This window comes from Heterocephalus glaber, unplaced genomic scaffold (genome assembly GCF_053883595.1).
Source record: "Heterocephalus glaber isolate CG9 unplaced genomic scaffold, H.glaber_assembly_v1.0 deba00001762, whole genome shotgun sequence".
Lineage (NCBI taxonomy): Eukaryota > Metazoa > Chordata > Mammalia > Rodentia > Bathyergidae > Heterocephalus > Heterocephalus glaber.
In genome coordinates, this window is record NW_028258459.1 from 326394 (window position 1) to 398482 (window position 72089).

A 72089-nucleotide genomic window follows, 5' to 3' on the forward strand; every position below is an offset into this window, starting at 1 on the left:
AGGAGACAAGAAGTAGAACAGAACTTTCTCAACAGATTAAAGACATGTACTCCATACTTCCAGCGAGAACACCTTATATGAATGGAAAAGATACAATACTTTCTCCTTAAGGTGGAGAAAAAGGGCAGATATGCTTACTCTTTATCTGTCCATTAAACTTTGAAACCTAGGCCCCACCAAAATAGTCTGGCAATAAAATGACACAATTAGGATAGGATTGGCATGGCAGAAGCAAAATCTTTATATGTAGATGAAATGATCATCTACAGAGAAAATACTAAGAAATCTCTAGGAGCCCCTAGAACTCATACTTGAATTTAGCAGGATTAGAAAACACAAGGTATATATAAAAATTCAGGTCTGTGTATACTTGCTATAAATGAAGAATTGGATATTGAAATTTAAAAGTTATGTAGGAGTACAAAGGACCTAGAAAAGTTAAAAACAAAAACAGTGTTGGAAGACATTTAGTACCTAATTTTAAGACTTCTTCTAAAGCTACAGTAATCAAGGCAGTGTTGGTGTAAGGTAAGACATATAGATCATTTGAATAAAACAAAGAATCTAGAAATAGAACCACACATATATGGTCCACTGAGTTTTGAAAGATTATTTAACATTAGCATTTTATAGAATATAAACTCAATTCAAGAGCCTAGGAAGAGATAATGTCTTCAGCAAATGGCACTAGAACACCTGGTATCTGTATATAAAAAATTAACCTCAACTCTTTATTTCCATACATGAAAATAACTTGAAGGAATCTATGAACCTAAATAAGAAAGCCTAAAAGTATGAAACTTTAAGAAGAAATTATAAGGGAAAATATTTATGAATTCAAGGTAGGCAAGAACTACCTAGGATACAAAAGATATGATATATAAAAGAAAAAAATTGATAAATGAGATTCCATCAAAATTTAGAACTTTAAATGACATCATTAAAATGAAAAGTAGTCCTTAAACAGACCGTATTTACAATGCATATAACCTATGACCAGAATATATAAAGAACTCTTATGGCTCATTAATAGACAACCCAATTAAAATGTAGATATAAGAAGATGATAAATAGCCAGTATAGTACAAGGAATGGTGTGCAACTCTAGAATCAGAAAAATACTAATCAGTACAATAATAAGATTGAATTATACACTCATTAAGGAGAGGAAGTTAAAAGTTTTAAAAGCCTTGTCATGACTTTTTCTTTTTGTTGGATTGTCCCCTTTGTGTTTAATTTGTCACGCCCAATGGATTCATTCTGCTGGGTTTCCTGGGGTTGTGATCCTCATTGTCTTTTCCTAGGGTATTGTCTAAAATTTTTTGGAGTGCCTGTTTGGTATTCATGAAGTTCCTGAGGTGCTCTTTATCATGAAAGTATCTTATTTCTCCATCAATGTTGAAAGATAATTTTGCAGGGTACATCAATCTGGGTTGGAGGCTGTTTTCCTTTAGGGCTTGAAATACATCACTCCAAGCTCTTCTTGCCTTGAGGGTTTGCATTGAGAAGTCTGCTGTGATTCTGATGGGCTTTCCTTTGTATGTGATTTGTTTCTCTTCTCTCACTGCTTGTAGAATTTTATTCTTCTGTTGGATTTCTGGAATCCTAACTATTATATGCCTATGTGTAGATCTTTTTTGATCATGGCTAGCTGGAGTCCTACATGCCTCACTTATCTGTATGTCAAGTTCTTTTCCCCTGCTTGGGAAGTTTTCTGCCATCACTTCTGTGAAGAGTTTTTTTATGTCATCTGCACTCTCTCCTGTTTCTTCATTGACTCCAGTCAGTCTTATGTTATTCTTCTTTGCATCGTCTAGCAGCTGCTGGATTGATTTCTCATGCTCCCTTACAATTTTAAAGCAATTTTTCTTTTCCTGGTCACTAATTGCAATCTTATCTTCTATATGTGAAATTCTATCCTCACATTGGTTCATTCTGCTGCACAGACTTTTGATGGAGTTTTTAATCTCTTGGAAATCTGTTTGTATCTGTTTTATGGATTCCATTTGTTTCCTATATTGGGATTTCATCATGTTCCTCAGAGCCTCTATTTTTTTATCTGTATCCTCTCTAGATTTATTAATCATGTCTTGCGCCATGAGCAAAATCTTTGCTGTTATCTGAGTAATTATTTCTGATTTCATTTTCCCAGATCACTTTTGTTGACAGTTCAGAGAGTCCAGGTGGTTGAGTATCAGATTGTTCCATCTCGTTTCCCTTTGGGGTTGCTGTAGGTGATCTGGAAGTCTGTCTTTGAGGCTTGTTTATGTGTTTTCTCATTTCCACGGTGGAGGGGTGTGCTTCTGGCACCCACGCAACTCACCTTCTCTGCCCTAGGAGCTTGGTATGGCACAGGGGGAGCTTCCTTCCATGTTCTGGGACCGGCTGAGCTTCTCTGCCCTAGGAGCCTCCTTTACACGAAAGTTCCTGCTACAAATTTTTCCTTCCACCTCAAGTCTTCAGGATCTTAGAAGAGCTAAAAAAGCTTCATCTGGACTTGATTTCAGAGACTGTCTTCTTGGGTCTTCTTGGTCAAGAATGGCCCTTGCATAGGACTTTGGAGAATGCCACAAACCACCAGTAAATCTTGAGAACACATTCATTTCGGTCCTCTGTCTTCCCCTTGGCTCATAGCCTGCTTCCTGGTAGGAAGATGATGCTGTGCAGGGTTGACTGTTAAACCCTCTTCCTGCTCCCAACCCCACACTCCTTAGTTCTTATTTTTTCTCCCATTACCAATGTAGCCTTCACCCCCTCCACCCTTCCCTGTTTACACAGAGTTTGATTCCATTTTCTTTTTCTCATAGTTTTTCCTTTCCCTTCTTCCCTTTCCCCTTCCCCTCTCACCATCCCCAAACCCTTGGACCTTTTCTTATTTCAAATTATCAGTTATTCATTTTAATCATTTTCATCCTTATTTACACTTTCAATTTCTCACACTAGAGAAACTATTCGGTATTTACACATGTGTCCTATTTATTTCACTTAAGAGTATGGCCTCAATATGCATCCATTTAGCTATAAATGACTCTAGTTTTTCATTCTTTATGGCTGAATAGTACTCCATTTTATAAAAAAGCCACATCTTCTTTATCCAGTTTCCAGTTGATGGGCACTTGGGCTGTTTCCAAGCTTTAGCTATTACAAACTGTGCCACTATAAACATAGGTGCACATATATCGGTGTGGTATGAGTCTTTTAATTCTTTGGGGAAGATTCCCAGCAGGGGAATAGCTGGGTCAAAAGGAACCTGTTGTCCTAGTTCTTTCAGGTATCTCCATACTGATTTCCACAGTGGTTGCACCAATCTGCATTCCCACCAACAATGGAGAAGGGCTCCTTTCTCTCCACACCCCAGCCAGCATTTGTTATTGGTTGATTTCTTGATAGCAGCCATTCTTTGTGGGGTGAGGTGGAATCTCAGTGTTGTTTTCATCTGCATCTCTCGAATGACCAGTGGAGTTGAACATTTTTTCATATATTTAATTGCTGTTTTTACTTCTTTGTCTGAGAAATGTCTGCTCATTTCATATGCCCATTTTTGAATTGGGTCTTTTAATTTCAGGGTCTGATTTTTTTTAAGTTCTTTATATATTCTAGATAGTAGACCTTTATCTGAGCTACAGCTGCTAAAATTTTTTCCCCACATTGTAGGTTGTATCTTAGCTTTGTTGGTAGTTTCTCTTGCAGTGCAGAAGCTTTTTAATAAGATGAGATCCCAGTTGTTGATTCTTGTGCTAGCTCCTGTGCTACTGAAGATTTGTTCATAAAGTCTTTTCCTATGCCAATGTCATCAAGAGTTCTACCTAACTTATCTTCCAGCAAGCTTAGTGTTTCTGACTTAATATTTAGATCTTTAATCCACTTTGATCTTAGTTTAGTGCATGGTGATAGGTATGGGTCTAGTTTTAATCTCTGACAGGTTGAAATCCAGTTTTTCCAACACTATTTATTAAATAGGCTATCTTTCCTCCAATGAGGGTTGTTGGCTCCTTTGTCAAAGATGAGGTGGCTGAGTATGTCTGGAGTTGTTTCTGGTTCTTCTAATCTATTCCACTGATCTTTGGGTCTGTTTCTTTGCCAGTACCATGCTGTTTTTATCACAGTATCTTTGTAGTATAGTTTCAAGTTGGGGATTGTGATACACCCAGCCATGTCTCTGTTGCCCAGAATTTCTTTTGCTATTCTAGGTTTCTTCTAGTTCCAAATGAATTTTTGGATTGTTTTCTTTAGTTCTGTGAAGTATATTGCTGGAATTTCAATTGGCATTGCATTGACTCTATATAGTAGTTTTGGAAGTATGCCCATTTTCACTATATTAGTTCTTCCTACCCAGGAACAAGGGATATCTTTCCATTTTCTTATATCCTCTTTGATCTCCTTCTGCAGAGTGCTGTAGTTTTCAGTGTAGAGGTCTTTTGCTTCCTTTGTTAGGTTGATTCCTAGATATTTAATTTTTTAGATGCTATTGTAAAAGGAGTTATTTCCCTAATTTCTCTCTCAATGGGTCTATTTGTTTATAAGAAGGCTATTGCTTTTTCAGTGCTGACCTTGTATTCAGCTATTCTATTGAATCTGTCAATTAGGTCTAGAACACTTTTGACTGAGTTTTTTGGGTCTTCTATGTAAGTATCATATCATCAGCAAATAATGACAGTTTAACGTCTTCCTTTCCTATTTATTCCTTTTCTTTTTTCTTTTTTCTAATTGCTGTGGCTAATGTTTCCAGAATGATGTTGAACAGAAGTGGTGATAGTGGGCATCCTTATCTTGTTCCTGATTTTAGCATGAAAGTTTTCAGTTTTTGACCATTTAGTATGATGTTGGCTGTTGGTTTTTCATAGATAGCCTTAATCAAGTTGAGATAAAGGCCTTCTATTCCAATTTTCTGAAGCGTCTTTATCATGAATGGGTGTTGGATTTTGTTAAATGCTTTTTCTGCATCTATTGAGATGATCATGTGGTTTTTGTCCTTCACTCTGTTAATATAGTGTATTACATTTATTGATTTATGTGTGTTGAACCATCCTTGCATCCTTGGGATAAATCTGACTTGGTCAGGGTGTATGATCTTCTTGATGACACTCTGTATTCTGTTTGCCAGTATCTTGTTGAGGATTTTTGCATCTATGTTCATTACAGAGATTGGTCTGTAGTTCTCTTTTTGGGTTGGGTCTTTCCCTGACTTTGGAATCAAAGTAACACTTGCTTCCAGGAATGAATTTGGGAGACTTGCTTCCCTTTCAATTTCCTTGATGAGTTTAAAGAGTAATGGCGATAGTTCTTCTTTAAGTGTCTTATAGAATTCAGCAGTGAAGCCCCTAAGACCTGGGCTTTTCTTTGTTGGTAAATTTTTTATTACATTTTCAATATCACTCATTGTTATTGAGGTGTTTAGAATTTCTATATCATCTTCATTTAACTTTGGCAATTCATATGTATCTAGGAATCTGTCCATTTCTTCTGTGTTTTCCATTTTATTAGAGTACAGGTTCTCAAAGTAGGTATTGATGATTCTCTGGATTTCTGCTGGATTTGTTGTGGCTTCCCCTTTTTCATTCTTAATTGCATGGATTTGAGCCTTTTCTTTCCTTTTTTTGATAAGGTTGGCTAAAGGTTTATTGATTTTATTTATTCTTTCAGAAAACCAACTCTTTGATTCACTGATTTTTTGTATCATTCTCTTAGTCTCCCTTGCATTGATTTCTGCTCAGATCTTTATAATTTCATTTCTTGTATGAGCTTTGGGTTTGTTATGCTCTTCTTTTTCTAGGAGCTTGAGGTTCTGCATTAGGTAATTTAACTGAGCTCTCTCTGTTGTCCTAATATGGGCATTCACTGCTATGAATTTCCCGTGTAGAACTGCTTTCATTGTATCCCACAGGTTCCTGTATGTTGTACTGGCATTATCATTTACTTGCAGAAACTGTCTAATTTCTTCTTTAATTTCCTCTGTGACCCATTGGTTGTTCAGGAGGGATTTGTTCAATTTCCACATGTTTGTGGGGGGTTTGCAGTTTCTTATGTTATTGATCTCCAATTTTATTGCACTATGGTCTGATAATATACAGGGGATAACTTTGATTCTTTTACATTTACTTAGATATGTCCTATGAGCTAGCACGTGGTCTATTTTGGAGAATGACCCATGTGCAGCTGAAAAGAATGGTATTCTGATTTTGTGGGGTGGAACACTCTGTAAACATCTATTAAGTCCATTTGTTCAATAGCTTGGTTCAGTTCTAGAATTTCATTGTTAATTTTTTTTCTAGTTGATCTGTCTATTTGTAATAGAGAGGTGTTGAAGTCCCCCACTACAATTGTATTAGTGCTTATGTGGTTTTTCATGTCCCTTAATATTTGTTTTGTATAGTTGGGGGCATTCATATTTGGTGCATATATATTTAGGATTGTCATCTCTTCCTCTTGGATTGTTCCTTTCACAAGGATGTAGTGACCATCTTTGTCTCTCTTAATTAGTTTTGGTTTGAAATCTACTTTGTCTGCAAATAAGATTGCTATGCCTGCTTTTTTCTGGGTTCCTGTCGCATGGAGAACTGTTTTCCATCCTTTTACTTTCAGTCTTTGGATTTCCTTTTGAGTTAGGTGTGTTTCTTGTATACAGCATATTGCTGGATTTTGCTTCTTAATCCATTCTGTCAGTCTGTTTCTTTTGATTGGTGAATTGAGGCTATTAACATTGATAGTTATAATTGAGAGATACTGACTCATCCTTGTCATGATGTTTTACTCTTGTTGGCTCTTTTATGTCTTATTTATCCCCCTTTCACTTTACTGTCTTACCTTGCATAGTGCCTTCTCTCTGCTGGCCCTCGTGGAATTGTGTCCTTCATTGTCTTTTTCTAGGATATTGCGTAAAATTGTTTGGAGTGCTGGTTTGGTGTTCACGAAATTTCTTAGGTGTTCTTTGTCATGGAAGTATCTGATTTCCCCACTGATTTTGAAAGATAATTTTGCAGGATACAACAGTCTAGGTTGGAAGTTATTTTCTTTTAGGGCTTGAAATACTTCACTCCAGGCTCTCCTTGATTTGAGGGTTTGTGTTGAGAAATCTGCCGTGATTCTGATGGGCTTTCCTTTTTAGGTAATTTGTTTCTTTTCTCTAACTGCCTGTAGAATTTTGTTCTTCTGTTGGGTTTCTGGGATCTTGACTATTATATGTCTAGGTGTAGATTTTTTTTGGTCATGGCTGGTTGGAGTTCTATGTGCCTCACTTATGTGTACGTCCAATTCTGTACCTCTGTCTGGGAAGTTTTCTACTATTACTTCTGTGAACAGTTTTTTTATGTCAGTTGTTATTTTTCCTGTTTTTTCATGGAGTCCTATGAGTCTTATGTTGTTCTGCTTTGCATCATCTAGCAGCTGTTGGATTGATTTCTCATGGTCCCTTACTATCTTTAAGAAATCTCTCTTTTCGTGGTCCTTAACCACTATCCTGTCTTCTATATCTGATATTCTGTCTTCAGATTCTTTAGTCTGTTCTATATGCTTTCAATGGAGTTTTTAATCTCCTGGATATCTTTTTGAATCTGTTTCATGGATTTCTTATGTTGGGTGATCATGTTTTCCATTTCTTTCTTATGCTGGGCATTCATGGCTTCTAGCATGTTTCTGATCTCATCTCTTTTCTTATCTGTTTCTGCTCTAGAGCTTCTAATCATGTCTTTCACTCTGCCCACCATCTCTGTATTTATCTGGGAGATTATTTCTGTTTTGAAATTTTCTAGAGCCTCATGCATCTGCTTTGTTACTTCCTGTGCTATCAGTTCAGGGTGTCCAAGTGGTTGCTTATTGGACTTTTACACCTCATTTCCCTCAGAATTTCCTTTTTGTGGCATGGAACCCTGTGTTTGTGCCTTTCTTAAGTGTCTTCTAATTTTTGTTTTTGGTACTGTCCTTGGTTTAATTCCTGGGTTGATATTTCAAAATTGCTTAATGTAGGTATCTTTGTTGCTTGTGTTTGAAACCCTTGTGGAATGATTGCTTTTCAGGGGTGTCTTCCAGATATAGCTTGTGTTTGGGTTTTGAGACTCTAATGACTCTGAAGCTATTTTATTTTTCTTATACCAGGAAGGAAAACTAATTCGATCAATCACAACATGTTAGCCCAAATGACATAGTTAGCAATACCATATCATCAAGCACAGCTTAGAAAATGACAATTTGTGGTAGTTATTAATCTATCACTTTTAACTATGTGAGTTAAATAAAAACTGAGGACCAACCCAACATAAGTTTATAATGAATACTCTGTTCAATATAGCATCTTTCCCCTTCGGGGTGGGGAGTTAAAAGGAGTTGGGGAGGGAGGGACAGGTAGAAAGATCAGGTAAGATTAGTGATGAGGCCAGAAGACACAGAAAGATCACACCAACTCTAAGAAGTTGTTAAAGGCAAGAAAAAAAGGCAGAATGAAAGAACAAAGATGTGAATAGAATCCTCTAACAGCAACAGGGAGGCTAGATACCGAATTTGCTTTCCTTTAAACCTAATGATAATCAATAGAAGGAAAAAGAGAAGAAAAAAACAATAAGGGAGAAATCCGAATTTAGTGCAGAAAGGAACAAATGGGGATATGAGGAGCAACGTGGGACAGTGAGAGAATGAGTGAGAGAGAGAGAGAAAGAAAAGATAAAAGAAAAAAAAGAAAAGAAAAACTTTGAAGGGTAGAAAAAAAGTAAAAATTAATAATTAAAAATAAGAGAAAAAAAATTTTTTTTCTTTTTTGCAAATAGCAATAGAAATTATGGGCCTCCTTCAGGGTATGTCTCTGCTGTCACAGTAGGCAACATAGGAATCCCTGTGCATATACAAGTCAATGAGTCTCAGCAAGCCAGCAGCAGACCAAGTACAGTGGTCTGATGTGCCTTTATTGTAGAGATTCTCTTTACTTTTCTGTTCAGCTTCAGTTTTCATGGAGGAGCCTGAGAGGTCCTCTTTCTGTTACTAACTTCTGTTCTATCTTGTGGTGTTCAGGACAAGGGTCTTTATAATCTCCTGTGACTCTGTAGTGTGGGACCAAGTAGCAGAAAAGCCAGAAGGTAGACGGTGCCCGGGGTGGGGGGGCCGAGGAAGGGACTGGGCATTGGAGGCGCCTGTACAGCTAAGCGGACCTTACGGTGCCATGGGTGTGGCCCGGGAGGGCCGCGGAGCTTCAAGGTGCTTGTCTCTCCTGGCCAGTAGCAGCTTAGAAAGCATCAGATGGGAGTGGGCTGCAAGACACCTCTGGACCTCACTGTGCTGTGGGCATGGCCCAGGACAGCCATGGAGCTTCAAGGTGCTTGTCTCTCCTGGCCGGTCGCAGCTTAGAGCTTAATAGAAGTTTTAAGTGATGTCAAATTCTAATTTTTTTGGAATTGGTCACACAAATATTGCCTTTTATACATTTTAAGGATTCTTCTGCTTTTCAAAACAAATTGGATATTTTCCCATCGTATTTTGTGACCTGTAACATGACATTGGTATACAAGCTCTTGACAATGCAATTGAAGACATCAGTGAAACAGATAGGGTCAAAGAAAAAATTTTAAATACACTTAATTCTTAATTTCCTTTATCCCATATTTCAGTGTTTGGCTCTTTAAAATTAAAAAAAAATATGCCTATAGATACCTGAGTCACTCAAAATTATTGGAAAATGTTTTTCCAATAAAGAACCCCATTTTCTCATAGTCTCATTGACACCAAACCTTCCCTAGCAAGTACTCTTTGGAACGCCTTGTGTCTGTGGTTTACATGAGCAAACTAGGTTGAGCAGGACCCATCCTTACCCATAAGATGGTGGAGTTTGGAGCAGCAGCCATGTCAGGGAGATGGAGAGATGTCCTCAAGCACATAAAGAACAAGTAAAAGAGCACCGAGGGGGAGTCCAGCAGACAGCAGCCCAGGAAGAATGTGGAGCCAGGGTAGTTTGAGGCTTGGAGAAACTGCAGTTTCTTCTTTGGAGGTTGATTTTACTACATGGGGGCCAGGGCCACTCAGTTGAGGTAGATTAGGGGTGAAAATGGAAACATACTCTGAGCAGTTCTGTTTGGTTCGTGGATGAAGCAGAGCACAATGTCCACCTGGGTCAGCTGTGGGATGTGTCCCCAGCTCCTGTCCCAGTGCACATGGAGACAGCCCAGGAGCTAGGCCATTTACACCCATCATCTGTGAGGATTTCCAGGGCAACGCGGTGATGCTGCTCTGAAGCTATGCCCAGAAAGCTACAGTTGGACCCACTGTCCTGTCCTGAGAGAGCTAGAGGAAGTCCACTGGGGCAATGTACTTATGCGTTACCTTTGGTGTCACTGACTGTGCTCTAAACAGGAGCTAGGTGTTGGAGGGGAAATGAAGGAAAGTAGTGGGTAGAGTGGAAAATCAGCTGGGAGGGAAGGATCCATTCCTCCACTCGCAGTGTAGGACATTAAATTGATATGTGTTGGAGACTAATGATAGTAAGAACAACATCCTGAGTGCTTGGGGTGGTATCCAATCCCATTAGAAACAGCAGCCACCTGCCATTCAATGTGGTCACAATTCAAGCCAGGCGCTGGGCTGGGTGCTTTCCACGCAGTGCACACCTTCGTGCAGTCCTACTGGACTGGCCTGGTCAGACTCGCCTCACAGATGAAGAGCCCAGGTCTCCCAGGGCTGAGACTTTCCCAGGATTAGTGATCAACAAGTGGCAGGGCTGTGGTGAGTGTCACTGTGTGGATACATCTGAAACTACAGTAATTTGCACTGTGATAAGAAAGAGATGATTTGAATTTATGAAAAGCCAACAGGACATTTCCCCTTTTACTTTGAGGAGAAAATAATTGTAAATATATCCAGGAGGTAGGAATGGAAAGCACATATGATATGATCATCATGACAGAAGGACTTTGAGGGTATCTAGAGGAGACCAATGGCTGGTGTCCATTAGAACTGTATAATTTTTGTGTTGCTATTATACAACACCTGAGAGTCACAAGTTATAACAGGAGAAGTTTAATATGATTTAAGTTTCCAGCGGATTCACTCCATAGTTTGTTTGGTCCAAGTTAGAAACTATATGGCAGAAAAACCTGGTGGTGAAAAGTGCTCATATTTATGGCAGTCAGGAAGGATAAAAAGAGAAAAGAGAAGGCAAGGAAGAAGATACACCTCCAAATGTGTGCGCTCAGTGACACACTCTTTCCAACAGAGCCACACCTCCGAACAGCACATTTAGGTATAAACTCCTTCTTGGATCAACGCACTGTTGAGCAGTGCACACCCATGGTCCAACGGCCTTCCAAAAGCCCCACCTCTGAAAATATGAGACTTTGGGGACATTCTAGACCTAAACCATACAAGACCACAAGAAAACCAGTTCAGAGAACCCCAGCCAGTTGTCACTCACAGCTCATGATGTAGAGTTAACAGTGATGGGAGTGGGGTTAGGGAGAGTGGAGGAGTGGAGCAGAGAGGGCATGAATAGGATTGGGACATCCAGGACTAACCACCATCAGCCAGAAATGACAATGAGGTCTGGGCAGACACCCTTGTTGGGAGAATGGACCAGTGCACACCAGACACCCCACCCTCCCTACAGGTCCCCCGTCTCTGCCAGCAAGAGCCAAGCTGGCCCCCTATGTCAGCTGGATAAACAACATCTCTTGAACATTCTAGTGTCCCAGAACCCCCGGGCCCTGTCCAGACCTGGGAAACATCCTGATGGCCCCTGGAGATGGGGGCTGTGTCCCCTCTGAGCTCCACTGTGAGAGGGAGTGGGCTGGAGACTGACTGATGAGACAGGCCAGAAATACGGAGCAGTGGACGGGGTGCTCAGATGCATGGTCAGTCCAGAGGAGAGAAAACACTAGGGACCAATGGCCTCGGCCTCTGCAGATGAAGGGTTGGCCATGGACTTGGCTTGAGACATGGTCCAGATGGTGTTCCTGCCTCAGCCGGCCTTGAGGTTTCTGAGTTCTTGGTGCTCCAGGGATGGGGTTGCGGCTGTGACTGTGGGCCAACACTGCCCGCGGATTCTGTCTGGGACAGAGGGCTGGCCCAAGGTGCAGATATTCACATGGTGGAAGGCAACCACATAATACCACACATTTCCTTGATAAAGCGGTGAGGATGATTGGAGGACAATGCAGGAAGCGTCACACAACCTGTTTAAGAGCATTCACATCTCCAAGATGTCTTTAGAGGCCTGGGGAAGAGAAACTCACAAGGTCACTCTCAGTGATAGTTTCCCATGGGGAAGTTGGAAGGGAACACAGTTGAGGGAACTGTGGGTTTCCTCTTGGAGGCAGAAGACCCAGGTGTGTGCAGGACCCACATTTTGAATCAGCAGATGAAACCCTCTGGTCACCTCTCAAACATATCCACAGTGTATTCCCTGGGACTGTGAATGTGACCACATATGGCAATTGGGATTTTGCAGATGTGATCAGTGATGAGAAGATAGGGAGATTTTTTAAGGAACTGTGTGAGTGATGCTGGATATAATCACAGGAGTCCTTAAAAGAAGAAAATGGAGAGAGAGGTTTGAAACACATAGAGAATAGAAAGGCACTGTGACCACACACACACACACAAGATTGGGGTGGTGAGGCCACATGCCCAGGAATGCCTATAGCTGTAGAAGCTGGAAGGAACCAGCCCTGCAGGTATGTTTCTGTTTCTGTTTGGATTTTTAGTGCTGGCTGTGAACCCAGGGCTTCACATATGCTCAGCAAGGGCTCCATCCCAAACCTTAGTCTTGCCAATTTTAACACTGTAAGACTCACTTGAAATTTTGACCTCTAGAATTTTAAGAGAATAAATTTGAACAATTTTAATGTGCTTGCAAGGATTTAGAGAAAAAGAAATTTTGCACACTCTTAGTGAACATATTAATACAGCCATTGTAGAAAATAGTATGCAGGTTCCTAAAACACTAACATGCAAAACTTCCACATCATCCAGTTATCTCTCCTCAGGGTATACACCCAAAGGAAATGGAATCAGTATGTTGAAGAAGCATCTGCACCCCAAGGTCACTGCAGAGCTGTTCACAGTAGCTGAGGTGTGGAAGCATACTGAGTGTCCTTCCACTAATGGATGGATAAAGAAAACGTGGCAGGGACACACTGTGGAAGACACTCACCCATAAGAAATGAGATCTTGGCCGGGACTTGCCCAGAGAGGACCTGCAGGGGCGAATGGGCTTCACCAAGAGGCCCGCCGTACCATTAGCCAGAGCAAGGGACCCACCTGGAAAAGAGCTGTACAGGCACACAATCAATACCCAGAGCCTTGCCTGATACCATTGATAAATGTGTGGTGACCCTAGCCAAGGTCTGTGAAACAACAGGAACTGGGGTGCACAGTCACCAACCAAAGGCCCTCCCAGACAATAGCTACATAGGGGCCCCAGCTAGAGGCACATCTAGATACCATCCCAAGTGTGCAAAGGCTGCAGCCAGAAGCCCACCCAGACAACAGGTCGGCTCAGGGATCCAGAAGGCCACCACTCTGAACCCAGGAAGTGGTGTACTGGTGAGCAGCAGAGTAAAGGCTGCTTGCTGGCTTGTTGAAAATTCAAGAACACTGGGTGAGCAAAAAGTCACCACAAAGACACAGCAGGCTGCATCTGTTGAAATGAGAAGACATGTAAATAAGTTTCAAAACCAGAGTTCCAGATCACCTAAGGCTACCCCAAAGGGAAATGAGATGGAACAATCTGATACTCAACCACCTGGACTCCCTGAACTGGCAAAGAAAGAGGACCTGGAAATAATGAAATCAGAAATAATTTCTCAGATAACAGCAGAGATTGTGTCCATAGTACAAGACATGATTAATAAATCTAGAGCAGACACAGATAAAAAAACAGAGGAGCTGAGGAACATGGTGGAATCCCAACATAGAAATCAAATGGAATCCATAAAACAGATGCAAACAGATTCCCAGGAGATTAAAAACCACATTGAAAATTTATGCAGCAGAATGAGCAAATGCAAGAATAGAATTTCAGATATAGAAGATAGGATTGAAATTAGTGACCAGGAAAAGAAAAATTTCTTAAAAATAGTAAGGAACCATGAGAAATCAGTCCAGGAGCTGCTAGACGATGCAAAGAAGAATAACATCAGAGTGATTGGAGTCAATGAAGAAACAGGAGAGAGTACAGACGACATAAAAAAACTGTTCACAGAAGTGATGGCAGAAAACTTCCCAAATAGAGGAAAAGAACTTGACATAGAGATAGGTGAGGCATATAGGACTCCAACTAGCTTTGATAAAAAAAATCTACACATAGGCATATAATAGCTAAGATTCAAGAAACCCAACAGAAAAAAGCTCTACAAGCAGTTAGAGAAAAAAAACAAATCACATACAAAGGAAAGCCCATCAGAATCACAGCAGACTTCTCAACACAAACCCTCAAGGCAAGAAGAGCTAGGAGTGACGTATTTCAAGTCCTAAAGGAAAACAGCCTCCAACCCAGATTGATGTACCCTGCAAAACTACCTTTCAAAATTGATGGAGAAATAGGATACTTTCATGACAAAGGGCATCTTAGGAACTTCAGGAATACCAAACCAGCACTCCAAAAACCTTTAAACAATATCCTAGGAAAAGACAATGAGGATCACAACTCCAGGAAGCCCTGCAGAATGAATCCATCGGGCATGACAAGAAATTAAACGCAAAGGGGGAGAATCCACCAACAAGAAAAAGTCATAAAAAGGATAAGTCAATACATATCAGGTACAACCATCAATGGTAATGGTCTCAATTCACCAATCAAAAGAAATAGACTGGCAGAATGGGTCAAGAAACAAGACCCAACAATATGCTGCATACAAGAAACACACTTAATTCAAAAAGAAACTCATAGACTGAAAGGGTGGAAAACAAAACTCCATGCGACGGGAACCCCCCCAAAGAAAGAGTAGCTATCCTCTTTGCAGATCAAGTGGATTTCAAACCAACACTGATTATGAGAGACAAAGAAGGACACTACATCCTTGTAAAGGGAACAATCCAACGGGAAGTGATGACAATCATTAATATATGTGCACTAGTGCACCAAACTATATAAATCAAATACTAATGGACATGAAAAATCATATAAGCACTAATACAATAGTAGTGGGGGACCTCAATACCCCACTGTCACAAACAGATATATCAACTAAACAAAAAATAAACAACAAAATACTAAAACACAAACTCTTGAACAAATGAACTTAACAGATATTTACAGTGTTCCACCCCACAAAATCAGAATACACATTCTTTTCAGCTGCACACAGATAATTCTTCAAAATAGACCACTTGCCCATAGAATATGTTTAAATAAGTTCAAAGGAATTGAAGTTATCCCCTGCATATTATCAGACCATAGTGCGATGAAATTGGAGATCAATAGCACAAGAAACCGCAAGAATTTCATAAACACAAGGAAATTAAACAACACACTTCTGAATAACCAATGGGTCATAGAGGAAGTTGAAGAAGAAATCAGACAGTTCCTACAATTAAATGGCAATGCGAATACAACATATCGGAATCTATGGGACACAGTGAAAGCAGTCCTATGAGGGATATTCATAGCAGTGAATACTCAAATTAGGGAAACAGAGCGAGCTCAATTACACAACCTGGTGCTGAACCTCAAACTTCTGGAAAAAGAGGAGCAGGACAAACCCAAAGCGCATATAAGGAAGGAAATTATAAAGATCAGGGCAGAAATCAATGCAATGGTGATTAAGAGAATGATACAAAAAATCAATGATGCAGAGTTGGTTCTTCAAAAGAATAAACAAAATTGACAAACCCTTAGCCAACCTTATCAGATAAACAAAAGGCCCAAATCCATGCAATTAGAAATTAAAAGTGTGAAATTACAATGGAACCAGCAGAAATCCAGAGGATTGTCAATACCTACTTCAAGAACCTGTACGTCAATAAGATGGAAAATAGAAGAGAAATGGACAGATTCCTAGATTCTGGTGTCATTTTCTGTCTGCCTGCAAGACTTATTTGGTGTAATATACATCTGTCGTTATTTAATTCTGAAAAAGTACTTAATTACAATTTCATTTGCAATGTAGTTTCACTGAGTTTAGAGGTGTAGGTTTATATCCTCATTTCTTTTTCAGCATTTTAAAGATATAACTCTCTACTCACATTTTCAACGTTTGTGAGGAGACATATGCTGTCATGTTAATTTTTGTTCCAAAAGAATTATTTTCTTCCACTGCTTAGTTTTAAGATTTTTCTCTTTATCATTGATTTTAATCAATTTCATTATTGAGTGTCACATACATTTTTTCATGTTGTTTTTGGTGAGGATTCTTTTAACTTCTTCCATCTGTTTATGGTTTCCAGTTTGTTTTTAATCTGGATAATTTTCATTCAGTGTTATTTCAAATATGCTTTGATCCTCTTTTTTTCCTCTCCTGAGGGGGGGGACAAGTACATTATATTAGGGCACTTGACATTGACCTATAGCTCACCAATGACTAGTCATTATTTTCTCATTTTTCTATTTCTCTGTTATATTGAGACATTTCTCTTGCTGGGTCTTCAAGATCACTGTTTTTTCAGTCATATCCAATCTGTCAGTTGTGCACTCTATTTTAATTTTTCAACTCAGAAATAGTAGTTTTCATATTTCCAAGTTTGGGGGATTTCTATATCTTTCATGTCACTATTTTACATGTTTATTGTTGTTCTTAGTTTCAAAAACATGAAATTCAATTTCAATTATTGTATTTTTATCCTTCTCTGCTATTATCCAGTTCAGTTGTATGTTCATATCAACTGATTTTCTTTTCAGTTTTTCATGGTACTACTTTGTTTCTTTGAATGCCTGATAATTTTGATCTGATGAGAAACATGGTGAACTTCAACTTAAGTGCTAAATATTTTTACCTCTATAATAAATATTCCTGAGCTGGGTTCTGGACATAGTTAAGTTACTTGGAACTAGTAAGATCCTTAGAGTCCTCCTTTAGTTTTTGTTATGGGAGATTCGAACTCTGCTTGATCTCTGGTCAATGTTTCTTTACCACTGAGATATAACACTTCTGAGTACTCCAGACCTTACCTGATGGGTATCCAGAGCTTCTCAGGAGATTTCTGTGGGCACCTTTCTCTTTTTTTGTATTCCATACTGCAAAGCCCAACCATCTCAATCTTTCTGGACTCCAAGTTCCATGTCCTCAATTCAAAGGCAAATCAGGTGCCTTTTCTTGGGGAAGGGGGAAAAATAAGAACCAAGAGAGTATGTAAACGTGCATATCTCCAATGACGAATGTCAGTATATTGTACACCCAAAATGTACCAATAAAAGGATGTAAAAAAAAGCATGTCTTCTTTATCGAGTCACCAGTTGATGAGCAATTGGGCTGTTTCCAAGATTTAGGTATTACAAACTGTGTCACTGTAAACATGGGTGCTCCTATATCACTGTGGTATGATGCTTTTAATTCTTTTGGGAAGATACCCAGCAGTTGAATTGCTGTGTCAATTGAGACCTCTAATCCTAGATTTTTGAAGAATTTCCACACTGGTTTCCACAGTGCTTGGACCAGCCTGCACTCCAACCAACAGTGGAGAATGTTTCCTTTTTCCCCACAGCCCCGCCAGCATTTATTGTTGGTTGATTTCATGATAGCGGCCATTCTTTCTGGAGTGAGGTGGATTCTCAGCATTGTTTTAATTTGCATCTCCCAGATGACCAGTGATGTTGAACATTTTTTCATATATATTTTTTTGTTTGTACTTTGTCATCTGAGAAGTGTCTATTCATTTCAGATGCCCACTGTGCTAGTTACTTCTCTCTTGTTGCTGAGACAAAATACCCGACACCCAGGGTTAAAGGAGAAGAGGTTTATTTGTCTTACAGTTTATAGAGGTTTCAATCTATACTCAACTTGCTGCAAGACAGGGATGTCAAACAGTCTTTGCAAAGCAGAAACAACAGGGCACACACAAAGTAGCAAAGGCAACAAGGGAGAGACCTTCACTGTGTCTTTCTGCCTCTTTTACCCCATCCAGACTACTGGGATTAAGGTGTGCTCAACCGGTCACTCACATGTAGTGGTTTAGTAAACACATGCCCTATATCCCAGCATCACACAATCCAGATTTAGCTACTTCTGACCGAATGAGGCATTGGGGGGACATCCAGACCCAAACCATAACACCCACTTTTGCAATGAGTCTTTAAATTTGGAGGGGTTGATTTTTTTCAATTCTTTGTATGTTCAAAATATTAGTCCTTTGTTTGAAGGACTACTGGCTAGAATTTTTTTCCCACTCTGGGTGTTGTCTCTTCACTCTGTTGATGATTTCTTTTTTTTTTTTTTTTGGTACCGGGGATTGAACTCGGGTCCTTGTGCTTGCACAGTAGGCACCAAAACCACTGAGCTAAATTCCCAGCCTGTTGGTGACTTCTTTTGCAGTGCAAAGCTTTTTAATAGGGTGAGATCCCAGTGGTTCTTTGTATTATTTCCTGTAAAGTCTGGGTTTTGTTCATGAACTCTTTACCTACCCCTATATCCTCAAGAGGTCATGAAAAATCAATTCAACAATTGCAAGATGTTGCAGAGAGAAATAATATATGATTGATTGGAGTTAATGAGGATGTCCGCAGTAGCAGAAATGCTATACAAAAGCTGTTCCAAGAGGTAGTGGCAGAAAACTTCCCAAACTTGATAGAAGAATTTGACATGTAAATAAGTGAGAGATATAGAACTCCAAATAGCCATGACCAAAATAAATCCACACCAAGGCACATAGAAATCAAGATTGCAGAATTCAGCACAAAAACAGAATTTGAAGAGCTGTTAGAGAAAAGAAACAAATCACATATAAGGGAAAGTCCATCAGAATCACAGCAGACTTCTCAACAGAAACCCTTAAGGCAAGAAGAGCCTAGAGTGAAGTATTTTAATCCCTAAAAGAAAACACCTCCAACCTAGATTGATGTACTTTGCAAAACCATCTTTCAAAATTCATGGAGACCTAAAATAATTCCATGACAAAGAACAACTGGAGAAATTCACAACCAACAAACCAGCTCTACAAAATATTCTGAAGGGCATTTTAGAAAGAGATAATGAAAATCACATTTGCAAGAACACCAGTAGAAAGAAGCCACCAGACAGGACAAATAGTTACACAGGAAAGACAGGAAAACAATAAGACAAGGATAACCCAATAAATATCAACTAAAACCACCAATGTAAATGGTCCCAATTCACCAATCAAAAGAAACAGACCGGCAAATGTATTAAGAAAGAAGATCCAACCAAAAACAAAACTGAGAAGACCTTTAAGCAAGGCACAAACTCAGACTTCCACCCAAAAAAGGCAAATTCTGGGCGAAATGAGAGGGAAAAGTCTGATAACCACCTGGACACCCTGAACTGATAGCACAGGAAGGAACAAAACAGATATATGAGGCTCTAGAAAAATTCAAAGCAGAAATAATCTCCAAGATAACTACAGAGATGGTGAGCACAGTGAAAGACATGATTAGAGGCTCTAGAACAGAAACAGATTTAAAAAAAATAGAGGAGCTCAGAAACATGCTGGAAGTCCTGAATGCACAGCATAAGAAAGAAATGGAAACCATGAAACAGATTCAAACAGATATTCAGGAGATTAAAAACTCCATTGAAAGCACACAGAGAAGATTAAGGAAATCTGAAGATAGACTATCAGATATGGAAGACAGGATTGTGGTTAAGGACCATGAAAACAGAGATTTCTTAAAAATAGTAAGGAACCACAGGAAAGCAATCTATCAGCTGCTAGATGATCCAAAGAAGAACAACATAAGACTGATAGGAGTCCATGAAAAAACAGGAGAAAGTACAACTGACATAAAAGAAAAACTGTTCACAGAAGTAAGAGTAAAAAACTTCCCAGACAGAGGTGGAGAATTGGAATACAGATAAGTGAGGCATATAGAACTCCACCTAAACATGATCAAAAAATATTCTACACCTAGACATATAATAGTCAAGATCCCAGAAACCCAACAGAAGAACAAAATCTTACAGGCAGTTAGAGAAAAGAAACAAATCACCTACAAAGGAAAGCCCATTAGAATCATGGTATACTTCTCAACACAAACCCTCAAATCAAGGAGAGCCTGGAGTGAAGTATTTCAAGCCCTAAAAGAAAATAACTTCCAACCTAGACTGTTGTATCCTGCGAAATTATCATTCAAAATTGAAGGGAAATTAGATAGTTCCATGACAAAGAACACCTGAGAAATTTCATGAGCACAAAACCAGCACTCCAAACAATTCTAAGCAATATCCTAGAAAAAGGCAATGAAGGTCACAACTCCATGAGGCCCAACAGAGGGAAGCCACCAGGCAAGGTAAGAACCTAAATGGAAAGGGGGAAACATAAGGAATAAAAGAGGCAACAACAGTAAAACATCATGACAAGGATGAGTCAATATATATCAATTATAACTATCAATGTTTATGGCCTCAATTCACCAATCAAAAGAAATAGACTGACAGAATGGATTAAGAGGCAAAATCCAGCAATATGCTGTGTACAAGAAACCCACCTAACTCAAAAGGAAATTCATAGACTGAAAGTAAAAGTATGGAAAACAATTCTCCCCGCAACAGGAACCCAGGAAAAAGCAGGGGTAGCAGTCTTATTTGCAGACAAAGTAGATTTCAAACCAAAACTAATTAAGAGAGACAAAGATGGTCACTACATCCTTCTGAAGGGAACCACCCAAGAGGAAGAGATGACAATCCTAAATATATATGCACCAAATACCAATGGCCCAACTAGAAAAAACAAATATTAATGGACATGAAAAACCAAATAAGCACTAATACCATTGTAGTGGGGGGGCTCAATCCACCACTGTCACATATAGACAGATTATCTAGAAAAAAATCGACAACAAAATTCTAGGACTGAATCAACTTATTGAACAAATGGACTTAATAGATGTTTACAGAGTGTTCCACCCCACAAAATCAGAATACACATTCTTTTCGGCTGAACACGGGTCATTCTCCAAAATAGACCACATGCTAGCTCACAAGACATGTCTAAGTAAATGTAAAAGAACTGAAGTTATCCCCTGTATATTATCAGACCATAGTGCCATAAAATTGGAGATCAATAACATAAGAAACTGCAAAACTCCCACAAACACATGGAAATTGAATAACACACTACTGAACAACCAATGGCTCACAGAGGAAATTAAAGAAGAAATTAGGCAGTTTCTACAAGTAAATGATAATGTCAGTACAACATACAGGAACCTGTGGGACACAATGAAAGCAGTTCTACATGGGAAATTCATAGCTGTGAATGCCCATATTAGGAAACCCAGAGAACTCAGATAAATAACCTAATGCAGAACCTCAAGCTCCTAGAAAAAGAAGAGCATACCAAACCTAAAGCTCATACAAAACAGGAAATTATAAAGATAAGACCAGAAATCAATGCAATGGAGACTAAGAGAATGATACAAAAAATTAATGAATCAAAGAGTTGTTTTTTCAAAGGAAAAAAAATTGATAAACCTTTAGCAAACTTTATCAAAAAAAAAAAAGTAAAGAAAAGGCTCAAATCCATGCAATTAAGAACAAAAAAGGTGAAGTCACAAGAAAACCCAGCAGAAATCCAGAGGTCGTCAATTCCTACTTTGAGAACCTGTACTCTAATAAAATGGAAAACAGAAGAAATGGACAGATTCCTAGATCCACATGGATTTCCAAAGATAAATAAAGAAGATACAGAAATTCTAAACACCCCAATTTCAATGAGTGAAATTGAAAATATAATAAAAAATTGACCAACATAGAAAAGCCCAGGTCCTGATGGCTTCACTGCTGAATTCTATAGGACATTTAAAGAAGAACTAATGCCATTACTCTTTAAAGTCATCAAGGAAATTGAAAGGGAAGCAAGGCTTCCAAATTCATTCCTGGAAGCAAGTGTTACTTTGATTCCAAAATCAATGAAAGACCCAAGCCAAAAAAAGAACTACAGGGCATTTTTCCTAATGAATATAGATGCAAAAATCCTCAACAAGATACTGGAAAACAGGATACAGAGGGTGACCAAGAAGATCATACACCTTGACCATGTCGGATTTATCCCAGGGATGCAAGGATGGTTCGTCATTTGTAAATCAGTAAGTGTAATACATTACATTAACAGAATCAAGGACAAAAATCATATGATCATCTCAATAAATGCAGAGAAGGCATTTGACAAAATCCAACACCAATTCATGATAAAAACCCTAAAGAATATTGGAATAGAAGATCTTTATCTCAACATGATTAAGGCCATCTATGATAAACCAACAGCCAACATCATACTAAATTGTCAAAAACTGAAAAGTTTCATGCTAAAATCAGAAACAAACAAGCATGCCCACTATCACCACTCCTGTTCAATATAGTTCTGGAAACATTAGCCCCAGCAATTAGAAAAGAGAAAGAAATAAAATGAACAAAGATAGGAAATGAAGAAGTTAAACTGTCATTATTTGCTGATGATATGATACTTTACAGAAAAGACCCACAAAACTTGGACAAAAGACTTCTAGACTTAATTGACAGATTCAGTAGAGTAGCTGGATACAAGGTCAACACTCAAAAAACAATAGCCTTCTTATACACAAATAGCAGACTCACTGAGAGAGAAATTAGGGAAACAATTCCTTTTACAATTGAATCCAAAAAAAATGAGATGTCTAGGAATCAACCTAACAAAGGAAGCAAAAGACTGCTACACTGAAAACTACAGCACTCTGAAAAAGGAGATGGAGGCGGTTTAAGAAAATGGAAAGACATCCCTGGTTCCTGGGTAAGAAGAACCAATATAGTGAAATGCCCATACTTCCAAAACTTCTATATAGATTTAATGCAATGCCGATTGAAATTCCAACACTACACTTCACAGAACTAGAGAAAACAATCCAAAAATTCATTGGGAACTAGAAGAGACCTAGAATAGCAAAAGAAATTCTGGGCAACAGAGACATGGCTGGGTGTATCACAATCCCCAACTTGAAACTATACTACAAAGCTACTGTGATAAAAACAGCATGGTACTGGCAAAGAAACAGACCTGAGGATCAGTGGAATAGATCAGAAGATGGAGAAACAACTCCAGACATACTCAGCCACATCATCTTTGAAAAAGTAGCCAACCACCCTCATTGGAGGAAAGATAGCGTATTTAACAAATGGTGCTGGAAAAACTGGATTTCAACCAGCCAAAGATTAAAACTAGACCCATACCTATCACCATGCACTAAACTAAGATCAAAGTGGATTAAAGATCTAAATATTAAGTCAGAAACACTAAACTTGCTGGAAGATAAGTTAGGTAGAACTCTTGATGACATTGGCATAGGAAAAGACTTTATGAACAAATCTTCAGTAGCACGGGAGCTAGCACAAGAATCAACAACTGGGATCTCATCTTATTAAAAAGCTTCTGCACCGCAAGAGAAACCACCAACAGAGCTAAGAGACAACCTACAATGTGGGAAAAATTTTTTATCTGCTGTACCTTATACAAAGGGTACTATCTAGAATATCTAAAGAACTGAAAAAAATCAGACCCCGAAATTCAAAGACCCAATTCAAAAATGGGCATCTGAAATGAACAGACATTTCTCAGATAAGGAAGTAAAAGCAGCAAATAAATAAATGAAAAAATGTTCAACTCCACTGGTCATTTGAGAGATGCAGATGAAAACAACACTGAGATTCCCCCTCACCCCAGAAAGAATCGCTGGTCCGAGTTACCTCTCAGGAAACCCAAGCAGAGGCTGGGCCAGAAGTCCCCTGGTTCTTGCCCTGCCTAGGACCACTCTCCTCACAGCTGTCCCAGGTGAGCATTCCTCTCAGCTTCACCCACCATCTAAAAGCTCTGCTCAGAGCGGTCTTCCATCCTCTCAGCCTTTGATCTCAGGCCCAAGACACCTCACCTGAGGGGCTGGCCCTGGCCGCATTACAGCTGCATGAAATCAACTCGTGCAAAAGAAAGACAAGTTTCACAAAACCCCAGCCTCAGCACTAACGCTGGGCTGCTCTCTGCTGGGCCCCAGCCAGTCCCTGCTCTTGGACTCGTTCTTTAGGTTCTTGATAATACCTCTCCATCGTCCTCACAGGGTGGATGTCACAGGACTCCACCATCCTGCTGGCTATGGTGGATCTGGCTCCATCTACTGTGCCCATACCACCACAGACACAGGGGCCCCCGAAGAGCACAGGTGAAGCAAAGGTTTGGGGGCCCTGGGCCAGTGAGCAGATGGGCTTCTTTCCTGACAGCCAGTGTTTCTAATGGAACAAACCAAGCAACTTCAGTTATATGTACAATTTAATGGTTTACATTAACTGGAAACATGGAAAAGAAATCAAGAACTGAATTTCATGCCTTTATTTCTTGACTCCATTTATCTTAAAGTTCTTACACATTCAAAAGGAAATTCCTACTCCAGTGCCATGGTATCATGTTTTATATCACAAAAAGTGAAGGATTTCCTAGTTGGTTTTACAAAATAGCAAAGACGCTTATGCTGAGAAAGGAAAAGCAAAATCCATGTGTGCTCAGTACCACAGAAAATTACAATTTCATCAAAAATTACAGTCAACAACCAACACAACAATAGCAAAAATAAATGCCATACTTCAAATGAGATGTGCAAGCCTCTTTAGTCTTCATAAAGAAAACAAATGTCAATTTCCCAGTAACCCAAAGAGAACAAATGTCAACAAGGAAAGCCCAGTATTTCCCCCTCCTACCCTGCTCTTCACTACTGAGCATGCTTGCTGCTCTCCTCAAACACAGACTGAAGGATTGGTATCATTTCACATGGGCAGGAGCTAAGCTAGTGACATGGCTTCTGAACATGCTGTGTCCCTGGCCTGCACCTTGCCCCTCAATGGCCCACATGTCGTACTTGGGCTGCCTGTTGCTGGTCTCTGACAGCCTCTTCATATAGACGTGGGTAGGACCTGGGATCTCTCTTATTGACCTTGGCCAAATGCTCCAGGACTTTCATCTTGGTGGTTTCAGCGTGGGTCCTTGGACCCCACAGGAACTCATAGCGAGCAGGATCACTATCAGGCACCTGGCGATACTCTAGATACCCTTCCTCTACCAGCTCCTCAGTGATGAATTTCCTGGGCTCCCCATAGACTAAGTGCTCCCTCCCATCATACACCTGCATTCCATTAAGTGCAAGCCAGACAACCTCCTCACTGGCACGGTTGGCATTCTGGAAGATGATAGTGATAATCATAATCAAGAGGCTGGTTTTGGCAATGCTGTGGTCATCACCCACTATCGCGTTATAGGTGAGACCCAGGACAGGGTTAAGGGAATACATGTGCCCAGGGGGATCCACTTCCTTCACATCAATGCCAAACACCATGTACATGCAATCAGAGACTTTTGTAAAGATCAGAGGGAAGTGCTCCTGGTAATCCTTCATGACAGAGTGCAGGATTTCTTCCCTGGTGGTCATCTCCTTATTACTATACTTTTGGAGCAGGAAATCTACCAATTCATCTATTTTCTCATGCAGGACCTCAAGGGGCAGGGACTGAGGATCTGCCTGGTCCTGAGAGGTGGATGGATGCTCCTCCTGTGCCCTGCTGGAGCCCTGACTGGATTGGCTCGTTTGCCCGGACGCCATGGCAGACAGCTTCCCCTAGCCTGCTGTGGTGACTCCTCCCAGCAGGAGTATGTTCTGATGTTCCCTGCGGACAGTGAGAGCTTCGCGATGAGGACTCAGATGCCTGGAAGAGAGAGGGAGAGACTGAGTGTCCTCAGCGGAGAGCAATTGATTCCCACAAAGGCCGATTACAGGATTTGCTTTGAGTGGTGCTCTAGGGCCTCACAGGCTCCGGTCCTCCCCTGGCCTTGTCCCCAGAACCTGGGACAGGAAGTGAGGGTGCTGCTCCTGCTGCAGTTGAACCACAGAGGACAAGCTCTAGGGCAGACAGTACGGCATGTGGAGCCTGCGGACTATGAGGTGTCCTTGCTCTGGGACAGGGCCCTCGGAACACGTTCAGGTCACGCACCTCACCTTGGCTCCTGGTACCTCCTGAGCGGCCTCTGCTGTGCGACCCAAGGATGCTGCCTCACAAGAAGACCTTCACCACCTGGTTCCCGGATCTCCTGCAAGAGGCATGGAGGGCGCTCAGGCTGCACACCTCAGGTCCCTTCACAGGAGGGGTGGGCTGGACCCTGCGAGGTCCCCTCTGCTGCTATTTCCTCGGCTTAAACCCCGATCCCATGCCACTGGTGGCCAGAGGCAAACTCTCAGAATAAAGTGTCTCCCTCTCCAAGAGGAAACAAAAGACAGCGAGGGTCTCACGTGGGGCCTGACTGCCTGAGTCCACAGGTGGAGCTGGAAAAGTCCAGGGGTCCAGGGGTCTAGGGGAAAGGAAGCCTGCTTCATGCTAATCTGATAAATGCTTAGTTCCGGGACCATCTCTGAGATGAGCTGGGCCACCATCTTTAAACCACAGCCCTGTGTCTGGGAGACACTGAAAGAGGGAGTGAGGGACATTGACCCAGAACTGAGAGGGCAGCCTCAGCCTGATAGCCATGCCCAGGCTTCCTGGGATGAGGTGGGCTCAGGGGACCTGTGTGCAGCACCCATGTCTTTGTTTGGGGCAGGGTGCCCAGGCCTCCCTTGGGGTCCTCACCTTGACCCTTGTGTCTGCTGGGCAGAGGGAGATCCCTGTGCCTGCCTGCAGACGCCCTCTCAGAGCGAGTCCCTCACCTCCCTGAGATCCCCAGGATTCTCTAAAGACATGAGCAGGCACCCATCCTGTCACCCCTCCATGGGGACTCCACGACAGACAGCAGGACCTGTGCCCGCCTCTCCTGTGATGAGGGAGCCCCGTGTGCTTCTGTCCTTTCTCCATCTTCCTCCTGTTGGGCCTAACCTTCCTCATCCCCACCCCACCTGAGATGAGCTGATCTCCCCTTGAGACCCAGACCTCATCCCCTGAAGACGGCCCACCTTCCTGCCCGGGGAGAGGGGAGCATGCTGACCCCAGGGGACAGGCACAGCCTATGGAGTCCTAGGTCCTGGGCTGCAGACACACTCAGTCCTCAGGAAGGGCCCATGGCTTGGGGCTGGCAGCCCCTGGGGTCCTCCGCCTGCTGACCATGTGCAGCTCCCTCTGCTGACCCACGGTCACCTCTTAGACCAAGGTCCTCGCCTCCCTGAGTCCTCCCACCCCCACCCACTTAGCAGCAATAGAGCAATCCCCATGCAGCCCCCCTTCCCGGACACCCACGTTGCTACCAGGGGAAGCCAGGCTCTTTGGGGTCTCTTCCTTTTATGGGTGTGGGGTGAGGTCAAACCTTCAGTCCTGGAAAATGGTAGTGTGGGGAGCCGCACCAATTCAGCCTTCCTGAGAGCTGGAATCCAGACTCTGGAAAATCAAATCTTGAAGAGGACAAAAAAGAAAGAGATCACTAGGAATCAGGGAAGCACTCACATGAAAACTGAAAACCCCAGAGAAGTTGAAGAGACAGACTGTGCAGAGATGGGAGCAAAGCTGCCTGGATTTTCTCCCTGGCTCCTGGCTCGCAGGAAAGGGAAGCTGAATATGTAGAACCAAAGGGAAACCTGGGGCTCCAGGAGGCCCCGGGGAGGAAAGCGGCACCTCAGTGCACTGGAGGCTGCAGTGATCTCCATGGATGGCGGGAGCTCGGCTCCCAAGCAGCCTGTGCCCAGGCAGCAGTGGGAGAGGGACCCTGGGCAGGTGCCTGCCCATCCCCGGAGAGGACTTGGGCTCTGGTGCCATTCCAGGAAAGCCTCGAGTGTTCTAACCTGGGACTCAGAGCAGTCACAGAACAGCTTGGCTTCAGCGTCCCGGTATGACCCTCCCACAGTGGGCGGGTGAGAGACAGGCTCAGGAAACAGCCCTGCCCGGGGAGGGGCTGGAAAGGGGCCCCTGAGGTATTGGATCTCAGCTAGGAGGGCACAAGCCTGATCCACCAGTGCAGGCCAGGCCTGGGCCGAGGTGCTCTGTACTGGAAGGAAACCCGTAGCATTGGATATTCAAGCCCTTGCCCTTGGGCCTGCATCCAGCATACATCTGGGTCTGGCTGCCTTCCTTCCTTCTCTACCAGGTGAACAAGGACTCACCTTGCCTTGGACACTGCCACAGCCTGGGAAAAGCAGAGGGTCCTGCCCCTGAGAAAATGGACAATTGCTGCACTCCAAGACTTAGCGTCCTGCAAGGAAATGATTCATTCACAATTCCAGACCATTTTTGCCTAGTTCTCTTTTTCCTTATTCCTTCTTTTTATCATCTTTCCCTTCTTTTTCCTTTTAAGTTTTTCCTTTATTTTTTATTATTTTTATTCTCCATATAATTTCTTTTCACTTCTTCCCTTTTTTCTATTGTCTTCTATTTCTTGGCCGTTTTATTCTTACCATTACCTAATGCCATAAATATCCTTCTAGTGTGTTACAGGATCTTCTGATCAACTTTTCTCTCCTCATTCCTACATCCCCTGGGTAAAAATTTCAAATTTTAATTCTTGCATTCTCCCTTTCCCAGCCAATCATCTTTAACAGTATAACAAGTAGCTTTATTAATCTTTAGATTGGCAACTATAAAGTTACTCTTAATTTTTTTCTAGCAATAGAGGAGCTATAGCAGTTGCATTTAGTACTATAGGCTGTATGTAACGTGTGGGTTGTCTTCATATCTCTACTATAATTGAGGCTTTCTATTATATAGTCAAAGGTGCCACCTAATTGCTTCATCTTTTACGTAAATATCTAATTTGTCTTGGATGGTACCACTGTAGCTGATTTGCTTGACGTTGCCAGGGTCACATAATTATTGCCATGGATGGGTTTTCTGTGTGCCAATGCCCAGATTCCCTTTGTGAAATTGACAGTAGTGGGGCCCATTTCCAGAGAACTCGGTGTTGGGCCAATTACGCTGCATCTTCCTCTCCCAAATTAAGGGAGGTGGACAGATCTTAGGGAAGGGGTAAAGGACCATAGTTAGCTGTGCCCAAAGTGCACCCCTGAAAAGCAAACTAATGAAACAGACTCTTCACTAGCAACAAAGACTTTGCACTAGAAGCACCACAAATTCCAGCACCAAGCAAACAAGCAAAAAACATAGAAACATGAGGTGGCAAGGCAATAAAATGACCCCCAGACTCCCACCTGCCCCAAAGCCAATTCAGGGGGCATCACTGGGGAGAACAGCAAAGCCACACACCTGAAACTCCAAAGGATACCAGAGGAAGTTAGAAATCAGGTCAAAGAGATGCCCTGTAGGATCAAAGACGATAACTAAAGAGATAAACAGAATGATACAGAAAATTTCAGAAGTCACTAATAAAAAGCTACCTGTGCTAAAGAAAATGATACAAAACAGGAACGACCAGTTCAGCAAAGAATTAGAGTCCGTGAAAAGGTTTCAATCACAAATCCAGATTAAAAATTGCTTTGGACAGATGGGTGAGGGAAGCAAGCAATATGAAGACAGAATATCAGAATTAGAAGTAGGGATGCATGGGCCGGGGATTTAGCCCAGTGGTTCCATCGCCTGCCTCACAAGTGCAAGGACCGGAGTTCGATCCCTGGTACCAAAAAAAAAAAAAAAAGAAATAAGGATGCTTTTAAAGAACACCTACTCAAAGGCACTTTAAAAGCACTAAGAGGACATAAAATATTGATCCATCAGCTGCCAGGTGTTGCAAAAAATACTAATCTAATCTAAGGCAAGTAATTGAATAATGGAAAAATAAATCAGAGCAAATGTCATAAAAACCTGTTTATGCAAAAAAAATCAGAAAACTTCCCAAATATATGGTAAGAAATAAACATACAGAAAAATGTGGTTTATTGAACTCCAAATAGTTACAATTCCAAACAGTACAAAAGAGAACCTCTCCAAATAATATCATTCTCAAAACGCCAGAAGTCCAATACAGGGACAAAATCGTAAAAGCAGTTAGAGAAGAGTAGTGAATAAACTATACAGGTAAATCCACTGGAATAACTACAGACTTCTCAATACAAAAATTAAGGGCCAGGAGGGCTTGAAGCAAAGTGTTTCAAGCCCTAAACCATAACAACTTCCAATCCCAAATTGTACATGTTGCAAATCACTCCTTCAAATTTGTAGTAATATGTTACTTCCAAGAAAGGGAGCACCTGAAGAAATTCATGCCCAACAACCAGCATTCTAAAAAATTCTCCAAGATATCCTAGAAAGAGACAATGAATCCAGTCAATACCAATTAGTAAAATAGAATGAATACACCTGGCAGGATGAGCAGGTAAGCAGAAGGGAAAAAAAAGCCAAAGTATAACGAAATCAGCAACAGGAAACTAATGCAATGACAGGAAGACATCAATTCTTTTCAGTAATAACTCTCAATGGGAACAGTTTCAATTCTTTAATGTATCAAGAAAGAAGAGCCACTAATTTGCATTATAAATGAAACACATTTAATTCAAAAGGAAATTCACAGATTAGAAATGAAAAGATAGAAAACAACATTCCATGCAATGGGAACCTGAAAAAAAAGCAGCAGTAGCTATTTTAATTTTAGTAAAAGTGGATTTCAAACAAAACTGATCAGAAGAGACAAAAAAAGGCCACCACATACTGGTGAAATGAGCAATTCAAAAGGGTGAGATAAGAAGTATAAACATATATACACCGAAACCTGATGCACCCTATTTCATGAAACAGTAATAGACATAAATAGATAAGCACCAAGATAATAATCTGGGATCTCAATACCCCACAGTCACAAATTGGATTAACTAGACCAAAAATTCTACAAAAAAAATATGAGTTGAACCAAACCTTCAAAGACACGGACTTAACAGATAACTATAGAGTGTCACACCACCAACAACACAATACACATTCATCTCAATATCACATGGGACTCTATCCAACACATAACATGCTAGTACATAAAGCATGCTTAGATAAATGCAAAAGAATGAAAATTATTCTGTGCATATTATCATATCTTAGTCTAATGAAACTAGAAATCAGTGGAAAAGGAAACTACAGAAAGTTTGTGATAATAATAATAACCATCATCATCATCAGTGGGTCACACAAGAAATCAAGCAAGAAATTAGGCAATTTGTAGAATCAGACAATAATGCAACATACTGGACCACCTGGGACACAATGAAAGCAGTCTGAAGAGAGAAGTTTAAAGTGCTGAATGCCTTCATCAGAAAAGGAGAGCAAGCACAAATCAATAACCTAATGATACCACTCAAAGTCCTAGAGAAACAAGAACAATCCAAATGCAAAGCTAGTATGGGGAAGGAAATTGTGAAGATCAGAGCAGAAATTAATGAGATTGAGACAGAAAAAATAAAAAGAATCAACGAATCAAAGAGTTGGTTCTTTGAGAGAATAAACAGAGTTGACAAAACCCTACCCAATCTTACCGAAAAAGGAAAGAAAAGACCCAACTCTGTGCAATTATAAGTGGAAAAGAACACACAATGGATTCTGCTGAAATTCTGAAGACCATTGTTAGATACTATGAGAATATGTCCTCTCATAAAATTGACAATTCAGAAGAAATGTACAAATTCCTAGGCATGTGAACTACAAAAGCTGAACCAAGGAAATATAAAAATTCTGAATAATACCATATCAGCTAATAAATTGAAGAAGTAATAAAACCTCCCAAGAAAAGCCCAGGTACTGATGAATTCTCTACTGAATTCTACGAGAACTTTGGAGAGATCTAATGCCAACTCCTCAAACTCTTTAATGAAACTGAAAGGCAAGCCAAACTCCCAAAGTCATTCTGGAAGCAAACATTAACCCAATCCCCAAAGCAGAAAAGGACACAACCAAAAAAGAGAAAATACAAGTCAAATTCTTTAAGGAACACAGATCCAAAAGACTTCAATAAGGTATTGGCAAACAGAATATAAGAAATCATCAAAAAGATCATATGTCATGACCAACCAGGATTCATTCCAGGGAAATAGGGCTATTTCAACATGTGCAGATCAATAAATGTAATACATCACATAAACACATGATTGATGAAAATTGCATGATCATACCAACACACCCAGAAGAAACATTTAACAAAATCCAACATCCATTCATGGTAAAAACCCTGAAGAAAATAGGCATAGAAGAAACTTATCTCAATCTGATAAAAGTCATCCATGACAAACCAACGGGCAGCACCATAATACATGGGGGCGGGGGGAAGCTGAAAGCTATCCCCCTGAATTCAGAAACAAGACAAGGACGTCCATTCTTACCACTCCTCTTCAATATAGTTCTCAAAATATTAGCCAGAATAATCAAAGAAGTCCAATAATTGAACAAGATCTGTATAGGGAAGGAAGAAGTTAAATTATGATTATTTGCAAATGATACTATTATCTACATAGAAGACCCTCAAAACTCCATCAAAAGACTCCTGGGATTAATCAGCAAATACAGCAGTGTAGCAGGTTAGAAAAGCATTACACAAAAATCAGTAGTGTTCCTGTATATCAGTGGCAAACTCACAGAGGAAGAAATTAGAGGAACAATATTTTTTTAAGAAAAATTAAATTCTTAGGAATTAAATAAAAAAGTGAAAGACTTCTACAATTAAAAGTACAGTACTCTAAGGTTAGGGATTTAGCTCAGTGGTTCCGCTGCTTGCCTAGCAAGCGCAAGGTCCTGAGTTTGATCCCCAGGTAGCAAACAAAACAAAACAAGACAACAACAACAAAAAAGTACAGTACTCTAAAAAAGGATATCAAAGAGGATGGCATAAAATGAACACGTCTCAGGTTCCTGGGTAGACACAATGAACATAGCCAAAATGACCATAATTCTACAACTATTTAACAGATTTAATGCACTCACAATCAAAATACTAATAGCATTCCTCACAGAACTACTGAAAACAATCCTGAAATTCATATGGCACCAGAAGAAACCTAGAACAGCAAAAGCAATTCCAGAAAACAAGAGCAAGGCAGGGAATATCATAATCCGAGATTTGAAGTAATACTACAAAGCTACAGTGATAAAAACAGCATAGTAATGGCGAAAAGCCAAGCCAAACCTAACCAAACAAAACAGACTATTTGGTACAGAAACAACTTCCTACAAACTCAAGTAGCTTATCTTTGGCAAGGCCACCAAATACTTTTGCTGGAGAAAAGACAGCCTCTATAACAAATGGTGCTGGGAAATCTGGCTAAGGATCAGCCCAAGGATCTAACCTTGACCCATATTTCTCTCTGCACTAAAGAAAAACCAAAATGGATCAAAGTTCTAAATATTACAACAGAAACTGTTACTCTCCTGGAATCCAAAATATATAAACCATCGGAAAACATTAGGAGTAGGCAATGATTTTCTGAAACGAACACTAATTGCAAAGAAATAATAGTAAGAATCAACAAAAGGAAGCATATCAAGTGAAAAAGCTTCTGCATAGCAACAGAAACGAAGAGAGTGAAAGAGATAACCTACAATGGGAAAAAAATTTCCCAGGTAATCCTCATATAATGGACAATATAGACCATATAAATAGCTCATTGTAGAGAGTTTTCAATAAAGCTTAAAGGAAAACAGGATTTACCCAAGGAACATCCCTCCTGCTTAAGGACAGGCCAAGGAGGCCCTCACACCCAAGCTTCCTACTTGGTGTGCCATTCTCTGAGGAGCTGAAGGAGTCTCTGATTAGAAGAGACAAAGTCACTACATACTATTTAAGGGAACAAGCCAACAAGAAGAGATAACATTGATAAACATATATGTACCAATACTTGAGCATCTATCTTCATAAAACAAAAATTGCTGGCATTAAAAGATCAAATAAATATTAACACAATCACTTTTACAAAGAGATAGATCAACCAAACAAGAAACCAATAAAGAATTTTCAGAGCTGAACCACACTCTTGAACATATGGACTTGGAATACACAGAGTATTCTGCTCCTCTACAACAGAGTATACATTCTTTTCAGAGTATACATTCTTTTCATATGGTACTTTTTCCAAAATAGGTCACATACTAGTCCACAAAGCTTGCTTAAGTGAATGTAAAAGAAAAGAAATCAGCCCATGCATACTATCTGACTCTTGTGCAATGAAAACAGAAATCAACAAAAGAAGAAATTTCCGAAAAGGCAAAAGCTCCTGGAAAATTAACACCACACTCCCAAACAACCAATGGGTCATAGAATAAATCAAAGAAGAAATGAAAAAATTTCTGGAAGTTAATGACAGTGACTGTACAACAACAAAACCTCCTGGACCCTATGAAAGCAGTCCTAAGAGAAAAATTTCTCACAATCAATGCTCACATTAGGAAAACAAAGCAAGCCCACATAAATGACCTCATGAGAAATCTTAAGATATCTGACAAACAACAACAAACCAGCCCCAAACGGAAATCTAGGAGGGAAATTGTAAAGGTGAACGCAGATATCAATAAAATAATGACTAAAACAAAAATCAAGGGATCAAAGAGCAGTTCTTTGAAAGAATAAATAGATAATCCTCACAAAGACAAAGAGGGAAAAGACTCACATGGATGGAATTCAAAATGACAATGGTGAAATCAAAGCAGACACTGTCAAAATCCAAAAGGCAGTAACTACTTCAAAAAATTAGATTTCAACAAATTAGCAAACTTTGAAGAAATAGACAGATTCCTAGACACATGCAAACTACCAAAACTAACCCAAGAAGACATAAATATGCTTAACAACACAAGAACAAGCAATGAAACTGACTCAGTAACAACGAATCTACCAACTAAAAATGCCCAGGACCTGATAGATTCCCTGTTGAATTCTACAAAACCTTTAATGTCTTGTCTCACTAATACTTCTCAGCTCTTCCATGAAATCGAAAGTGATAGAGTGCTCTCAAATTTGTTTACGGAAGCCAGCATCACTCTCATCTCTAACTCAGAAAAAGATTCAACTGAAAAAGAAGAGTATAGGCCAAACTACTTACTGAACATAGATGCCATAATCCTCAGCAAGATGTTACCAAATAAAATGCACCGTATTATCAAAAACCTGATATATCATGATCCAGCAGGTTTCATCCCAGAGATGCAAGGATGATTGAACATATGGAAGTCAAGGAATATAATATAGCACATAAACAGGAGCAAGGACAAAACCCATATGATGATATCAGTAGATGCAGAGAAGGCATTTGACAAAATCCAACACCTCTTTATGATAAAATCCCTGAAGAAAACAGGTATAGAAAGACCATATCTGAATATGATAAAAGCTATTTATGACAAACCAGTAGCCACCATCACAGTAAATAGGGAAAAAACTAAAAGCATTTCCCTAACATCAGGAAGAAGACAAAGATATCCACTATCACTTCCTCTGTTCAACATAGTATTTGAAACATTAGCCAGAGCAACTAGGCAAAAGAAAGAAATAAAAGCGATACATATATGAAAGGAAGAACTCAAATCATCATGCACATGACATGATGCTCTACATAGAAGACACAAAGAACTCCAACAAAAAATTCTTAGAATTAGTAAACAACCTCACCAAGTACAAGACACAAGATCAACACACAAAATCATTAGAATTTGTGTACATCAATAATGAGTGGGATGAAAAGGAAATTATGAAAACAGTGCTATTCACAGTTGCTTCAACAAAGAGGAAATATCTAGGGATTGACACAACCAAGGAAGTGTAAGACCTCTACAAAGGAAACTATACTACTCTGAAGAAGGAGACTGAAGAGGACCCCAGAAAATGGAAAAAATGTCCCTTGTTCCTGGAGAGGCAGAAGCAATATTGTCAAAATGGCCAAACTTCCAATATTGTTATATAGATGCAATGCAGTCTCGATCAAAATACCATCAGCCTACATTACGGAGCTAGAGAAAACACTCTTCAAATTCCTGTGGAACCAGAAGAGACCCACAATAGCAAAAGTAATTTTGAGCAATGAGAGCAAAGCAGGTGGCATAGCAATACCTGCTTTCAAGTCATACTACAAAGCAATAGCAATAAACATGGGATGGTACTGGAACAAAAACAGACACATGGATCAGTGAAACAGAAGTGAGGATACAGACATCTCCTCAGACATATTCAACTATGTGATCTTCGACAAAGATTCCAAAAGCATATATTGGAGGAAAGATAGCCTATTCAACAAGTGGTTTTGGGAAAACTGGTTATCTGTCTACAGAATGAAACAGGACCCTTATCTCTCACCATGTACAAAATTAAAATCAAAATGGATCAAAGATCTAAACATTAAAACAGAAACATTAAACCTTATGAAAGATAAAATATTTTAAACACAAGAAGACATAGGTGTAGGAAAGGATTTTCTAAGCAGAGCCTCAGACGCACAAGAAATAGCAGTAAGAATCACCTAATGGCATTGTGTCAGAATAAAAAGCTTTGGTACAGCAAAAGAATCAATCAGTAGAGTGGAGAGGCAACCCAAGGACAGGATAAAGTTTTTTCCAGCTACTCCTCAGACAGAAGACTAATACCTAGAATATGCAAAGAACTCAAATAATTAAGCCAACCAAAATTAAAGACCCAGTCAAGAAGTGGGCCAGAGAAATGAGCAGACACTTCATAGAGGAAGAAATACAAATGGTCAATAAATATATGAAGAAATGTTCAACATCTCTGGCCATTAGAGAAATGCAAATTAAAACAATGCTAAGATTCCATCTTACTCCAGAAAGAAAGGCAAGCATTAAGAAATGCAACAATAACAAATGTTGGCATGGCTGTGGTGAATAAGGAACCCTCTTGCACTGTTGGTGCGAATACAAACTAGTACGACCATGATGGAAATCAGTACAGAGATTCCTCAAAGAAGTGACACTAGAAGTTCTATATGACCCAGCTATCTTCCTGCTAGGTGTCTTCCCCAAAGAGTTTAAGTCATCATACTACAGTGATCCTTGCATACCAATGCTTATAGCAGCACAATTTGTAACAGCTAAATCCTGGAAGCAGCCTGGATACCCAGCAGACAACTTGATAAAGACAATGTAGCATACTGTGTATAATAGTGTACTACTTGGGTATAAAGAATGACACAGTTGAGACATTTGTTGGAAAATAGATGCACCTTGAAAATATAATGCTCAGTGAAGTAAACTAGTCACACAAGATTAAATACTGTATTGTATCTCTCAATTGAGTGAGGCGAAGTACAAACAAAGAAAATGAAAGGGGATGGATAGAAAGGGACAAGGGGCAGATCTCTTGCAATAGAGAAGTGGTCCAAGGGAACAAGAGCGAGAGATGAGGAGGAGGGAAAGGGGAAATGAGAGGAATAAAGATGTGCCATGTACAGGAGCCTAAAAACTCAAATTACTGTAAACGATATATGTCATACTATGAGCTAAGACAACTAATATCAACAAGTATGAAAAAGGCATGGAGGAACTGGATGAGGAGGGGGAGGGGGAGGGAAGGGGAAGGGGATTAAAAAAAAAAGAAAGAAGCTCTAAGATGTACATGTGACCACTTCCAAGATGATTGGAAACAGCATGAATTGCAAAACTCTACTAATAAAATACAGAAGTTATGAAAAAGGGATCTCAGAAATTCGGTCCCCTAAATTCAAAGACCCAATAAAAAACTGGGCCCCTGAAAGGAATAGACACTTCTCAGGTGAAGAAGTACAAATGGCCAATAAATACTTGAAAAAATGTTCAGCATTGCTGCCCATGTAAGAAATGAAAACTAAAACAACACTGAGATCTCATCTCCATAAAGAAGGGCTATCCTCAGAAAATCCAATAACAGCAAATGCTGCCAGGCCTGCGAGGAAATGGAAACCTTTTGCATTGCTGGTGAGAGTGTGAATTGGTACAATCACTGTGGAAATAGGTATGGAGACGACTTCAAGCACTAACACTAGAAATTACATTTGACCCAGATGTTTCCCTTCTAAGTATCTTCCCTAAATAATTAAAGACATCACATCACAGTGAGCCATGCATACCCATGTTTATAGCAGCACAAGTCACAGCAGCCAGACATTGGAAGGGGGGGTGTATGTCTATCAGCACATGAATGTATAAGAAAGTGTGGTATATAGAAACAAAGAAGTACTACTCTGCCATAAAGATGGATAAACTTGAAACATTTGTAGGAAAATGGTTGCAACGTGAGACTATATTGTTAAGTGAAGTAAATGAGACACACAAGCTTAAATATTGCATTGTTTCTTTTAGATGAGAAACTCCAAATATAAAGAGCACAAAGTCACTATAGGACTGTGATCATTACATGCTACAAACAAACATATATGTGTGTATATTATATACACATATAGACTTATATTTATGAGAAAAGGGATCCAAGAGATACTTTTAATGGGAGGGAAGAGAGGGGAAGGGGATTAAAAAAGAAAGTATGTCATGGGAAGGTACAAAAGTCCCCTGATGAATGTAATCATTATGAATTACAGCAAAAACCCTACAGGCCTCACCTAAGTTCCTCACCTTGATTGCTGGCAGAAGTTCCTGCACTGGACAGAAGGACGAGGTTCCAGAAGCCCTCCTTAGTCTACAGCATTCCCGTGCCCAAGGAGAGGCACTTCCCCTCCACTGATCTGCACAGGCGTCTTGCAATCCAAGCACACTGTGACCCTCTCTGTGACCCCAGGGGTGGGATTCAAGGCAAAGGGGAAGCTGTCTTGTTCCTGAATTCAGGAACATGACAAGGACACGCACTATCATCACTACTGTTCAACACAGTTCTCAAAACATTAGCCGGAACAATCAGGCAAGAGAAAGAAATGAAAGGAAAGGAACAAGTTAAATTATCATTATTTGCAGATGACATGACCCACTACATGTCCAAAATCCACTACATCTCCAAAACTCCAGCCAAACACTTATTAATAACCAAATTCAGCAGCATAGCAGGCTACAAAATCAACACACAAAAATCAATAGCATTCCTGTACACCAATAAGAACCTCACCAAGAAAGAAATTAGGCAAACAGTTACTTTAAAATAACATCACAAAAATTAAATCCTTAGGAATTAGCCTAACCAAGGGAATGAGAAAGACTTACTGTGAAAACTACAGAGTCTTAAAAGGAAATTGAAGAGGGCATCACAAATGCAAAGACATCTCATGTTCCTACAAAGGCAGAAACAATGCAGTCAAAATCGCATAATCAGAAACCTTATCCAGATTTTTTTTTGGTACCGGGGATCGAACTCGGGTCCTTGCGCTTGCCCAGTAGGCATCGAAACCACTGAGCTAAATCCCCAGCTCATCCTTATCCAGATTTAATGCAATCCCAATTCAAATACCAATAGCATTCCTCATAGAACTAGAGGAACAATCCCAACATTCATGTGGAACCAGAAGAGACCTAGAACAGTAAAAGCAACCCAGGACAACAACAGCAAGAGGAGGGATATCAAAATCCCAGACTTCAAGTTAAACTACAAAGCTGATGAAAACAGCATGAACCCAGTGTGGTGGCACACTCCTACAGTCTCAGCACTCAAGAGGCCGAGGCAGGAGGATCGCCTTGAGTTCGAGGCCAGCCTAGGCTACATAGTGAGTTGAAAGCCAGTCTGAACTACACAGGGAGACCCTGTTTGAAAAAAAAAGAAGAAGAAGGAGAAGAAGAAGAAGAAGAAGAAGGAGGAGGAGGAGGAGGAGGAGGAGGAGGAGGAGGAGAAGAAGAAGAAGAAGAAGAAGACGAAGAAAAAAAAAGTAAAACAGCACGGGGCTGGGAATGTAGCTCAGTGGGAGCAAGTGCAAGGTCCTCAGTTTGATCCTTGGTACAGGAAAAAGAAACAAAAAAACCAGTGTGATACTGGCAAAAAATCAGACTTGTGGATCAGCAGAATTGAATGCAGGATACAGAAACCACACCAGGCAACGCAACTGTGTTCTCTTTGACAAAAGGACCAAATACTTTGGCTGGAGCAAAGGTAGCCTCTTTTACAAATGGTGCTTGGAAAATTGGCTGTCCACATGCTGAAGGTTGAACCCAGACCCATATCTCTCATCATGCATAAATAAAATCAAAATGAATCAACAACCTAAATATTAGTAGGGAAACACAATCTGCTGGAAGACAAATTAGGTAAAACTCAGGAAGACTCATGTGTAGACAATGACTTTCAGTTCAGAACACTATTTGCACAAGAAATTACCAAGAAACAACTAATGGGATCAAATCAAGTTACAGTGCTTCTGCACAGTAAAGGAGACACCCAACAGAGTGAAGAGGCAACCTGCAGAATTGGGAAAAATTTTGCTAGCTCCTCCTCAGACAAACCACTGATATTCTAGAATACATAAAGAACTAAAAAAATTAGGCTCCCCAAATTAAAAGACCCCACCAAGAAATGGTCATCTAAGTGAATACATGATGGCCAATAAATACACGAAAAATGTTCAGCACTGCTGGTCATTCATGAAATGCAAATGAAAACAATACTGAGATTCCTTCTCACTCCAGAAAGAATGCCTAGCTTCAAAAAAATCAAATAATAGCAAATACTAGCAAGCCTGCAAGAAAAGAGGAACCCTACTTCACTGCTGGCAGGAGTGTGAACTGGTACAACTGCTATGAAAGTCAGTCAGGAGATTCTTTATAAAACAGCACCAGAATTTACATTCAACCTTAACATTCCACTTCTAATTATCTTCCCGAAAGAAAGACATCATATGCATACATCTCCATGTTTATAGCAGCACAATTCACAATAGCTAAAAGTTGGAAGTGGCCGATATTTCCATCAACATATGAATGGATATGAACCATAGTATTTATATACAATGGGTTACTACTGTGCTGTAAAGAGGAGAACTTGAGTCATGTGTAGGAAAATGGGTGCACCTTGAGACCATAATGTTAAGTGAAATAAATCAGACATACAAGCTTAAATGCCACATGGTTTTTCTGATATGAGAAACCCAAAATATGAATAAAGAGCAAAATGAAAGGTACATAAATAAATAGGTAGATAGATGTTTAGGGTATGGGAAGGTGAGCAAGACATGGAAGGGGGGTAGGGGGAGGGAACTGATATCACAAAGGTGGCACTGTGAAGTGTACACGTGCATAGAGTTTCTATGAGGAATGTCATCATCGTGTACTGTAAACATGTACAACTGCACATATATAACAATATATGTATACCTAACCTACATATATAACAATACACATGTGTAAGTATACAAAAGTATGTGCATATATACAATATACATACATATGTATGTATAGCCGTATGCACAGATAATATAGATACTTATTTATCCAGGAGACACAGGGTGGGGGGAAGGAGAGGAAAAGGGGTAACAAAGAATTAAGCTATGTCACGGACTCCTACCAGCTCCCCACGATGAATGTACTCACCTGTAGCGCGTGGGGCAGGGCAGGCAGGACAGGCTTTTCCACATGGCGGGGATATCCTCGCTCTGGCCTGGGGCTTCCCCAGTTTCCCCTGGAGCCCTCACCTTGATCTAAGACCACCCAGGCCCTCTTTGCTCCTCCCACCTGAAGCACAGTCCTCAGAAAATGCTCTGAGACAGGGTCTTGCTATGAATTCCAGGCTGGACTTGAACTCACTACTTAGCCCAGGCTGGCCTCCAACTCAGGGGGATCCACCTGCCTCAGCCTCCTGAGTGCTGGGATCACAGGTGTGCACCACTATGCTAGGCTCCATTATCCTAATGTACAATATTCTTTGAACACTTCACAAACGTACAACGTTTGTCTCATGATTATTAAAAATTCAGTACTTGCATTACATTTTATTGTCATTAATATGATATTCTGTAAATATTTAGTTTTCTTGTTGTTACATAAATAACATCATGGTCAGGATTCTCTGAATCCAAGTCTGGACAAATCATATTTTGCTAAAATCATCTGCTAGAAGCCAAACAACTACCTGCTTGGGTTTTGAACCAATGGTTAAGGTGTGTGATAGAGCTGGAAAGAAAATGTTTCCTTGCTATTCGGTATACTAAGAAAGCTTTTTTAGGTAACAATGAAGACTGTCAGGTGAGAAAAGTTCCCTGGTTTGGGGGCATAAACCTCTGATAATATAACTCAGACCCCCTGAGGCCTGTCTATAGATAGTCCTTTGGGATAAAAGAGATTATAAAACTCATTCAATAGGTTGATAAAGACCAAGAAGCATCACATGTTCATAACAATATTTTCTGAAGAGTGGCTTCTTTTAACATAACAATACACATGCTATATTGGATATCTTCTCATTCCAATTTGAAAGTTTCAGCGTGCACACACATGGAATGGTTAACAATACAGGCCAAGTTAAACTTGCTGCCTCAGTTTCTTCTACTAGGAGGAAAAGTGCTTTGTATTACTAGTAATGAGTTAACCCATGTAAAAACTCCTGAAACCACACTTGCTGCAAGGTAAACACATGATCTTTAGCTACCTCATACTCTTCCACGGATGTAGGGGATTACACCTGACCTTTGTTTGCTTCTTTAAACTTTTTGTGTATTCTGTATTTCTGTCAGTGAGAAGCTGTACTACTGTAGTGCAAAATAATTACGTCAATGGCGACTTCAGCGCATTACAGAAGCTGTAATCTGTTACCTTCAAATAAATAAACTGGTATCATTGGGAATTAAACAGGAGTGCTGAAAGGAGGCGCTGTCCTCAGAACTCTGCAGCGCTGCAGTGCAGGGCAGAGAACAGAAGGCTTTTCTGGAACGTTCTAGGTCCTTCTCTCTGGGGTGGAGAGTCCTCGGTGCTCCCTCGGCCCTTACTTTGGCCTAAATCAGCCCAGGTCCCATCACTTCCTCCTCCCGAAGCCTAAAAGTCAGAGCATGGCTCTGATTCTGCACTCGGGGTCCCCCGAGCCAAAAGCGGTCCCCCCGAGAATTCTTTCTCTGGGCGCCAGGCCACCACAGAGGCAGATGGGCTGTGGGCTTCCTCACTTCCGCAGTAGCCCGCTGTCACCCTGACCCCTAACCGAAGCCACACACACAAGTCCCCTCACCTGATGCGAGCACCTTCAGAACAGGACCCCAGGGCCTCCCCCCGAAGCCGCCGCTGCTGCTGCCGCCGCTGGAAGTCACATCCGGCAAAGTGCCCGGGGTCTCCCAGGGCTGAGAGCAGGAGCGGAAAGTTACTCTTAAGGTCCCCTCGGCGAGCACTGGGGGGGGGGGGCTCCTTAGTTCCTGGCAGAGCCAGAACCACCTTGCTCTGTGGCCTTGAGTCGCCCCTGAGACAGGCTCTACCTCCCAGGGTGCCCGGAGCCCGGAGCTCATCCCGATGGATCGGATCGGCCCTGGCATGGTCCAGGGCCCTCAGAGGGGTAGATCTGGGCCCCTCCTCGGGTGTACGGCTTTCCGACTCTCTGGCCGCCTCTGGTCTCGAACCCCAACTGCGCTGGGCTCTGTGCCCCTCCCTGAGCTGAGCAGCTCGGACAAAGGCCTGCACTCAGCTCTGACCAGAGGCTCAGCGGTCGGTGGACATCACATCCCATCCCGGATCATGTCACAGGGGCAGGAAAGGGTCCTCGGGGTCCTTTCATCCTCCGAGGGGCCGTCCGTCGCCTGCTGCCTGTGGATCCCGGACTCCTGTGGCTTGAACCTCGCTCTCTTCACTCCAGAACAAGGAGCTGATGCCCGAGCGAGCCCCAGGCGGCCGGCCGTGCAATCGCCAAGGCCACTCTCGCCCTCCACTCTTACACTGGCCGCCCTGTTCCCAGGCACGCCCTACGCTTCCTGAAAGTACTGATAGGTTTGGAAGCCGGACCTTCCCGGCTGGGGCGCGGGGTGGTTCAGCCTGTGTTGAGCACGGTCTCCAAGCATAGCGTCCCCGTCTTGTGGCTGCCCCGGGGTCCCCCTGGGCCACTGGCAGCTCTGCTGTGAGACGCCACTTGGGGCTCGCGGTGGTGTAGGACTCAGGCCGCGAAGGCCACCCGCGGGGCTCTCGGGCCTGCGCCCACTCAGCCCGCGCGGACACTTCAGCCCCCCGCACTCTTCCTGGGGCTGCCTCAGGTTTCCATGTTCACATTTATTTGATTATGTGTGTTTACCAGGCTCACTCTCTCTCAGTCTCTCCTGGTTTTTTCCAGGGTAAATTCATTGTCATTTTTGATACTAAAAGGAATTTAAGGAAATTGAGAAATTTTCATTATTCTGTTTCTCATCAATGAATATGTTGTACTGCCTTTAGGTCAGAATTCATTGCCCAGAAAATATAAGTAGAGATTCATCCTTGTCCCTATAAACACCTCCTACATTTGTTAGGCTTTTAGATATTTGTTCGTTTCATCTACTACAATCGGACACTATTTCTTTCTTTCTTTCTTTCTTTCTTTCTTTCTTTCTTTCTTTCTTTCTTTCTTTCTTTATTTATTTGAGGCAAGGTCTTACTTTGTGTTTCAGAGAGGCCTTGAACTCACCATGTAGCTCAGGCTGGCCTCGAACTCATGGAGACTCTCTTGCCTCAGCCTTCCAAGCACTGGGATTACAGGTGTGCATCACCATGCCCGGCTAATCTAACACTTTAAACCAGAAAACGCTTTTGTAAACTTCAGTTGCTCATAAAAATCATTTAAATTGAATGTACAGCTATGATTACTAGAGATTGTGAAAGATATATGGGGAAATCAATAAAGCACGGGTGGATTTCATTAGGGTGCGCTGTGGCCATGTTTTACAATATCACACTAGAATATTAATGTCTATAATTTATACATGTTAAGGGAAACTGAAATGAAAATCATTACAGCAAATGAAGTAATGTTGTGTCAGTTACCAACCTGTTGGCCTGCTCTGAAGTTTTCAATGTGTTAGATGCCAAAATCACATGATCTCACTCGGTAAAATATCTCTCTAACAATTCTGGATTCTTTCTGTAACAATATATGTTATTGGTCAGGTCTAAAATGTCCCCCAAATGTCTTTCAATTGGAGGTGGGTATTGGTTAGAAGAGGGGGTCACTTGGGTATGTGGAGGCTGTATTCTCATCCCTGGTTCCTCCCTTGTCTCTTTCATTCTCGACTGCCATGGCATGACCACCCTCCTTAGCCATGCCATTATGCCATGCCACTGCTGTCTCTGAGTAGGCTAAATGGACTAAATGGACTAAATCCACTGAATTTGTGAGCCAAAATAAACTGCTCCTCCTTGAAGTAGCAAGTGTTCAGCATGCTGTCCTAGTGATAAGAATGTAAATAATATAAAAAATTGGTGTCAGGACTAGAGCCATTGCTATGATGGAACTTGATTATGTGGTCGAAAAGCTTTGGACTTGTTTGTAGGAGGCATATGGCAATGTTTGGAGATGCAAGCTAGAGAAATCCTAGAATGTTGTGAGCAGCACTTGACTGTAAACCTGGTAAGAGCTCAGATAAAGAGAAAGCTGATTGGAATCCGGAACCTAAGGGCCAGGCTCAGGAGATTTCAGTTGGGAACAAGGGCCCCATCGTCACTTGTACTAGATGCCATATGTATTGAACCCTCCACAAACTTTGTCTACAGTTTGCCCATGTCCTGAAATTTTGTGAGAGACCAAGAGTAACGGTGGTTGAGTAATTACTTTGGTGTTGAAAATTACAAGGCCAGCCAATGTTCAGTTTCTGTCACATTTATTGCTGAACGCCAGCAGGAAAATCTACAGTGAATGTCACGATGCAATGGCAGTGCTAAATGATTTGGAAGCTCTAGTGTTTCACCAGAAAGAAGCACCTGGAATGCTGGGGAATGAAGTCATGATTGGTGAAAGAATAGCATTAAAAGGAAGCCAAGTACTTTCTATAGGACCAAGAAGAAAAATGCCTTAAGAGCATACAAGAAATCACCAAGTCTCCATCCATTATAGGATCAAGGGTCTAAAACCAAATCTTTCATTTGAGCAGAGAGTCCTTGGGGCTTCTGCTCATTCAGGGCTGCCAAAGGAAGTGCATCCCTGTGTTCAGCCATCCAGACCTCCAGTGACAATGTGTGAAGGGGGTCTGGCTTTTGCATCACACGATGAAGAACCCCTTTGCTATTCACATGGTGCTGGGTTTTCAGGCATGTGGAATGACAGGGATAAAAAGTCTGAGAGGCTTTTTCCCAAACTTCAGAAAAAGGTGTGACAGGGTCACAGTCCCTGGTAAGAGCTTCTGAGACAGCAGTGTATGAAGCTTTGAGAGTGAAATGAAGTGTGCCATGAGGATCCCAGGCAGTTTGAGTATCTGAGAAGACAAATTTTCTTTTGAAGGAAACCACAAGCACAGAGTGGAGCCAGCCTAAGCAAAAGGCGATAAGGGCTGCAACTGGAATGTTCGTAGGGCCAGGGCTGTCTAAGCAGTTTGTACTCATATCTTGCCACACCCTGCTCTGGCTGCTGGACATGGATCAAGAGGACTTAACTGATGCATCAATAGGCCCCAGTTGGTCCTCACTGCCCCACCACCATCACGCAGAGGCCAGCCGCCCCCAGACTACACTGTGCAGGCCACGCAGTATCTGGATCCACACTGCAGAGGTGCCAGGGGGGCCATAAAAGCCATGGTTATGAGCTCCAGAAGATAGAGCAGAAGTGAACAACAGAGAGGGGGCCTCTCTGAGGCTCCTCAATGAAAATTGAAGCCCGCTGGGAAAGTGAAGAAAATTTCTGCAATAAAGGCACACCAGACCACCCTGGTTGGTAAGGTAGTGGGATCAGCACCTCCCATAGACACCCTGACTCACTTCACAAAGCTGAATCCTGCAGCAGAACCTTGCAGTGTTCAATCCTGCAGGTCAGGGACCTCAACTTGGAACTTGCAGCCTGAAGTCAGCCTGAATCTCAGTGGACTACAACTGGCTTGCTGAGACTAATCAACTTAGATCTGCACACTGCTGCCCACATTGCCTACCACGACAGCAGAGACACCCTGAAGAAGGCCCCTATTTCAGATTTTTTCTCCCTCTTTCCTTCTCTTGATTGTCATTATTTTTATAGTTGAATATAGTTTCTAGCTTTCGTATTGCTGTTACTTTGTTCTGTTGTTGTCTTTGTTCTTTTGCTCTGTCTTTTCCTCTTGTCTTCAACAGTTTCTCAAAGTTTGCACGATCTTCATGTGTCCTCCAGTCTCACTTCTAACCTTTTCTTCTACTTCTATCTCTCTATCCCTCCCTGCCCAACTCCTTCAAAGTCCTCAACCCGAAGGGTAAATTTGCTATATTGAAGGGCTAGTCCTCGATTTTGATCTAGTTCATGCAGTTAAAGGTGACAGATTAATAGCTACCATAAATTGTCATTTTCTAAGCGGTATTTGATGCTATTGTTGATGCTGATTGTATCACTTGGGCTAAGTTGTTGTGATTGATCTAATCAGTTGTTCTACCTGGTATACTGAAAACAAGATTGCCTAAGAGTCATTAGAGACTCAAAGCCTAAAGACCAGCTATATCCCTGAGAAGCAATCATTACGTAAGAATTCTAAATAGAAGCAATAAAGATACTCACAATAAGCAATATTGAAGTATCAACCCAGGAATTAAAACAAAAACAGCAACAACAACAGAAATAGAAATGAGAAGATACCTAAAAAAGGCACAAACCCAGACTTCCAGCTCACCGCAAGGAAATCCTGGGGGCAATGAAGTGGAAAAATCTGATAATCAACCACCTGGACACCTTGAAGTGATAGCATGGGAAGTAATAAGACAGAAGAATGAGGCTCTGGAAAATTTCAAAACAGAAATAATCTCCCAGATAACTACAGAGATGGTGAACAGAATGAAAGGCATGAGTAGAGGCTCTAGAACAGAAACAGATAAAAAAATGGATGAGCTCAGGACCATGATGGAAACCATGAATGCCCAGCATAGGAAAGAAATGGAATCCATGGAACAGATTCAAACAGATCTAATCTAGGGATTTTAATCAGGGATTTAAAAACTCCACTGAAAGCATTTGCAGCAGAATGAGCTGATGTGAAGATGAAATATCAGATATAGAAGACAGGATTGTGGTTAGTGACAACAAAAAGAGAGATTTCTCAAAAATAGGAAGGAGAAATCTATCCAGTAGCTGCTAGATGATGCAAAGAAGAATAACATAAGACTGATATGAGTCCATGAAAAAGCAAGAGAAAGTACAAATGACTTAAAAAAAACTGTTCACAAAGGTAATGGCAGAAAACTTCCCAAGCAGAGGAAAAGAATTTGACATATAGATAAGTGAGGCATATAGGACTCCAACTAGTCATGATCAAAAAAGTCTACACCTAGACATATAATAGTCAAGATCCCAGAAACCCAAAAGAAGTACAAAATCCTACAGGCAGTTAGAGAAAAGAAACAAATCACCTACAAAGGAAAGCCCATCAGAATCACAGCAGACTTCTAAACACAAACCCTCAAATCAAGGAGAGCCTGGAGTGAAGTATTTCAAGCCCTAAAAGAAAATAACTTCCAACCTAGACTGTTGTATCCTGCAAAATTATCTTTCAAAATCTGTGGGGAAATAAGATACTTCCACTACAAAGAACACCTGAGAAATTTCATGAACACCAAACCAGCACTCCAAACAATTGTAAGCAATATCCTAGAAAAAGACAATGAAGGTCACAATTCCATGAGGCCCAACAGAGGGAAGCCACCAGGCAAGGTAAGACACTAATGGGAAAGGGGGAAAAATAAGAAATAAAATAAGCAACAACAGTAAAACATCATGACAAGGATAAGTCAATATCTATCATTTAAGACTATCAATGTTTATGGCCTCAGTTCACCAATCAGAAGAAGTAGACTGACAGAATGGATTAAGAAGCATAATCCAACAATATGCTGTATACAAGAAACACACATAACTTAAAAGGAAATCCGTAGACTGAAAGTAAAAGAATGGAAAACAGTTCTCCATGTGAAAGGAATGCAGAAAAAAGCAGGCAAAGCAATCTTATTTGCAGACAAAGTAGATTTCAAACCAAAACTAAGAGAGACAAAGATGGTCACTACATCCTTGTGAAGGGAACAATCCAAGAGGAAGAAATGACAATCCTCAATATATATGCACCAAATACAAATCCCCCCCAACTATGCAAAACAAATAATAAGGGACATGAAAAACCAAATAACCACTAATACAATTGTAGTGGGGGAACTCAATTCCCGAGTATCACAAATAGATAGATCATCTAGAAAAAAAATTAACAATGAAATTCTAGAACTGAACCAAGGTATTGAACAAATGGTCTTAATAGATGTTTACAGAGTGTTCCACCCCACAAATTCAGAATACACGTTCTTTTCAGCTGCACATGGGTCATTCTCCAAAAGCTAGCACATGCTAGCTCATAGGACATGTCTAAGAAAATGTAAAAGAGTTGAAGTTACCCCTTGTATATTATCAGACCACAGTGCAATAAAATTTGAGGTCAAAACATAAGAAACAGCAAAACTCACACAAGCACACAGAAATTGAATAACACCCTCCTGAAAAACCAAAGGGTCACAGAGGAAATTAAAGAAGCAATTAGACAGTTTCGACAAGTATATGATAATGCTAGTACAACATACAGGAATCCATGGGGGCAGAATGAAAGCAGTTCTAGGAGGGAAATACATAGCAGTGAATACCCACGTTAGGAAAACAGAGAGAACTCACTCAAATAACCTAATGCAGAACCTCAGCCTCCTAGAAAAAGAAGAGCATAACAAACCCAAAGCTCATACAAGAAAGGAAATTATAAAGATCAGAGCAGAAATCAATCCAATGGAGACTAAGAGAACGATACAAAAAAATCAATGAATCAAAGAGTTGGTTTTTTGAAAGAATAAATAAAATTGATAAACCTTTAGCAAAACTTATCAAAAAAAGGAAAGAAAAGGCTCAAATCCATGCAATTAAGAATGAAAAAGGTGAAGTCACAATATCCCCACTAGAAATCCAGAGGATCATCAGTACCTACTTTGAGAACCTGTTCTCTAATAAAATGGAAAAAACAGAAGATATGGACAGATTCCTAGATACATATGAATTGTCGAAGTTAAATGAAGAAGATATAGAAATTCTAAATACCCCAACAACAATGAGTGAAACTGAAAATGTAATAAAAAACTTACCAACAAAGAAAAGCCCAAGTCCTGGTGGCATCACTGCAGAATTCTGCAAAACATTTAGAGAAGAACTATAACCTTTACTTTTAAAACTTGTCAAGGAAATTGAAAGGGAAGCGAGGCTTCCAAATTCATTCCTGGAAGCAAGTGTTACTTTGATTCCAAAACCAGGGAAAGTCCCAAACCAAAAAGGGAACTACAGACCAATCTCCATAATGAACATAGATGCAAAAATCCTCAACAAGATACTGGAAAACTGAATACAGAGGGTGACCAAGAAGATCATACACCTTGACCATGTCGGATTTATCCCAGGGATGCAAAGATGGTTCAACATTCGAAAATCAATAAATGTAATACACTATATTAACAGAGTCAAGGACAAAAACCATATGATCATCTCAATAAATGCAGAGAAGGCATTTGACAAAATCCAACACCCATTCATGATAAAAACCCTACAGAAAATTGGAATAGAAGGTCTTTATCTCAACCTGATTAAGGCTATCTATGAAAAACCAACAGCCAATATCACACTAAATGGTCAAAAACTGAAAACTTTCACGCTAAAATCAGGAACAAGACAAGGATGCCCACGATCACCACTCCTGTTCAATAGAGTTCTGGAAACATTAACCACAGCAATTAGAAAAGAGAAAGAAATAAAAGGAATAAAGATAGGAAAGGAAGCAGTTAAACTGTCATTATTTGCTGATGATATGATACTTTACATAGAAGACCCAGAAAACTCAGCCAAAAGTCTTCTAGACCTAATAGACAGGTTCAATAGAGTAGCTGGATAGAAGGTCAACACTCAAGAAACAATAATCTTCTTATACACAAATAGCAGACTCATTGAGAGAGAAATTTTGGAAATAATTCCTTTTACAATAGCTTCCAAAAAAAATGAAATATCTAGGAATCAACATAAGAAAGGAAGCAAAGGACCTCTACACTGAAAACTACAGCACCCTGGAAAAGGAGATCAAGGAGGATATAAGAAAATGGAAAGATATCTCTTGTTCCTGGGTAGGAAGAACCAATATAGTGAAAATGGCCATACTTCCAAAACGACTATATAGATTTAATGCAATGCCAATTGAAATTCCAACAATATACTTCACAGAACTAGAGAAAATAGTCCAAAACTTCATTTGGAATTAGAAGAGACCTAGAATAGCAAAAGCAATTCTGGGCAACAGAGACATGGCTGGGGGTATCACAATCCCCAACTTGAAACTCTACTACAAAGCTACTGTGATAAAAACAGCATGGTACTGGCAAAGAAACAGACCTGAAGATCAGTGGAATAGATTAGAAGATGGAGAAACAACTCAAGACATACTCAGCCACCTCATCTTTGACAAAGGAGCCACCCACCCTCATTGGACAAAGATAGCCTCTTTAATAAATGATGTTGGCAAAACTGGATTTCAACTTACCATAGATTAAAACTAGACCCATGCCTATCACCATGGACTAAACTAAGATCGAAGTGGATTAAAGATCTAAATATTAAAACTGAACCTCTATGCTTGCTGGAAGATAAGGCAGGTAGAACTCTTGAAGACACTGGCATAGGAAAAACTTTATGAACAAAACCTCAGTAGCACGGCAACTAGCAGAAAGAATCAACACCTGGGATCTCATCATATTAAAAAGCTTCTGCACTATAAGAGAAACCACCAACAGAGCTAAGAGACAACCTACAATGTGGGAAAAACATTTTAGCCGCTGTACCTCAGACAAAGGTCTAGTATGGAGACTATATAGAGAATTGAATAAAATCAGACCCCAAATTCAAAGACCCAATTCAAAAATGGGCATCTGAAATGAGCAGACATTTCTCAGACAAAGAAGTAAAAGCACCAAATAAATATATGATAAAATGTTCAACATCACTTGTCATTTGAGAGATGCAGATGAAAACAGCACTGAGATTCCACCTCACCCCAGAAAGAATCGCTGCTATCAAGAAATCAACCAATAACAAATGCTGTTGGGCGTGTGGGGAGAAAGGAACCCTTCTCTATTGTTGGTGGGAGTGCAGACTAGGGCAACTACTGTGGACATCAGTATGGAGATACCTCAAAGAACTAGGGCTAGAGGTCCCATTTGACCCAGCTATTCCCATGCTGTGTATCTTCCCCAAAGAATTAAAAGAATCATACCACAGCAATATATGTGCACCTATGTTTATAGCGGCACAGTTTGTAACAGCTAAAGCTTGGAAACAGCCCAAGTGCCCATCAGCTGTAAACTGGATAAAGAAGGTGTTGGGTTTTTTTTTTATATAAAATGGAGTGCTACTCAGCCATAAAGAGCAAGAAACTAGAGACATTTATGACTAAATGGATGCATATTGAGCCCATACTCTACAGTGAAATAAATAGGACACAGATGTGTAAATACTGCCTAGTTTCTCTCGTGTTGGAAACTGAAAGTGTAAATAAGGATTAAAATGATTAAAATGAATAATTGATAATCTGAAATAGGAAGAAAAGTTTCAAGGGGGTAGGGGTGGTGGGAAGGGAAGGGGAAAGGAAAAATTATGAGAAAAAAATGGAAATGAAATCTATGTAAATAGTGAAGGGTGGAGGGGGTGAAGGGAGGACAGGGAATGGGGAAAAAATAAGAACCAAGATACATCATGTACAAGTACAAGCACCCAAAGATAAATGTAAATGTATTTTATACCTAAAAAATACCAATAAAAGAATTTAAGGAAAAAAAAAAAAAGAAGATCCAATAATATCCTACATACAAGAAAAACACTTAACTCAAAAAGGAATTCATAGACTGAAAGTCAAAGGGCGGAAAACAAATTTCCATGGGACAGGAACCCAGAAAAAAGCAAGGGTTGCTCTCCTATTTGCAGACAATGTGAACTTCAAGTAAAGACTGATCAAAAGGGACAAAGAAGTCACTACATACTTGTTAAAGGAATACCAAACTATTTTTTACCTTCAGAAGTTTTTATAGATTTTCAGATAGAGTATGTGTGCATATAAATGATTTCCTTTTAATTGAAGAATCATATCATTTTGATTTTCTCTTCTTAAAATATGGATTCAAATAACAATTTTTATCACCCACATTTACTCCTATAAAAATTTCTTATTTTTCTATATTCTCATCATGCTTCCTTTGGGTACATTTGCTCTCTGTCGAAGATTTGCTGGCTATTTTACACTTTTAAATAATTACACATGGCTACTATATCATGTAACATGTGTTGACTTTTGGTTGTATTGTGTGCTTTTTCATTTTGGTCCTTTCTCAAACTTCTGTACCATGTATCCTTGTTCTATATGTACAGTTGCCTATATTTTATCTGTTCTCTAAGCCATTGCTTCTCAACAAGTCTCTTTTAGGAACTCAGTAACATTGGACTCTTCAGCTTCCCTCATATTTGAAATAACAATTAGACTTCATATATATAATTTTTTTATTTCTAATTTTAATTTCATAAAGTTCTGTTCTCATCTCTAAGATCCTTTTCCTTGATTTCAATATATTTTACTTGACTTCATGTAGTTTGTTAAAATGGAAGGTTAGAATACTGATTTGAATCTTTCCATTCTTTCTAGTAAAGCATACGATATAATATATTTCTCTTCAGGTATGGCTTTGACAGAATCCCACAAATTTTGATATGTTGTGCAGTCACTTTTTAGGTTGAATCAAGTGTTTTAATTTCCCTGAATAATTCGTTTTTCTGAAATCTGGTTTTGAAAAAAAAATATGGTTGCCCTTCCAAATATTGGAGGATTTGTACTTATCCTTTCTGTTATATTCTTCAGTTTAGCTCAGTTAAGGCTGGAGGACACACTGTCTTAGTCCATTTGTGCTGCTGCAGACTAATTTGTGATGAACAGAAATGTATTCGCTCACAGTTCTGGAGGCCAGGAAATCCACAGTCAAGGCCCCAGCGTCTGGCCACGGCCTTCTTGCTGCCTCATTCCATGGCAGAAGGGCAAGAACTGGCCAAGAGAGAGCAAGTGACCAAATGCGCAGCCTGCAGACCTTTTATAGTGGGCATCAATCCATTCATGAGGATGAAACCCTCGTGACCTGTGCATCTCCCCTTACACCCCACCTCCCAACACTGTTACACTGGAGATTAAGTTTGCAGCACACACGCTTTGATGATGCATTCAAACCATGGCTGTACTTTACATGATTCCAACTCCTTTAATCTTGTAAGAGACATTTTATGGCTCAGTTTGGTGAGTATTCCACATAAGCTTGAAAATAAAATGTATCTTCGTGTGGGCTAACAGTGTCCTTCCTTCGGGTTCTTCTGTACTTAAAAATATTCTGTGTACTGTCGTTCACTCAAAGATGAGTGTTAAAATCTCCAAATAGAATTAGAGATTTGTTAGTTTTGATTTCTATTAGTTTTTGTTTTGTGTATTTTGAAGCTGACCTAGGTGCACACACTTAGGTTTATTATGTCTTCCTAGTGGAATGATTCTTTTATCATTGTGTAATGTCCACTTTATTAAGTGTCTATTGACATTTATTGGCAGAGCAAGGAAAAGAAGAGGAAGAATTAGGAATTGAGATGTGTTATGTACATTTACTGACTCTCCATTAGGAATGTATTTATGATGTACTGAAAACCTATACTAATGAACAAATAAAAAGAGAAAAAAATGTTTTCTTCTTTTTTAGTAAGGTGTTTTGAGAGTTCTTTATATATTCTCACTATGGGGTTTTTATTGGATAGATAATGTACAAGGATTTTCTACCCACTTGAAGCTTGAGTTTTCATGCTGTCTTTATTGATGCAATTGTTTTTCATTTTGACCAAGTCTAAGTTATCATTTTGTCTCTTCTGAATCATACTCTTGTTGTCATGGTTAAGAACTCATGACCTAACTCTAAATCATGAAGATTTGACTCCATGTTTTCTTTAAAATGTCTTATATTTTCTCAGTGAATACACATTTATGGATATGTATGTTAATGTGTGTGTATATATATATATATATATATGTGATAAAGTTTGAATTCAGTTTATATAAATTATGAAGCTTGGGTAAAGGTCCAAATTTAACGTATGGATATTCCTTGTTTCCAATACTACTTATTCAAAATGTTAACATTTTCCAATTAAACTAGTGTTTTGAAAAAAATGAATTAGCATATTTCTGTGTCTATTTCCAAATTTTATTATGTTATATAGATGTATGTATCTATCCTTTAGCCAATACCACATTGTGTCTTTGACTAAAGCTTTAAAGTAAATCTTGAAAACAGGGAGCACGTTTTGTGCCTTTTTCTGCTGTATATTTCTATTTCTTTGGCATTTGATAAGCTTTTTTGATTAGTCTTCCAATATGTAAGAAAAAGTTTTTACTCAGATTTTTCTTGTCACAGCTTTGAATGTACAGATGAGCTGGGCAGAAGTGCTTGCTTCACTGTATTGAGATAGCTCATGAACACAGGATGATTCTGCTTATATCACGGTCTTTGTATTGCTCTTTAGAATTTGCAGTTATCAACACACAGATACTGTGCATTGTTTTTTGTGGGGCGAGGTATGTGTGAGTATATTATTTACCAAGGCTATTGAAAATGGCATTTAAATAATTTCCAAATTTTATAACAATTACATGGAAATGTAATTGATGTGTATGTATTTACTGTGTCTATCATGAGGTCTTACTAATCTTTATTCTAAGAAATTTTTCAAGATTCTTTAAATTTCATAATGTGAATATGTCTTCTGAGAAATTAAAATTTTAAAAGTGCAACTTAAATAGACACTTCTCAGAATAAGTAAAAATGGCCAATAAATGAAGAAAAGTTGATCTTCTCTGGACATGAGAGAAAGGAAAATGAGAAAAACTCTGAGATTCCATCTTGTTACAGAAAGAATGACTATAATCAACAATCGAATAGTAAGGAATGCTGGTGATGATATGAGAAAAAAAAGAATCTTTCTACCTTGTTGATGGGAATGTAAACTAGTACAATCAGTATGGAAATCAGTATGGAGATGCCTCAAAAATTAAAAATGGACATTCTACTGGAACTAGCTATTCCCCTTGTACGTATCTTCAGGAAGAGTTAAGAGACAACATATTACAGTGATACATTCATACACATTATTATAGCATCATAAATGTTGAACCTTGGAAGCCACCCTTTGCCTATATACCCATCAACACATGCGTGAATAAAGAAAATATGGCATTCATACACAATGGAGTACTAATCTTCGATATAGAATGACATATTTGAGTCTTGTAGGGACATGTATGCACCTTTAAGAGCTTAATTGAAGTAAATCATACCCAAAAGCTTTAATTATCTCATGCTTTTTCTTATGTAGAAACCCAATGAATAAAACAGTTAAGAGTAAAAGCAAATACAAATAATGGGAAAGAGGAGATTTTTTTGCAAATGGGAAAGGGATCTAAAGGTGGGGGCACAGTAAAAATTAAGATATGTTACGTGCATTAACAACTCCACATGATGAATGTAGTCATTTTGTTTCACAACCATGTATTTATAAAGTTTAAAATTTAAAAAAACCTTTCTAACCTCCAATTTGACTCCCCTTGGATTTATGGGCCTTAGGAAGATACTTAAGGTGAAATAGGGTCATAAATGTGGATCCCTTTTCTGTATATCTGCTGTCTTGGAAGGTGAGATAGAGGCAACAGATGGCAATCTTTTTCTCTCTCTTCCGTTCCTGCTCCGTCCCTCCCTTCCTCCTCCCCCCTCCTCCTCAGTCTCTCTCTCTCTCTCTCTCTCTCTCTGTCTCTCTGCCTCTCTTTCCTCATATACACAGAGAGGAGACCATGTGTAGACACAGCAAGAAGGTGGCCATCAACTAGGCACAGAAACTCAACCACCTAATCCCAGAGGTTGTTCAAACAGGAAGGTCACAACTTACAAGACAGCCTGGGAAATTTAAAGGTAGCCTATGTCAAAAATTTTAAAAAGCACTGAAACCATACTGGAAATGTACTTCACTCTTAGTGTACTGTCCTTGCATGCAGGAGACCTTACGGTCATTCCTCAGTATCGCAAGGGAAAAATATAAGAAAGTAATCATCAGCAAACCAGGAATAGAAGCCTCACGAGAAGCGAATATTTTTTTCTGGCACTTTCATCTAATTGACGCAACATCCAGCAGTATGAGGAGATAAAGTTCTATTTTCAAGCCACACAGTCTGTTTTCATTAGTTGTGGGAGAACTAACAGATAAACTCACAACACCTTAAATAACAGGCAGAACAACTAATACTCAACACTAGCAGGATCAATGTAGGTCGGCTGAGCACACAGAACCTCCTCCAGGACAGACCACAGGGCGCACCACTACACCCCTTCCATAAACTTAAGAGGCCCGAGAGGGCTGGGACTCCTATGCACTATGTTCCCTGAACAAAGGACCGCGACATTAGAAGTCAATAGCAAGGAAATTGGGGAAGTTTGCCAAACAAACGGAAGGGAACTGACACAATCCTATATGTCCATGTGGTTTCTAGGCCTGCCATGAATTCACACTAGCTGGCTGAGTAACTGAAACCTCAGACATTTATTTTCTCATAGTCCTGGTGGCTGGAAGACTGGGAAGAAGTTGTCCACAGGGATTCATTCACCTGCGCCCATCTCCTTGGCTTGCAGGGGGCCATAGACATGCTGTATCTTCACATAATCATTTGTGCCTGCCCGGCCCTGATATCTCCCATGTATGTGTTCCAACCTCTGTTCAAAGGATGTTGGAGAACCGGGGTCTTTCTGCTCACTGCACAATGTGCTGATCATTGTAACAAGAAATTGGGTGACATGGAAAGACTTTCGTGCAGGTGGCCAAGCGTGGTAATGGAGACCAAGTCTGAAATCTGCCATCCCAGGAACACTGATGGGACAGAGAGGGAGGGTGGCTTAAGGCCTGGGAAAGGGTAACTGCAGGTGAAGTAAGCAGTGGTCTGCATGCGCACAATCCATCTTCTCAGCTCTCCAGTCGTCATATGTTCTGAAAACAGAAGCATTAGCAAGATCTGAGTGTGGGATTTTTGCAAATTTGACACCAAAGTGTCACCCATTGGACACCTGCCCGAATTCCAGTGAACCGTGGATGCTGTCTGTCCATAAAAGCAGCCTCCCAGTCCAGAACAGTAAGCTAGGCAAAATTTACCATCATGACCCACCTGGCAAAGGCAACATCTGCCAGCATGCTAGTGGCCAAAAGAGTGATAATGCTCAGCGGCAGAAACTCCAAAATTAGTGATCTTTCAAATCAGTGCAAAGACGTTCCTAAAAGCAAGTGAACATAGCGGCTTTATTTAGGACATTCTCTTGGTTTTAAGGAAACCACTGAGATGGAATTCAGTCCCAGCCCAATGACTTAGTTTTACCTTCATTGCCTCTTCAAAGAACCTGAGACCAAACACAGGAACTTTCTGAGGACGTGCAAGGGGATCAGCATATGAATTTGGTGCTAGAGGATAAAATTCAGTCCATGACAATTTCCAGTGGAGCCCAGGACCGATCACAAGACAATCTAGAAGGAACCGTGAAATGAACAATTACAAAAATGAACATCACATGGGATTCCCTGGGGGAGACTGAAGACTGGATCTGATCCCTGCGTGTGGGCAGGGGCAGGGAAGCTGAGGCCTGCCTAGGTAGCACATGACAGCATCAGTCAGGAAAGTTTGGAAACTCCTGCCTCTGTCACTGCATGGGCTGAGGCAGCACCTCATACCAGAGATGCCAGTGACCTACGGGTAACATCAGCGAGCAGGAGAAGGAGACAGCCTGGCTGCAGAGGCTGAGCTAACAACCACCCGAACCCACCCTAGTGGGCGAGGACTGGCTTTCTAAGCCATGAATATTTTAGTGGAATATACGGATTGTACTAGTAATATAACTGCAAATAAAAATTGAGTCATAGGCAGTACAGATAGATATGTTTTCATCAAATAAGCATATGGAGTGTATCCACACCCACATGCAAATGTATTTGTAAAAATAGGTACATAAAAACACTTATCCATTCAACATATGTGATATATAAACTAAAACACGTGCACATATGCTGTACATTACTATGAGTACACGGACACTCTGTACACTTTCTCTGTTGACAAAGTTCACACAGACCTTTAGAGCGAGGTAAAATAGCTTCTTGACTCCAACATAACTTGGAAAAGTAAAAATCACGGTCTCAATTTTGAAGAATTAAATCATTTTACATAAACAGAGTTCACCACAAAACCTGCTGTTGAATCTTCTCATTCAACATCCAAATTTTAAGAGGGAAGGGTGGGGAGATCTGCCTCTGGCTGGCAAGGAGACCTCCTAGGAGGGCATGGTTGTGCTTGCTGACGTCGCAAAACCCTGGAGCCCTCAGCCTACCCTAGAGATCAGTGCTGGGAGCCCTGGGCAGCGAAGAGAGCCTGAATGCAAAGACACAAGGGACCCGCAGAATCCCATTCTTCTCCCGCAGTTCCATCCTGGGCACATCACTGGATGGGATGTAAACTGACTCTGTGACCTGACCTGTGGTGTCAGATCTTCCTGAAGACCTTGTTCTGATTCCTTTCTTCTGGTGAGGGTAACATGGAGAATGAGCTCAGTTAGGGGGGTCACGATGATGGGCTGTGGGCGGTGTAAAGAAGCCCCAACTCAAAGAGATGGTCCCCAAATATCTAGGTACCCTCCCTTGTCAGCCCTGCACCCTCAGGAAAGATTTTCAAGGGAGACCTCTTTCCACGTATGGGATCTGCAGAGTCAGAGCCTTGCTCTGAGGGGAACAGACTCTGGTCCATTGAGGATGGGGATCTGGGCTCTGCAAGCACCTAGGAAACAACCACTGTGGAGGAAGGGTAAGTACAAGTATGCCATTCTGCTCCTTCATTCAGCCCTGAGAGACCCGAGACATGCTGCTGGTTGTGACCTCCCCTGACTCATCCATGTGAGGTCAGAGAGGGGTGACATCTCTTCTGAGTTCCCGGCTTTAAGTGACATGAGCATGGAGGGCTGAGCTCAGTTAGGAGTCATGTTAAGGGGCTGTGGGGAGTGAGGAAGCACCACCTCAGGCAGAGGGGCCCGAACAATCCAGATTTATGCCTGTTTTCAGCCCTGTGTTCCTGGGAGGAATTCTCACATCGTGACCACTTTGTCCTCACGTTACCTTGAGTCCAGAGTCTGAGACTTGTTCTGAGCCCCAGGTCTAAGGCAGGCAGAGTGGACAGAACCTGGAATCAGGTAGGTCAAGGTGAGGACTGAGGGGGAACTGAGGAAGCCCTCCCTAGAGAGAAGATACCTAAACATTCAAGAAAAGTCTCTACTGCTTGTGCTGCAAGTCGACATGCAGAATTCCCAGGAGAGCAACCTCTTCCAACCCTCTGGGAACTGAGAAGAAATCAGAGCCTCGTTCTGAGCTTCCTGCTTCAGGTGGAAGCAACATATAGGACCAGGCTCAGGTAGGTCAGGTAGAGGGGCTGTCGGGGTCCAAGGAAGCCCCTCCCCAGGTAGGGGACACACAAGTGATCCAGATCCGCCCCTGTATCAGAGCTGCAGCACACTGGGGTAGGTTAGTGAGGACCAGGCCCTGCCCTTGTCAGCCACAGGGATCCTGGGAGTCACGGCCTGGTCCTCAGGTCTGTGCTCCTGTGGGGACTGAGACAGGACCTGGGCTCAGTTAGGGCCCGGTGAGGGGCTGCCCTGGGGGGACTGAGGAAGCCCCACCCTGATGGCATCCAGAATAATCCAGGTCTGCCTCTGCTGCCCTTCTGTGCCCCAGGACATTATTCTCAGGTGAGTGCTGCCTGTTGCCCCGGGGACCGACCTGGACAGTTAGAGCCTTGTTCTGGGGTTCTTGCCTCAGGTGGCAGAAAAGGCTGGCTGGGCTCAGTTAGTCCACTTCAGGCTCTGGGGGTGGGGAGGCCCCGCACCAGGGAGAGGGCCCCTAAGTAATAATCCGGCTCTGCCTCTTGTCACAGCCCTGCACCACCCAGGGCAGAGGAAGCCGCACCCCAGGTCTACCCCAGGGGACCCCGAGTGTGAGAGTCTGGCTGTGAGGTCCACGCTGCAAGGGTGGGGAGCAGAGAGGGCCTTCGCTCCTTTAGGGGTGATGGGGAGCCGCTGTGGGAATGACGAAGCTGCTCCCCAGACTGAGGGCTCCCAAGAAACTCAGACCTGGCTCTGGGCCTGGCCCTATGCATTGTGGTGGTACATGAGCGGCCATTCTGTGTTGAACAGACCCCTGGAACAGCATGTAGTCACTGACATCCAGTGTTCAACGTGTGCTCACGGATGTGGTAAGAAGGAAGGCACTCCAGCATCTTCCTTAAAGAATGACCCGATTTTGAGGAAGAGAGGACCAGACCAGATATACTGAGCCAGAGGCCCCAGATCTGCGAAAGAATCTTGTAGTTGTGTACGTGTCCTCCACACTCTGAGATGTGATGGTTGGCAATGTTGAAGGAATTTGACACCAAAGCCAAATCTTAGGAAGACTTGAAGTAGAGCCTCAGGAAATGGAGTTACGGTGTGTCCTACAAAGACGTTCTCTGGTGCCATTGTGTGGTGGGGACTCAATGCGACAAAACCTGATGGACTGCCAAATAGTGACCACTACTTTAGACTTTTCCCTCTGAGCAGCAAATGATTTACCCATGTCCTTACCAGGCACCTTGCCCCGGACACCCACACCCAGAATTTGCTACAGTGTCCTCACTTAAACACATTATCTTCCTTCCAAACCTTGGCCATCCTGTTCTGCTCTCTCTGTGTTAAGAAATGGCAATACTGATTCATATCAACACAGAAAAAACTCAAGAGTAATTCTTCATTAATGATTTTCTAAGTCAAATTTTACTTACATTGGAATAATTTGCTTTTCTGGTGTACAGTTTGGTGTGTTTTGTTAGCAAACAGTCACCACTACCACCGCTACGACTCATCACTATCCCAAACACAGTGTTTTCATGCCAGCTCTCATTAAAACAGCTAACAACGTGGGTGCCATTGTATGTGCTTGTTTGTCTTACTGTGCATGCTTCTTTATCTTCTTGGTCTATCATTTATCTTTGGTGGCATATCTGATCCAATTTTTTATTCATTACTCTGAAAAGATTGCTTTATCTTCTTGTTGAGTTTTTATTTTCTTGACATGCTCTAGACAGAATATGTAATTTTTAAATCCTTTCTCCAAGACTATGGTTTGCATTTATAGGGAATGTTTTAAAAATTATATAAACCCAATTTATTTTAATTCTTTTACAAACCAAGTTTTTGTTGTTATATCTAAAAAAACTTTGCCTATCCTGAAGTCTGACATAATTTTTCCTATGCTTTTATATAGACTTTTATGCTTCTTTGTTTTTCATTTAGATCTTTGATCTACTTTGAGCTAATTTATATGTATGACTTCAGATCTCCTGGACCCGAATGTGTAGCTTACCACCCAAGAGCAATTCACCATGTGTTAGGCCCAGGCTCAATCCCCAGACCCACAAAAGAAAAATAAAGGGTGTGAGCATTGTTTGTGAACTCTTGGTTTATGCTTTTTTAAATTCTGTGTATGGATATCTAACTGTCCAAGTAGCGTTTGTTGAAAGGGCTATCATTCCTCCATTAATTGCTATTGAAATGATCTTAAAAATGAACTGATTATATTTGTTTAGGTCTCCTTATAGGCCTTGGCTTTTTTTTTTCATCTATCCGTTGGCCTGCATGGCCACTAATATCATGTTTTCTTACTTTGGTTTATTATAACTTTATATAAAGTCTTAGAAGTGGACTCAATCCTCCAGTTTTGTTCTTCCTTTTCAAAATATACTTTGTATTTTATCTCAAATTAATTTCATATAGAACTCAGAATCAATTTGTTGATATCCATCAAAGACCCTGCTGCGTACCTGGGTGCAGTGGCGCATGCGTATAATCCCAGCCCTCTGGGAGACTGCAGCAGGCAGATTGCAAGTTTCAGCTCAGGATGGGCAATTTAGTGAGTTAAATAGACCCTCCCCCAAAAGGAAAATTTAAAAACCAGGCTGTGGATATGGCTCCGTGGGAAGTCCCTAGGCTTAATCCTCACTATGGTAAAATAAATAAATAAATTAATTAATTAATCCTACTGTGATTTTGATGGAAGTATTTCCGTAGATCAATATCAGGAGAACTGACATCTTACTGATATTGAGTACTATAATTCACGACCATACCGTGTCTTGCCACAAATTAGGTCTTCTTTTATTTTCATCACCATCGATTTGTAGTTTTCAGCATAGCAAAGCTGTAAATAATTTGTTAGTTTTATGCCTAATTTTTTAGGGGGAATTGTAAACAATGTTGGTTTTTATATTACACTGAGTAAAATAAGTCACAAAAGAACACGTGGAGAGATTTACTTGTATGTTATATCAAAAATGGTCAAACCCATAGAAGCAGAGAACACAGCGATGGATGCCAAGATCTTGGAGGAGAACAAAATGGGGCATTTTTGCTCAATTAGTATAACTTTACAATGATGCAAGGAGGGTAAGATCTAGAGACCTGCTGTACAACATGTGCCTACAGTCAATAATACGGTGCTGTGAACTTCAAAATTTATCAACAGGCTAGTTCTCATGCTATGGATTTCCAACAAATTAAAATCCAATACGCAGTGCACTATATGAAAACATGTTAAGGGGATACATAGGTTTATCATCTTGCTTATCATGATGGATGTAAGGGTGTGTAGATATAGCCAAACTCACCTAATGGTATATATTAAGCATTTGGAGATTTTGAACTCAATTAAATCATAGAGGTGCTAAAATGTCCATTTCCAAATATTAATGCCTAAAGTACAGAAATGCATGCAAATAACTTCGGGGTTCAGGATTGAACTTACATACTATGACTGTGCCATTTTGGCTGACTGAATTAAACAGCCATTTTAGACTTCACTGGATTTTTTGCTTACACGGGGATTCTCTACTAATAAAGATGGTTTTGTTTCTTCCTTTCCAATGTGTGCTGAACAGGACTGATGAGAAGAACTATCGCTGCCTTTTCACAACCTAGAAGAGAAACATTCCATTTTTCACTTTTAATTATGGTAATAGCTTTAGGATGTTCATAGATGCTCTTTATTAGGTAGTGAGAGTCACCTTTCATCCTTGGTGTGCAGAGATTTCTAAACATCATAAATGGTATTGGCTTTCATCCAATGCTTTTCCTACACCAGTTGATATGATTGTGTGGTTTTCTTATTTACTCTGACATACTGGCTGATTTTAATGTTGAACCGGCCTTGCTGTTTTAGGATTAATCCACTTGGTCACGATGCATTATCCTTTTAATCTTTCTGGATTGAATTTAATAATATTTGGGTGAGAAGTTTGCCATTTATACTCACAGGTGAGAGTAGACTGTGCCTTTTTCTAGTCTTGATCATCAAATTCAGGATCACCTCATAAAATGAATTTAGAATTATTTTCAACTCTTCAATTTTCTAAACAGTTTATGTGACAGAATGTGCATGGTTTCTCTTTAAATATTTAGAAGTCTTCACCAATGAGACCGTGTGAGTTGGAGGTTTCAGTTATGGGAAATTTTCAAATTTGAATTTAATTTCTATAATTAAAACATATACAGAAATAACTCCTTTCTCCCTAAGTGACATTTTCAGTTTGTATCTTCCTTGGAATTTGTCCTTTTTATCAAACCTGTCAACCTTATGGGGATAAAGTTGTCCATGTTAGTCCCTAGTACCTTCTGTGCTGTATACCGTGTCTGTAGTGGTAACTCACTGTTCATTCCAGATACTGGAATTTGAGTCTTCTCTCTTTACCTGTTTAATCTGGTGTGAAGCTTGTACGTGTTATGAATTATTATACAGAAAGTGATTTCTTCTTTCATTGACATTCCCTAACAACTTTTAGTATTCAAGTTCATCGATTTCTGCTATTATCATCAGTATTTCCTGGTTTGGCATTCTGCATGCTTTATACTTACTTTCTTTTATGATCCTATTTTCAAAAGGTAGAAACTGGTATGACTAAGATGAGATTTTCTCAAATTAAACATTACATAATTTTAAAATGTCCCCCAAAGCACTAGGGGAAAACCATTCCCACTGCCTGCCCTTGGTAGCTGACTGTTTCACCCCAAACCATTTTACTGAGAAAGTTACCCAATGAATGTTGTGTCTGTGGCCTCCAAGTATCATTTTTTCAGTCCATGGTGGCTTTGTCAGCTTTTAGTAAGGTGATATCTTTAGTCTCTTTTGAGAGTCTTGTGTTGATTATTCATAAGTCAGGATACAGGAATCATCACTGTGATGAAGATGCCCTACAGTCAATGAATTTCTCTGCTTTAATTGCGAATGTGACAGTCCCGCGTGATACAAACACATGCAAAAACACAACTCCTTTTCATTGCTGACTGAGTGGCAGCGTTAAGGAGGAAATTAGTCTTCTATTAGTCAGTGTTTATCCTCTGTGGTCAAGGAGGTAGGTTTTAGTTTTACCTTTCTTTGTTCTTTACTCATATTTGTTTGCAAAGAAGAATCTTGAAAAACAGATGATAGAAACACTCCTCCCTCCCTTGGCTTAAACAATAAATTACTGCAATGATCGAATAGCCCTTGGTAGAATCCTGTTATTGCTATGTGGTGAAGTCATGTTAAGCTCCTATGAATGAAGAAACCAAACATGAAGCCTCACCGTATGGCTAAAGACAAATTTGTCTGAGGAAAGAAGAGGACTCTTGTTGGGAGGATTCAAGAAAGAGCTTAGTTGGCTCTATTCACATTGATTTGAACCTGGGTGGAGAAGGAACCCTCTACTTCCTTAATATCCCTACTAGGTGCTGGTGGTTTTCTGTCCATCTTTGTAGCGTCTGCACCTCCCAGTGGCCTACACCAGGCACCCTGATCCCTCTCTCCAAAGCTTCCCCAGAACACTGAGGGGCCACAGCTTGTGCTCTGTTGGGTCAGTAAGCACCACCCCCTGCCCATCCAGCCCTGGGGTGGAGGGGCTTAGACATCACAGAGCACCACCTGGACAGTCACGTGGGGAAAGGGAGTCTGATGAGGTGGCCAAGACGGTCCAGTTGGAGAATGGAGAAATTTTCAAGGACCTCACAAAGGCCTTGCACACTGACCTGCCACCTCTTCTCACCTCTGCAAGCTCCTTTATGGTGGATGACATGAAAGACAGAGAGAACAGTTCATTCATACTTTTCAGAAAGATGATCCATTCATTCATATATTTTGTTCTCCCTTTCACCATTACCAAGTTTGTGCTTGGTATGTGAATTTCACCCATGCTGACCTGGCCTCAGCTAAATGTACGTGCAGATGTGGATCAGCCCTCTCCTCCTCCAAATACATCTGTGCCCCTTGACGTCCATTCTCCTTTTGGCTCCTACTAAGGAATACTTCCATCTCACTTCCTCTTCCCAGTGGTCCCTTAGCATCCGCTAGGTTTATGTACTGATGTTTGAAATCACTGGCTTCTCTCTCATAAGATTTCAGTGAATAAACATGTTCCAGTGGGCATTTTAGTCTTGTTTACTATATGAGAGGCCTGCTTTCCTTAGCAGGCATACCATCCAAGATTGGGTTTTAACAGTGTAGGGGAAATGTGACAGGTACTCGTGTGGCAGAAGTATGTGGCATGCTTACATGTAGGGAAATAGTTCTATGAACTTCCAGAGTGGCTATCCTAATGAGAAAGGAAGAATGCTGAATTCACAGAGAAGGATGGGGATTGATGGACTTGTTCAACATCTGTTCAGTGGAGAAAAATTTTTACAAATGACTCCACATTGGACAAGGAAAAGTAGAACTGTAGAACTGTCTACAGAAAATAAGAAATTGTATGCATAAAATTGTATAATTTAAGAAAATGTTTTATTAGTATTATTTAGATATCTCACTGGATACAAGGTCATTATATCTTGTAGCTTGCAGCTAGCAATTTAAATTGAACAGTATGATATAAAATAAGATTAAAAAGTGTGAATGAAAAGGCATAAATCTGAACACATATGAAGAACATCACTGCATTGAGAAATATATTGGACAGAAGAGATAAAAAAGAAACATTAGCCTCTATGAATCCCCAGATGATTTAACATTATTACAATAACCAGTTCTTCCCAAATATCTCAATACATTCAATGGACTCTAAATAGAAACTGTAAGTCAAACATTCCTAAAAATTCAATTGATCAGAAATAATCAAAGAAAAACTTTAACATAGAACAAATTTGAAGGAGTTACCCTATCTCATTTCAGGAAGGCTAACCTGAAAATAAACAAGACAGTGATACAACTGCAGAAATACATCAGTGTATCAGAATTAAATCCAGGAGCAGATCCTTGTGTATCTGCATATAGAAACCAGTAATTCTGGGAAAGATTAACTGAACTTGTGTAACTGAAGATTACACAAGAGAAAGGAGAGTCTCTAAAACAGCTAATTTTGAAACCATTGGATATCCATACACAAAGAGTAAAGCTCAATCTATATTATGTCTGCATCTATTATTGTAGACATAGATATTTCTTTCTTAGATTTCTCATGGATGTGACAAAACACCTGAAAACCACAAGTGAAGGGAGGAGAGGTTTATTGTGGGTCACATTTTTAGCCAAGAAGCAGAGAGAAGGGGAGAGAATACACCCTTCCAGCGTTGCTCCAAGTGACCCGCCCTGTTCACCAGGCCCCGCCTCTGAATGGGAGACTGTGGGGGGGGGGGCATTTCAGATGTGAATCACAGCAATTTATCTCTCCAGAGGGAAGGAGAAACAGGAACAGGGACATTTTTTTTTTTTTTGGTACCGGGGATCGAACTCGGGTCCTTGCGCTTGCAGAACAGGGACATTTTGAAGAATTAGATGGTGTAATTTTGTCATCTATCGCATTTGAACCCTGTGGCAGGCTACTAGGTTGGAAACTCACACAGAACTTCTTTATTTTTCTCAAAATATGTTACCTTTCTTTTGATTAGTGTTTCTAAATTATACACATTAATGGGAAATTCACTGTGATATTGCATCACATGGATTCAGTGCACACTCATCAAACCCACCCTTGCTGTATCCACTCTCCCCCACGCCCTTCCCATCCTCTGGTAGTCACTGGTGTACATTCAGATGGACTGTTTTTAGGCTTCCACCTATGAGGGAGAACATGCTGTACTTGGCCTTATGTGCCTGGCTTATTGCATTTGAAATAATGACTCCTATTCCCAGCAACTACAGTTTACACAAAGTCAAAAGTTTTAGAGCACACCAGATAAAACATAGAAATATCTAAAAAGAAGTCTAGCCATTATTGCACATTTTTAGAGACAGGTAGAAAACTCTGTAGAAAGATTCAGGCAAAAGAATTCTGATATAAATAGAGCAGTATGTAGTATTCATTGAAAAGAAACAAAATATAATAACTATCAATTTCCCTTAAATTCCTCCTAAGTCAGTGCCTTACCCTTAGAGGTCACACTGGCAAACAAGCTAGGCTACTGCCTCGTGCTTCCTGAATTAACTGTTGAAAACAACAGAAGAGAGAGGGAGTAAAGTCTAGCGAACACGCATGAGCAACTCAATGTAAAGCTCACAGCATGAGGGATCCCTGGGGGAGGCTGAAGACTGCTGACCTGGGACTGGAGCGTGGATGGGGCAGAGCAGGTGGGGGTCTGCACCGGGGCCTGCATAGCTGGCTCCTAACAGCACGAGTTGGAAGAAAGTTTAAACCCCTGCCTCTACTGCCCTGCACGGTCTGAGGCCGCACCTCACAGCGGGGATCTCAGTGATCCAGGGGAAACATGAGGCCAGCAGGAAAGTGGAGAGAGCATGGCTGCAGAGGTTCTGCTGTAACACCCTGTGCCCACCCTGGTGGGTGAGGACGCTTCCAATACAACTGCTACTTAACAGGACGTAAAGAAGGCAAGAGAAATGGAAAAGAATGTACAGCTGTGAATCATGCATAGCAGCCATAGTTATTCTCTGATCAAAGAAGAGTCTCCTCCCTTCTGCCCCAGGGAACCCTGGGAGTCAGATTCGTCCTGTGAGGTGAACACTCTCAGGTCCATGGAGGACAGGGCTCTAGGCTTTGTCAAGAACCAAAGTGAAGACCTCTAGGAAGGACAAAGGTGATGTACCGAATGAATCTACTGAACCTCCTGTCACACCCAGGCACAATGATGGATGTCATCTACTGACTATCACCCCTTGGGGCCAGGGAGATGGCCTCTGTTAGGGGCCGAGGTGAGAGCTGAAGACGGAGTGTGGAAGCTCCACACCGGAAAGAGGGTCCCCAAACAATTCAGATATACTGTTTTGCTTTTCCTGCACTGCCTGGAAGGATTTTCAAGAGGGACCACATTGCACTCAGGGGAGCTTGAGAGTCAGGTTCTTTGTCTGAGGGGAACAGATTCTGGTCCATAGAGGATGGGGGTCCAGGCTTTGCCAGGAACCAAGCTAATGATCCCTAGTGAGGTTGTGGGAGTCGGGAGATTCCCCTTCTACTCCTGCTCTCAAACTCTGGCATGTTGTTGGAAGTGGGGTCCACTGACTGCATCTCCTTGGGTAATGTGACAAGAGAGCCTGTTGTGAGGTTCAGGTTTCAGGTGAGAGGAGGAGAGTGGGTGGTGCTCAGTTAGGGCTCATGATGGTGGACTGTGGGGGGAGTAGAGGTGCTCTGCCTCAGGCAGCTGAATCTGAGGGGGGGGGGGAGAGAGAGAGAGAGAGAGAGAGAGAGAGAAAGCCTGGAACCATCCAAAAGTATCCAGCCTTTACTGTGCACTTCAAGGAAGAATTATCAGGTGAGGGCCCGATTTTGCCTCAGGGATTCACAGTTGTAGCTTTAGAAGCTTGTGCTGAGGTCCTGGCTTCAAGAGAGAAAAGTGGATAGGACTTGGGCTTAGTCAGGTCAAATTTAAAGCTGTGGGAAAATTGAGGAAGCTTCACACCAGAGAGAGGGTCCCAGAACATTCTAGAAAAGCCTCGGTTGCCTGCCCTGAAGCAAGAAGTGCAAAATTGTCAGGAGTGCACCCCCTTTGCTTTCCTTGGCCCTGAGAGGATATCAGAGCCTTGTTCTGTACACTGAGCTTCGGGTGAGGGGAGCAGAGAGAGCCTGGGATCAATTAGGACTAGGTGAGGGGCTGGTGGTGGTACTGAGCAATCCGCACCCCAGTGAGATGGTCTCAGAGTGTTCTAGAAAAGCCTCTCTTGCTGGACCTGCTCCTCGAAGTGCAGAATTCTCAGGAGAGCGCCCCCTTTCTCCTCAATAGGAACTGAAAATCAGAGCATTTTTATAAGGACTATACCTCAGGTGGGAGGAGCAAAAGGCCTGGGGTCAGGAATGTCAAGGGTGCACAGCATCAGGGGAAAAGACTCAGCAAAGCACCCCTTTAACCTCAGGGAATCAGGAGGGGACAGTCAGAGTCTAGTTCTCTGTTTCTTGCTTCAGGTGGGAAAAAAAGAGAGGACTTGGGCTAAGTTAGGTCAAGAAGAAGCCCTGGGGGCACAATGAGGAAGCCCCAAGCCAGGGAGAGGTTTGCCAAACAACCTGGATCTGCCTCTCATACAGCCCAGCATCCCGAGGGGAGGATTTTCAGAACATCACCCTCTTTTGCCTTAGGACACCAGGAGAGGAGAGATACAGTGCCTTTCTCTGAGACCTCTGCTTCAGGCTGAGAAGTTAGGACCCCAGATTGCTTAGCTTAAGTTCAGGGGCTGAGGGTGAGAGAGGAAGCCCCAGCAGAGGCTGAGAGACTGAAAATAACCCATTCCTTGACAGCCCTGCACTGTGCAGTGGAGAATTCTCAGGTGAGCACCCCCTTTTGCCTCAGGGCACCCTTGGAATTCGGAGCCTGGTTCTGAGGCCCCTGCTTGAGGTGGGAGCAGGAGAGAGAACCTGGGCTCACTAAGGTCAAGTTGAGGGTTGTGGGGTAAGTGTGGAAGCCCTAATTCAGGTACAGGGTCCCCAAATAATAAGTACCCACCTGTGCTGTCATCCTTGTTCCTGGCACACACTTGCCAGGGCACTCCACTTCCACTCCCGATGCCCATGATGACCTTTCTGCCTTAGCAATCCCTGAGTGTCAGACACTTTGTCCCAAGGGGAACACACTGGGGTTGACATAGTCACAAGGTCCTTCCTTTGGTAGAGATGAAGGTGAGGTCTGAGGGAGGACAGAAGGCCTCAGAGAAAATTCCTTTTAGAACTTCCTGTCAGCCCTGTGAATGTGTGTGTGAGACAACCACTGACTTCTGCCTCTGGCGTCAGAGAGAGGGGAGGGCCTGGTTCTGATGTCTGTCCTTCATGTGAGGGGAGCAGAGAGAGCCTGATCCCATTCCAGGTGAGGTCCTGCAGGGGGTGAGGAAACCCCAGGCTAAATGAGTCCTCTCCATCCTTTAGCCTTGATGTGAAAAGGCACACTCAGTAAACATGGATGAAAACCAGGGTCAGGACCCGGTGGGAGGAATGAGGGGACCCATCCCTCCCCACTAGTGGAACCCCACAGGGACTTCTCTGCTCCAGTTATCAGGCCTGCCAAGCCCTGGGCTTGTTGCCTGGATGGGTGATAGCTCAATTTCTAAGGGTAAATCCATGAGAATGGTAGCAGCGTGGGTCATAAAGGAGGTTGCCTTCCACTCCTGACCAAGTGGAATCCAGTGAAACCTTCCCCTGTGCTGAGTCTAGGGAACGTAGGGTTATCGCGCAGGGGATTCTTGACTTCTTCAACAGGATCTGAAGGACCCTAGGGTCTTTGAAGAAGGAGCAATGCCTCAGGGTAAAGGAAGATACAGGCCCTGGCCCAATCAGGATGAGAAATGAGGCAGGACTGCAGGGCGCAGGACACAGGACAGATGGGACCCAGCCTGCCTAATCTTTCAATCTGAGTGCTGTTCTGCATTCCCACCTAGAGTCTGAGGGGGATTCCACACAGAAGGATGGCGTTGCTTCCAGGACTCAAAGGGAGGACTTACAGGGACATTGATGGGATAATGGCTGCTAG

At 41.1% G+C, this 72089-nt stretch overlaps 1 protein-coding gene across 2 annotated transcripts; it reads right to left on the bottom strand.

Moving 5' to 3' along the window:
- Nucleotides 1-24414: 24414 nt before the first annotated feature.
- On the bottom strand, nt 24415-43136 carry LOC101704715 (melanoma-associated antigen 10-like). 2 transcript variants are annotated; one of them, XM_087202033.1, is made up of 5 exons: nt 43045-43136; nt 28166-28254; nt 27376-27460; nt 26084-26175; nt 24415-25793 (listed from the first exon to the last, which is right to left on the bottom strand). In XM_087202033.1, exon 5 carries the CDS (start codon nt 25688-25690, stop codon nt 24932-24934), a length of 759 nt encoding a protein of 252 aa, XP_087058159.1. In that variant the 5' UTR covers nt 25691-25793; nt 26084-26175; nt 27376-27460; nt 28166-28254; nt 43045-43136; the 3' UTR covers nt 24415-24931. The 2 variants fall into 2 exon arrangements, with proteins under 2 accessions (XP_087058159.1, XP_087058158.1); XM_087202032.1 differs by having other exon boundaries at nt 26079-26175.
- Nucleotides 43137-72089: the final 28953 nt, after the last annotated feature.

What these genes read in the sequence shown, in the direction of transcription:
- LOC101704715 (XM_087202033.1), bottom strand. Translation starts at nt 25,690, where the DNA reads ATGGCGTCCGGGCAAACGAGCCAATCCAGTCAGGGCTCCAGCAGGGCA.